At 37.3% G+C, this 72089-nt stretch overlaps 1 protein-coding gene across 1 annotated transcript; it reads left to right on the plus strand.

The window, feature by feature from the left end:
- The first annotated feature begins 16108 nt into the window (after positions 1 to 16108).
- Positions 16109 to 34794, plus strand: ANXA1 (annexin A1). Its single transcript, XM_060102315.1, has 13 exons — positions 16109 to 16217; positions 22633 to 22709; positions 22804 to 22912; positions 23428 to 23522; positions 24593 to 24706; positions 25363 to 25453; positions 27277 to 27356; positions 27548 to 27604; positions 29170 to 29263; positions 30354 to 30449; positions 31581 to 31639; positions 33286 to 33408; positions 34434 to 34794. Exons 2-13 carry the CDS (start codon positions 22644 to 22646, stop codon positions 34488 to 34490), a joined length of 1041 nt encoding a protein of 346 aa, XP_059958298.1. The 5' UTR covers positions 16109 to 16217; positions 22633 to 22643; the 3' UTR covers positions 34491 to 34794.
- Positions 34795 to 72089: the final 37295 nt, after the last annotated feature.

Below are 72089 nucleotides of genomic sequence, written 5' to 3' on the forward strand. Positions count from 1 at the left end.
CTCTGAATATTCATATTTTCCCTTCATTTTTGTTGTTTTTCAGGTTGCTTGTCTTTTTTCCTCAACAAATTATAAGAGCTCCTGGTATAATATAGATATCAGTCTTTTGTTAATACATGAAAACAAAATTTGAACTTTTAGTGAGAACCTACTGATTTTGTTTATATTTTTCCACATGTGCATTTTTATGTGTGTGTATTAAAAATCTCTCTCTGTTAATCATATTAGACTTCCATGCATAGATAACAGTTTGCCAACCCAAAGATTATGTATGTTATTTATATATTTACTTCCATTTAAATCTTAGACCCCTCTGGACATTATTTTTTAATATGGTGTGAAATGGGGATCCAGTTTTTCTAATTGTTTCCATTTGAAGAATTGTTTTAAATTACTTGTTTAATCTATTGAGTTCAAATAGAAGTTGAAAATAACATCATTACTAAATTTAAGGATGTGACTCTATTGTTATATAGTCAATTGAGCTTTTTTTAATTAATAGAATTAAGTTTTTAGTGCAATTTAAGGTTTACTGGAAAATTGAGCAGAAAGTATAGAGTTCCCATAAAATCCCTCTTCCCCTGGCCTCAGTTTCCTCTATTATTAATATCTTGCATTGGTGTGGTACATTTATTATAACTGGTGAACCACTATTGATACATTATTATTAACTAATGCCAGAGTTTACATTAGGGCTCACTCTTCATGCCTGTACAGTTCTATGGATTTTGCCAAAGGCAAAATACCTTGTATATAACATTATGATAGTACAGAAAAATTTCCCTGCCCTAAAAATCCCCTACACTCCACCTACTCATTCTCTTACCCTTCCCCCAAACTCCTGGCAACCACTGATGTTTTTGCACCCTCCAGAGTTTGCCTTTACAGAATGTCATATAGTTGAAATCATATGGTGTACTGCCTTATTTAATTTAGCAATACACATTTTAGATTCCTCCATGTCATTTCCTGGTTTGAGAACACATTTCTTTTTATTGTTGAGTAAAATTCTATTGTATGGTTGTATAATGGTCAGTTTATCCATTCAGCTCTTAAAGGATATCTTGGTTGCTATCAATTTTTGGCAATTATGAATAAAGCTGCTACAGTCATTTGTGTGCATATTTTTGTGGTAAAATAATTTTCCCAACTCAGAGTAAGTATCTAGGAGTGTGATCACTGAATTCTATTCTAAGACTATGTTTAATTTTGTAAGAAACTGTCAGGCTATCTCCCAAAGGGCAGTGTCATTTTGTATTACTACCAGCAGTGAGTAAGTGTTCCTGCCAACTGGATTTTTTTTTTTTTTTTTTTTTTTTTTGCGGTACGCGGGCCTCTCACTGTTGTGGCCTCTCCCGTTGCGGAGCACAGGCTCCGGACGCGCAGGCTCAGCGGCCATGGCTCACGGACCCAGCCGCTCCGCAGCATGTGGGATCCTCCCGGACTGGGGCACTAACCCGTGTCCCCTGCATCGGCAGGCGGACTCTCAACCACTGCACCACCAGGGAAGCCCCCAACTGGATTTTTAAATAAATCTCTATTACTCAAACTAATATCGTCATGCAATGAGTTTATATATTTTTTCTTTTCCATCAGAAAGATTTGCTGCAAGTGTTGACACATTGACACATTGGGTTGACACATTGAATAAAAGAAAAATCATTATGATAGCACAAATTACTAAAGGTTATAGGAGAATTTGTGTACAAAATGTTTTGTAATTAAGCTGGCATTAGAAAACCCGAAATTTCACAACTTTGGATTTAAATAGCTCTTTTGCTCTCCTTGAACCTAGAAGGCAGACTTTGACCTCTTGACCTTAACACACATCTTAATTTTAATCCCTCCAGATTTCTTGAAAAGTTATTGGGGTAAAATTAGTTACAATAGCCAATGTGACCTTCTTATTCTCTTTTGTTAGGCTAATACTGAGAGGAATGGGGATACCATATTCAAGGATAAAAAAGACTTGTGAAACATTAAGTTACTAATCCTAGCATGATCCTGCTGGTAGAAGTGTAAGAATTGACCCACCAAATTTTTCACTCATTTTCCTAAGTCACACAATAATAGATACTAAGCCACCATTGAATTTGAGTTTCTGTTTTATCTACGATTTCTCACCGACAAAAGAAAATGTAGAGAGGCAGAGATATAAGATCTTAGTACAAGTATGTTAACTCTTTTTGTTTGGTAGCTATTGGAATTACAACATGAGGATAGGAGAAATATAATATTTCTTTAAGTTATAAATTAGATTAACTTTTACCTCAAAATTTACACCCTGAGACTAGCAGTAAATTTAACATCAGTGCACATTTAGCACTTTCTCTCTTATCCTTGGGTCACACCAGAATGCAAGGTTTTGGGAAATCTAGTGAAATGAGAATGGGCACCACATTGTTCTTGATTCCAATGATCTCAATTGCTGATGACCAGGTCAATAGTGGGGACCTGCAGTAAGGCCACGAGACCGTGGCAATTGGTGCTGACTTCTTTCATGTCCTATGCAGTCAGCCCCTGAAAGTCATGCCCTTCAGTGACCACGCTAACATGGAGGCATCTGAGCAGATTCAAGCACAGTATATGACCTAGAAGACCCAAAGCTCTTGTCTTCCTCCCAGGACTGAGAATTGCAACCACCTCTTTAGGTCAGAGCAATTACTTTGTGCATGTGGTGGTGGTGGTAGTGTGTGTGTGTGTGTGTATAAGTAAATTTATTTCAATTTAAAATATTTTTTAAAAAACTAAAACAGATAAGCTTTGCCTGTTTGTGAACATTGTGTAAAGAACTTGAATATATAAATAATTCCTACAAATCAGTGAGAAATAGGCAGATGACCCATTAGAAAAATGGACCAAAAACTTGAACTGGAGTCTAAGAAACAACATATCCAATGTTCAACATATATGTTACAGGGTGTTCAACCTCATTAGTCACTGAAGAAAGGCAAATTAAAACTCCAAGGTAATACCACTCATAACACCAGAATTGTTACAATGAAAAAAACAATAGCAAATATTGACAAGGATAAGGAAAGACTGGATTTTTCATTTACTGCTATTTGGGAGTGTAACTTCCACAGCTTTGGAGAACTGTGTGGCAGTATTGACTAAAGTAGAATGTATGCAAACCCCATAACCTGGTAAAAATACCAGAAGATATGTATAAGAATGTTTGTAGTAGCACAGTTTGTAGTAGCCAGAAATTAGAAACATTCCAATATTTGACTAGAGAAAAATGGATAAATAAATTGTGATATATTTTTACAAAGGAATACCACACAGCAAGGAGAATAGTGAAAAAACAATAATACATAAAATAATAATGTACACAATAATATTGATGAATCTCATAAATATAAGTTTGACTAAAAAAGTCAGACGCAATGTCGGATTCCATTATCACATACAATTTTGAAAATTTTAAACATGGAAAGTTACAGAGAAGACTATAAAAACACCTTTGTATCTAACACTTGAGTTCAACAAATGTTACTTTCTTCAGAATGCTTTTTTAAAAAGAAATAAAAAGATATAAGTATGGTGAAAAATGCATACCCTATGTCACTTATGTTTCTTTCTCCTCAGGGTTAACCTTTATCTGGATTAGTGAGTATCCTTCTCAATCATGCTGTTATAATTTTATTTCATATGTAAACATTTCTAAAACATATACTTTCGATGTTTAAAATTTTTTCTTAAGTGATATCATACTTATCCTTTGTCACTGCTCTTTTTGGACAACATTAGGTTTTTAGGATGTATTCATGTCTTCATGTCTCTCTCTCTCTCTCTCTCTCTCTCTCTCTCTCTCTCTCTCTATATATATATATATATATATATATATATATATATATAAAATTCATTCATATTATATCTCTTTCATATCCATTTCTCGATTATGGATAATTGAGTTTTCAATTTTTTGATAATACAAGCAATACTTTGATTTTCATATGTATAAATGACTCATGATATAATTGCATTCTCTACATTATATAATTAGGTACACACAATATTTGCTTCCTTGCTTGGGTATATTCACTTTAGTAGTCACCTTCAGTCTTTGTGAGACTTTAAATACAACATTCAGTTGGAATACATTTATATCTTTACACCATTCACTCTACACACATGCACATACGTAACACTCTAAACCAAGGTTTCACAAAATAATACTTACCTTATAATATGTGAAACATGCTGATAGTTTCCTCGTTGTTCATTTCATTCTATTCTACTCCTTTCTATTTTATTTATTTATTTATTTATTTACAGTTGGTCAGTACATAGTAAATAGACTTCCTAATTCACTAATGATTTTGATTTAACAGTTGAAACATATTGCTCCAGATGTGTCTGGACCTTCAAAAAAAACCGAAAAAAAATTGTTTTACTTTGGCCTGACCCTTACGAGAAACTAAGGGAATTATTTTCCTTTGAAAGTCCATGGGGAGGAGGAACCAAGGTGGCAGAGTAGAAGGACGTGCTCTCACTCCCTCTTGCGAGAACACCATAATCACAACTAACTTCTGGACAATCACTGACAGACAGACACTGGAACTCACCAAAAAAGATACCCCACAACCACAGACAAAGGAGAAGCCACAATGAGATGGTAGGAGGGGCACAATCACAGTAAAATCAAATCCCATAACTGCTGGGTGGGTGACTTACAGAATGGAGAATACTTATACCACAGAACTCCACCCACTGGAGCGAAGGTTCTGAGCCCCACATCAGGTTCCCAACCTGGGGGTCCAGCAATGGGAGGAGGATTTCCTAGAGAATCAGACCTTGAAGCCTAGTGGGAATTGATTGCAGGACTTCAACAGGACTGGGGAAAACAGAGACTCCACTCTTGGAGGGCACACACAAAGTAGTGTGCACATCAGGACCCAGGGGAAGGAGCAGTGACCCCAGGGGAGATTGAACCAGACGTACCTGCTAGTGTTGGAGGCTCTCCTGCAGAGGTGGGGGGTGGCTGTGGCTCACCGTGGGGACAAGGACACTGGCAGCAGAAGTTTTGGGAAGTACTCCTTAGCGTGAGTCCTCCCAGAGTCTGTCATTAGCCCCACCAAAGAGCACAGGTAGGCTCCTATGCTGGGTTGACTCAGGCCAAACAACCAACAAGGAGAAACCCAGCCCCACCCATCAGCAGTCAAGTGGATTAAAGTTTTACTTAGCTCTGCCCACCAGAGAAACAGCTCTAACCACCACCAGTCCCTCCCATCAGGAAATTTACACAAGCCTCTTAGATAGCCTCATCCACCAGAGGGAAGACAGAAGAAAGAAGATCTACAATCCTGCAGCCTGTGGAACAAAAACCACATTCACAGAAAGACAGACATGAAAAGTCAGAAGGCTATGTACCAGATGAAGGAACAAGATAAAACTGTAGAAAAACAACTACATGAAGTGGAGATAGGCAACCTTCCAGAAAAAGAATTCAGAATAATGATAGTGAAGATGATCCAGGACCTTGGAAAAAGAATGGAGGCAAAGATCGAGAAGATGCAAGAAATGTTTAACAAAGACCTGGAAGAATTAAAGAACAAACGGACATGAACAATACAATAACTGAAATGAAAACTACACTAGAAGGAATCAATAGCAGAATAACTGAGGCAGAAGAACGGATAAGTGACCTGGAAGACAGAACAGTGGAATTCACTGCTGCAGAACAGATTAAAGAAAAAAGAATGAAAAGAAATGAAGACAGCCTAAGAGACTTCTGGGGCAACATTAAATGCAACAACATTCGCATTATAGGGGTCCCAGAAGGAGAAGAGAGAGAGAAAGGACCCGAGAAAATATTGGAAGAGATTATAGTCAAAAACTTCCCTAACATGGGAAAGGAAATAGCCACCCAAATACAGGAGTGAAGCGAGTCCCATACAGCATAAACCCAAGGAGTAACACGCCAAGACACATAGTAATCAAATTGGCAAAAATTACAGACGAAAAATTATTAAAGCAGCAAGGGAAAAATGAAAAATAACATACAAGGGAACACTCATAAGGTTAACAGCAGATTTCTCAGCAGAAACTCTACAAGCCAGAAGGGAGTACATGATATACTTAAAGTGATGAAGGGGAAGAACCTACAACCAAGATTACTCTACCCAGCAAGGATCTTGTTCAGATTCCATGGAGAAATCAAAAGCTTTACAGACAAGCAAAAGCTAAGAGAATTCAGCACCACCAAACCAGCTCTACAACAAATGCTAAAGGAACTTCTCTAAGTGGGAAACACAAGATAAGAAAAGGACCTTGGGCTTCCCTGGTGGCGCAGTGGTTGAGAGTCCGCCTGCCGATGCAGGGGACACGGGTTCGTGCCCCGATCCCGGAAGATCCCACATGCCGCGGAGTGGCTGGGCCCGCGAGCCATGGCCGCGGAGCCTGTGTGTCCGGAGCCTGTGCTTCGCAACGGGAGAGGCCACAGCAGTGAGAGGCCCGCGTACAGCAAAAAAAAAAAAAAAAAAAAAAAAAAAGAAAAGGACCTACAAAAACAAACCCCAAACAATTTAAAAAAATGTTCATAGGAACATACATATAAATAATTACCTTAAACGTGAATGGATTAAATGTTCCAACCAAAAGACACAGGCTTGCTGAATGGGTACAAAAACAAAACCCATCTATATGCTGTCTACAAGAGACCCACTTCAGACTTAGGGACACATACAGACTGAAAGTGAGGGGATGGAAAAAGATATACGACACAAATGGAAATCAAAAGAAAGCTGGAGTAGCTATACTCATATCAGATAAAATAGACTTTAAAATAAAGAATGTTACAAGAGACAAGGAAGGACACTTCATAATGATCAAGGGATCAATCCAAGAAGTAGACATAACAATTATAAATATATATGCACCCAACATAGGAGCACCTCAGTACATAAGGCAACTGCTAACAGATGTAAAACAGGAAATCGACAGCAACACAATAATAGTGGGGGACTTCAACACCTCACTTACATCAATGGACAGATCGTCCAAAATGAAAATAAATAAGGAAACAGAAGCTTTAAATGACACAACAGACCAGATAGATTTAATTGATATTTATAGAACATTCCATCCAAAAACAACAGATTACACTTTCTTCCCAAGTGCGCAAGGAACATTCTCCAGGATAGATCACATCCTGGGTCACAAATCAAGCCTCAGTAAATTTAAGAAAATTGAAATAATATCAAGCATCTTTTCTGACCACAACTCTATGAGATTAGAAATGAATTACAGGGAAAAAAACATAAAAAACACACATATGGAGGCTAAACAATACGTTACTAAATAACCAAGAGATCACTGAAGAAATCAAAGAGAAAATAAAAAATACCCAGAGACAAATGACAATGAAAACATGACAATCCATACATATGGGATGCAGCAAAAGCAGGTCTAAGAGGGAAGTTTATAGATATACAAGCCTACCTCAAGAAACAAGAAAAATCTCAAGTAAACAATCTAACCTTACACCTAAAGCAATTAGAGAAAGAAGAACAAACAAAACCCAAAGTTAGCAGAAGGAAAGAAATCATAAAGATCAGAGCAGAAATAAATAAAATAGAAACAAAGAAAACAATAGCAAAGATTAATAAAACTAAAAGCTGGTTTTTTGAGAAGATAAACAAAATGGATAAACCATTAGCCAGACTCATCAAGAAAAAAGGGGAAAGGACTCAAATCAGTAAAATTAGAAATGAAAAAGGAGACGTTACAACAGACATAGCAGAAATACAAAGCATCCTAAGAGACTACTACAAGCAATTCTATGCCAATAAAATGGACCACCTGGAAGAAATGCACAAATTCCTAGAAAGGTATACCCTTCCAAGACTGAACCAGGAAGAAACAAAAATTATGAACAGACCAATCACAAGTAAAGAAATTGAAACTGTGATTAAAAATCTTTCAACAAACAAAAGTCCAGGACCAGATGGCTTCACAGGTGAATTCTATCAAACATTTAAAGAAGCGCTAACACCCATCCTTCTCAAACTCTTCCAAAAAATTGCAGAGGAAGGGACACTCCCAAACTCATTCTATGAGGCCACCATCACCCTGATACCAAAACCAGACAAAGGTACTACAAAAAAAAGAAAATTACAGACCAATATCACTGATGAATATAGTTGCAAAAACCCTCAACAAAATACTAGCAAACAGAATCCAACAACACATTAAAAGGAACATACACCATGATCAAGTGGGATTTATCCCAGGGATGCAAGGATTCTTCAATATACACAAGTCAATCAATGTGATACACCATATTAACAAATTGAAGAATAAAAACCATATGATCATCTTAATAGATGCAGAAAAAGCTTTTGACAAAATTCAACACAGATTTATGATAAAAACTCTCCAGAAAGTGGGCATAGAGGGAACCTACCTCAACATAATAAAGGCCATATAGGACAAACCCACAGCAAACATCATTCTCAATGGTGAAAAACTGAAAGGATTTCCTCTAAGATCAGGAACGAGACAAGGATGTCCACTCTCACCACTGTTATTCAACGTACTTTTGGAAGTCCTAGCCACGGCAGTCAGAGAATAAAAAGAAATAAAAGGAATACAAATTGGAAAAGAAGAAGTAACAATGTCACTGTTTGCAGATGACATGATACTATACATAGAGAATCCTAAAAATCCCACCAGAAAACTACTACAGCTAATCAATGAATTTGGTAAAGAAGCAGGATACAAAATTAATGCACAGAAATCTCTTGCATTCCTATACACTAATGATGAAAAATCTGAAAGAGAAATTATGGAAACACTCCCATTTTCCATTGCAACAAAAAGAATAAAATTCCTAGGAATAAACCTACCTAGGAGACAAAAGACCTGTATGCAGAAAACTATAAGACACTGATGAAAGAAATTAAAGATGATACCAACAGATGGAGAGCTATCCCATGTTCTTGGATTGGAAGAATCAATATTGTGAAAATGACTATACTACCCAAAGCAATCTACAGATTCAATGCAATCCCTATCAAATTACCAATGGCATTTCTTGTTTGTTTGTTTATTTTTTTTGGCTCTGTTGGGTCTTTGGTGCTGTACGCGGGCTTTCTCTAGTTGTGGCGAGCTGGGGCTATTCTTTGTTGTGGTGCGCGGGCTTCTCAGTGTGGTGGCTTCTTTTGTAGAGCACAGGCTCTAAGCGTGCGGGCTTCAGTAGTTGTGGCTCGTGGGTTCAGTAGTTGTGGCTCACGGGCTCTAGAGCACAGGCTCAGTGGTTGTGGCACACAGACTTAGTTGCTCCACGGCATGTGGGATCTTCCTGAGCCAGGGCTTGAACCCATGTTCCCTGTATTGGCAGGCGGATTCTTAACCACTGCGCCACCAGGGAAGCCCTCCAATGGCATTTTTTATGGAACTACAACAAATCATCTTAAAATTTGTATGGAGACACAAAAGACCCCGAATAGCCAAAGCAGTCTTGAGGGAAAAAGACGGAGCTGGAGGAATCAGACTCCCTGACTTCAAACTATACTACAGAGGTACAGTAATCAAGACAATATGGTACTGGCACAAAAACAGAAACATAGATCAATGGAACGAGATAGGAAGCCCAGAGATAAACCTACACACCCGTGGTCAACTAATCTATGACAAAGGAGGCAAAGATATACAATGGAGAAAAGATAGTCTCTTCAATAAGTGGTGCTGGGAAAACTGGACAGCTTCATGTAAAAGGATGAAATTAGAACACTTCCTAACACCATACACAAAAATAAACTCAAAATGGATTAGAGACCTAAATGTAAGACAGGACACTATAAAACTCTTAGAGGAAAACATAGGAAGAACACTCCTTGACATAAATCACAGCAAGATCTTTTTTGATCCACCTCCTAAAGTAATGGAAATAAAACCAAAAATAAACAAACGGGACCTAATGAAACTTCAAAGCTTTTGCACAGCAAAGGAAACCATAAATAAGACAAAAAGACAACCCTCAGAATGGAGGGAAATATTTGCAAATGAATCAACAGACAAAGGATTAATCTCCAAAATATATAAACAGCTCATGCAGCTCAATATTAAAAAAAATACAACCCGATTCAAAAATGGGCAGAAAGCCTAAATAGACATTTCTCCAAAGAAGACATACAGATGGCCAAGAAGCACATGAAAAGCTGCTCAACATCACTAATTATTAGAGAAATGCAAATCAAAACTACAATGAGGTATCACCTCACACCAGTTAGAATGGGCTTCATCACAAAATCTACAAACAAGAAATGCTGGAGAGGGTGTGGAGAAAAGGGAACCCTCTTGCACTGTTGGTGGGAATGTAAACTGATACAGCCACTATGGAGAACAATATGGAGGTTTCTTAAAAAACTAAAAATAGAATTACCATATGATCCAGTAATCCTACTACTGGGCATATACCCAGAGAAAACCACAATTCAAAAAGACACATGCACTCCAATGTTCATTGCAGCACTATTTACAATAGCCAGCTCATGGAAGCAACGTAAATGCCCATCAACAGACAAATGGCTAAAGAAGTTGTGGTACGTATATACAATGGAATATTACTCAGCCATAAAAAGGAATGAAATTGAGTCATTTGTTGAGACGTAGATGGATCTAGAGACTGTCATACAGAGTGAAGTAAGTCAGGAAGAGAATAATGCACTCCAATGTTCATTGCAGCACTATTTACAATAGCCAGCTCATGGAAGCAACGTAAATGCCCATCAACAGACAAATGGCTAAAGAAGTTGTGGTACGTATATACAATGGAATATTACTCAGCCATAAAAAGGAATGAAATTGAGTCATTTGTTGAGACGTGGATGGATCTAGAGACTGTCATACAGAGTGAAGTAAGTCAGGAAGAGAATAACAAATATCGTATATTAATGCATGTATATGGAACCTAGAAAAATGGTACAGATTAACTGGTTTGTAGGGCAGAAGTTGAGACACAGATGTAGAGAACAGACGTGTGGACACCAAGGGGGGAAAACCGCAGTGGGGTGGGGATGGTGGTGTGCTGAATTGGGTGATTGGTATGGACATGTATACACTGATGTGTATAAAATTGATGACTGATAAGATCCTGCAGTATAAAAAAACAAACAAAAAAACAACTAATACTAAACTTTCTTTGGGTTATTTATATGGAAATATGTTAATATAAATGTTTCAGACATTACATGAAATTTCTAAAAATTGAATCCATTTAGTTGAGAGAAAAAAATGAAGATAAGGGAAAGAAGGATAGAATACAGGAAGAAAATAATGAGGGAAAATATTTGTAATTTTATTAAAGAGACAAGTAGATATCCACTTACGGGTTTAGCAAAAAGAAATTAAAGTAGATTAATAGAAGCTAAATTTGATAAACAGTGTTTCACTGTTTTACTCTCAGCCCCTGCTTACCAACAGGTTCTCTTCCAAGGGTTTCTTCGTAAGCTATTTGGAACGTGAAAGGCTTTTTCTTATTAAGAGTTGGGGCTGACGGCCAGACCACAAAAGCCCATTTAATCTGTGTGTATCAGAAATACAAGATGATGGGTTGTATAGATGCTAATGAAATATCTAACTGATCCATTTAACACATTTGTGTTAAACACCCACTCTGTGCCTGATTATGGTGATAGGTGCTTTTCTGTGTTTGATGCTTTGAGGGGTCCATCTCTTTCCACTATAGTTAGATGCAGTTAATTAATTACTGCTTTCATTTAATAAATATTTATCGAGCAGCTGCTGTGGGCCGGACACTTCTCTGGCTTGGCTCTGAGGATGCAGACAGAGGGACTCTGCTCCCACTTTTAAGGAGTTGCCTGTCTAGAGGGGGCACAGACAAGTAAACGGAGAGTTTTAAATTGCTTTGGTAAGTGCTCCCACAGGGGTAAGCACCTAGAGAAGGGCGAGCAAGAATAAGGGAGAGGGGGGCTTCCCTGGTGGCGCAGTGGCTGAGAGTCCACCTGCCGATGCAGGGGACACAGGTTCGTGCCCCGGTCAGGGAAGATCCCACATGCACAGAGCAGCTGGGCCCATGAACCACGGCCGCTGAGCCTGCGCGTCCAGAGCCTGTGCTCCGCAACGGGAGAGGCCCCAACAGTGAGAGGCCTGTGTACTGCAAAAAAAATTTTTTTTAATTAAAAAAAATAGAAAAGGGAAAGGAACCCAAGCTCAGGTTTGTGTTTTGGGAGGGGGAGCGGGGTGGGGGAACAGATCCTGAAAAAGTTGAAGATGGAAAAAGGTGAAGAACAAGGTTAAAATTAAGAGTTTGGGATTAACATATACACACTACTATATATAAAATAGATAACCAACAAGGACCTACTGTATAGCACAGGGAACTCTACTCAATATTTTGTAATAACCTATAAGAGAAAAGAATATGAAAAAGATAACTATAATTATAACTATATATATAGTTTTATATATATATATACTGAATCACTTTGCTGTACACCTGAAACTAATACAACATTGTAAATCAACTGTACTTCAATAAAAACGTATGAGAATGGGAGTATGAGAATGGGAGCAGAAGTCATTCTGGGCACAGAGACATGAGGATGGGAATAAAGGAAAAATGTGGCAACACGTAGGAAAAAACAAAAAACAATGTCCTGGGGATAAGGAAGTCCAATCTCTGGGAAGTCTGGTCATGGTTAATTCTTTGGAAGACAGGGTGATAACTTTCATTCTTTCCTGTTAAATCCACATCAAGAAAGCAAGATAATGTATCAAAATAGTATTCCTTCACATTCTCAATTAGTCACCTTCCTACACTGATGTGTTACGAAGATGAAGTTCCTTCCTTTAACTTGTTACACACAGATGATTTTGTCTATTTTCATTTAAGTGAGGTCCAATGAAGATGCACTCCTTTGGCCTTCAGTATCTTCGTTTGACAATTTCATTAACTTGAGGAGGTAAACTTTGAAAAAAAATTATTTCTCTCTTTCATGTGATGTTGGGAATAACTGAGTAATAATCATAATGATAATAATAACAATCAGTAATTTAGTGTACGTGTGTGATAATTATTTGAGTATTTGACATTTCCAGAGATAAAGGGAAAACCATTTAGAACACTGTTTCTCAAAATTCTTTAACCTGTGAACACATTAGAAATACAAACTAAAACAGTATTTTCATTGGCTGTGGATAATGGGTGTGAGAAGCTGTGGGGAAATTTTGGGATTTCAGTGAAATGCTGTTCTTGATGATTCTGGATATACCTCTTTCTCCACATGAAAAGTAATGCTTAGACAGGACCTAACATAAAGGGGTGGAGGAAACCCCTTACTTAAATTAGATGTTTTGCTGGAGTCTTATGCAAATACTTTTGCTCTGTTAAAGTATAACATGTTTGAGGGACTGCATATGTTGTCTCCTTGTTTTATTTCCTTTTCACTATCAGGTCTGTACTACAGGAGTAGAGATAAATATACTGTGAAAATATAAAATATAGTGGCTGCTTTTAACTCTGTTTTTTTTTTTTCTTTTCTTCCTTTACTTTCTGTTCTCTCTCTCTCTCTCTCTCTCTCTCTCTCTCTCTCTCTCTCTGTAAAATAAATGGAGCTCATGAGTCATCTTCTAGAAACAGCAAGAGTGGTGACTCATTTCTCCGGAGTTGTAGTATGTGGCATTTCCATACATGAAGGATTTAACCAGTGATTATCCCTTAGCTGCTAATGGTAGCATACTATATGTTTTCTTTTATTTCCACAAATCCATTTGACATTATTATTGGGTGGGGTGGTTTCCAGTAGGTTATTCACGGCAATATTCCTATATGATTAGAGACTTTCTTTTTATATTGGGGAGTTTCATTGCCTTTAGAGTTATAGCTGGAAGTTAATTTTGGAAAAATGTTTTTCTAACTTTTTGTCCTTAATTCTGCCACAAGTACCACATCTATTGTTGCCATTATAGGTTTGCCAATGCATTACAAGTCCAAATATATAACGCAATTCTTCCAGGTTTATGCTACTGGTAACCACAAAAACAGAACAAAATGAGTCTATATATTTCTTTTAGGTAGTTTTATAAAAGGTACCTGGACTTTTTTCTTCATTTCACAGGATTGTCACTATGCAGAAATGTTCCAACGTTTCCATTATCAAAGTTAGGAATGCAAATACAAACTGAAAACAAATTTTGTGTAATCATCTTTTCCCTTTTCACCTGACAAAATAAATGTGGTATTAGAAAGCTGGTCTACATCTGTCCAAGATCAATTTGCAATAATATCAATCAATTAATTAGTACCTAATTAATTCAATTCATACTTATGGTAGATGATAAAATATAGACCGGCATTTTCTCAGATATTTAGATTAGATGATCAGCCTACTTCAGGATATGTTGACTTCATTAACATTAACATTGAGAATTTAGAATGTGTTATAAAAACTGACAATCTTAAGAAAATCTTTTCACTGATTTTTCCAAACATCACACATATATATATATACTACTTGAGATATCTAGGAGGAAAAGAGGAGAAAGAACAAATCACTAAAATGTAGCATAAACAGAACTATAATGCTATGATAGAGTTCATACTTGTGCATAGTTTAATGGAAACATCATACATAACTTTGTAAGGTTTCATGAAGAATAAAAATGAATCACTCTCGAGGCTACCAGAACAAATTTCCTTTCTTTGTGTAAAGTGGGAAATTTCTTATTATACCTGTTCCATGATAGCTGCTGCTCCACTAATCCTTTCATTTTATAGTTCTGATTTATTGTTCAAATTTTCTAGAATAGGGCTTCCCTGGTGGCGCAGTGGATGAGAGTCCGCCTGCCGATGCAGGGGACACAGGTTCGTGCCCCGGCCCGGGAAGATCCCACATGCCGCAGAGCGGCTAGGCCCGTGAGCCATGGCTGCTGAGCCTGTGCGTCCGGAACCTGTGCTCCACAACGGGAGAGGCCACAACAATGAGAGGCCCGCGTACCACACACACAAAAAAATCTCTAGAATATCAAGGATCTATTTGTATTAAAGTTTATATATAACTTATTCTATAAAAAAATTAATGTGCATAGCCTTCCTCTAATGCCAGTATTTTCTGTGAATGTCATAATGATCATATTTCTAGCGTTAACTTTGTTCGAAATTTTGAGACAACCTCGAGCTTTATTTCTTTTATATTTCTTATTTATATCACCAAGATGTCTGCAAGCACAAAACATCTTTTATTTTGAAGGCAGGAAAAATGCTGGTGAAATAGAAGATTATCCAGTACTGCATAACATTAAAATTTACAAATATATACTATATTTTTAAAAATAAATGTATTTATTTTTTGCCGTGTGGGTCTTCTTTGCTGCATGCAGGCTTTTCTTTAGTTGCGGTGAGCGGGGCTACTCTTTGTTGCGGTGCGCGGGCTTCTCATTATGGTGGCTTCTCTTGTTGCGGAGCACAGGCTCTAGGCCGTGTGGACTTCAGTAGTTGTGGCTCGCGGGCTCTAGAGTGCAGGCTCAGTAGTTGTGGCACAGGAGCTTAGTTGCTCCATGGCATGTGGGATCTTCCCGGACCAGGGCTCGAACCCATGTCCCTGCATTGGCAAGATGATTCTTAACCACTCTACCACTAGGGAAGTCCCTATTATTTCTTAATTTCTTAATTATTATTTTTTATTGTCATAAGAATTCTAGTAAGTAGGCAGCCTAGAAAATATCCCTATTTAACAAAAGTTGAAACAAATTCAGGGAAGTTAAATATGTCCCCAAGATCACATAGTAATTAGTGATGAAGTTGGGACTTAACCAAAGGGGGTTTTATTTTGTTTTAAAGTTTATGATTTTTCATTTCACAATTCATTTGACTAAAAAAGTATGCCAATCATTGGTATCAGGATTGAGGCGGATAGTACTGCATACTTGAAAATCTCTTGCATTCTACTCCCCTGTAAAAAAAACAGTGCAAACTGAAGAGGGAAAAATATCTGTACTTCCGTTTTCTTTCTTTTGTGCTGTCAGCTCTGAGTTGGTTTAGTGAGTAATTTTGCAAGGCTTGCTCCACTTTGTTTTGAGCAAGACTGAACCCAGTATTTCAAACAAAAGGCAGCCCGTTACTAACTTCTGGTTGCTAGGTGTGGCCTCCTTTCAAATTCTATAAAATCAGAAGCCCAAGGTTCCACTTCCAGTGTGAGCTGTTCAGAGAAGAATCTCTCTTTAGGTCTTTGGACGGAGGCAAAAAAAAGGTAAGTCTTGGTTTTACATTTAGGTAGTTTTGGCTGTTTTGAAAACTTTTCCCATTACAGTGTTTAATGTTACTTCTGTGTCATTTATGGCTAGCTGCACTTACACCTTTGATAAATCTTTCTGTAAAATTACACTGGCTATTTATATTTTAGGAATCACAAATTGTAATGTTTTATTTTTACTTAGTTAAGAAATACAATTTTAAAAACAAGGAAACTTTGCTTAATACTGGCTTATTGTACTGTTGGTGAGTTACCAAGGAAAAGAAGGAAAGAATGTGTTTTTTCCTACAAGTTATGAGTCTTCAAGAGCTGTGTATGCTTTACGTGGAAATCATGAAGGATGGTGGTGTCTGTGGGGAGCCAGGCCAGAAGAACGCAGACATAGGTTTCAGGGATCTATCTCAAAACAGCAGAACTTAAATAATTTATTTTTTCTTTTGTAAAATAAAACAAAGCAAAACAAAAAAAAATAGATTCAGACCTCATAGTGGCAGTTATGGCTTTTGTAATTAACATTTTGAAATTAACGTTATGTTCACTCATGCAGTGTAAGTAAATTAGAGGATCCACTTATTAATCATTTTATTTAGAGAGGCTGTGGCCACATTCTTTTTCCTGTAGTCTCTGTGTCATGGACAGGCTTTTCAAGTGCTGATTTGAAAATCTAAGGGGAAAGGAAGTATTTCCTGGGTGGTGTCAGATAAGTTATCTCTTGGGAATGCCTGTACTGGCCCTCTAAAAATATTCCACTTAGTAACATCTTGATTGCTGAATGAGCTAATGGCCATAAAACTCCTTAAGAAAGCAAAAAGCATATCTAAAGTAGAGTTTTTACTGGTGTTGGATATATGTGCAAAAGTGAGAGATTTTGAATCCTAACCATATATTTGGCTGTTGTTTATTACAAATGTTCCTTCAAGAATTTTTTCTTAGCTCATTCCGAATGTTAAGTTAAATGACGTAACATATGATTTTTAGTGCTAGTTAATCAAAAAAGGTGAGCTTTTTCTTGCCTTGTTTGTGTCTAAAATTATGTATGGACCTTGAAAAAGTAATATTCTCCCCTGCTTGCAGGAATGTATTCTGGTAGGCACATTGCAAAACGATTCAAATGTGGTAAAATGCTGGTTTCATAATTTCCAAATGGCCTCTTCTCCAGAAGTTATGTTAACCACCCTGTAGCCCCAGGCTCAGCCACATCTGGCAGATATCTGACATTTGATGGATGTTGACAAAACTGTTAATAATAAATTATTAAGAAACCAGCTAGAGTTTCCTGGTTATTAAATACTTTTTCAGTCAAATGATCTGCAAAGATTGGTTTCTATTGATGTTAGCTTGCTGAGCTGGTTCTTAATCCTCTCTAGACCCATTAATTGATGACATATTTAAAACCATGGACCTATTATTTTCAGTGATAAACCAAAAGCCGTTTTTTCAGTAAATGATTTCCTCTTTCCTTAAAATGGGAGAGATTTTTATCAGAAAGATCAGAACAGATACAATTTATATAATACCTTCATTCATTATGCTAATTTTCTCCACCTCCATCTGCTTGAGGTGAAATTTAAAACTGGCACTTCAGAGCTATAATGAATCTTAGCTACTGTGTATTTCAACACTCTTATTTTTATAAATGGAGACCCTCTCCCCCACTGACGAGAAGTTAAATGTTTTCTTGAGGGCCAACAGCCAGCTAAAGAGAGTCAAAGTAGGGCTCAGAACTCCTCAATTCTTATTTTTACATCCTATAGTTGTGGATAGAAAATATTTGTTAAATTAGTATAGATATATTTCCTGATTAGCATTGATACAATATTTGTTCATTCAATAATGCTTATTAGCATACTAAGTACAAAGCATTCTGCCAGGGATTAGAGGTTCATAATGAATGGTAGTTATCACTGCCCCCATGGAATGCTGCTTTAAATATAGATAAGTAAATAGCAAGTGATAATGCAGAACAATAGGGACAAGTGTAGGAGTAAAGGCAGGATGCTTCTGGAGCACACAGAAGGTCGGTCACTCACCTCAGTGCTGGACCAAGGAAGGCCTCTTGGAGGATGTCATGAGGTGTAGTAGGCTGAGTCCTCACCAAGAAGCATCATTTACACAAAGGGAATTGGACATGGAGGATGAAACAGCATTCCAAGCAAAGGGAACACCTTACTCAAAAGTCTAGAAGCAAAACATTCATGAGACTACCTTTCATAAAGTGGCTCTTCATAAGTCATGCCGTTGTACAGACTAACTAATTGCGTTTTCTCAAACGAGTAGGTGTGGGAAAGACTTGTGAAATATATATTCGAGGGAGAAAACTATGCACAGGCCAAAGCATTGAAAAATAAACTCCCTCGGGCCGGGGTGAAACCTGCCACAGTCTCCATGGGTTAACTGTGAATGAATTTGATTCTTAAGTGTAAGCTATTAAAAATAACATTCATCTTACCATCATCTTTTTGGTCACTAGTTTAAAAGCATATACAATATTTTGGAATCAGAAGGCATGGATTTATGTATGCCTTGATGCTTGCCACTAGTAGCTAGAAAACTGCCAGAAGAAATTACACTTTGTTTACCCAGGTAGAAAATGGGAATAATGATGCTGTCCTCTGCAAGGATCAAATTTCTGCTGCTGTCTTTGCAGAACTCTGATCTTTCTCCCTTGTCTCAGGGAAGACATGATAGACCACAAAACTCAGTTTCCTCTGTCAGAAATTCTGGAAGTAGCCTTTCATGAAGCTGACAGAGATAGAAATTGTGGTTTTTAAAGTTATTAAAAACTGTTCTTCTGTAATAATTTCAAAACTTCAGAAGAGTTGCAAGAATACTGCGCAACATCACCATATACTTATTACCGAGGTTCCCCAAGTGTTAACCTTTCACCACATTTGCTTTATCATTAATTCTTCCCTTTCCCCCTTCCACCCTCTCTATATAGTTATTTTTTTCTGTATCATTTGAAAGAACACTGCAGATATGATGTCCCTATGTCTCTAGATACTTCAACCATAGTGCAGTTTAAAAAAATCAGGAAATTAACTTTCATACAATAAGCCATAGTTTTCTCAAACTGTCCAGTTGGTACAATTGCTGATGCACCATTTCTGGAATACCTTTCTCTTACATTTAGTAAGCATGGCTCCCTCTCTGTCTAGCATCTTTTTATGCATATTTACCTTCTTTAATTTATTGCTGAATGAGAGGAAGAGAGCTCTTTTATGACACATACAAAAAAATGTTCATCCCTAAAAAGTTACACATTTTTTCTTAGATAAATGAGATTGGTAGGCAGTGCATGTTCACAGATGATTAATTAGAAGAACTTTGGAATATTATTAACTTCCATATAGGTCAGCCTATGTATAAATGGTCAATTTCATCTTCAAATTAGATGATGTTAAGGACTGAGATAAACTTGGTTTCAGAGCTCATTGGTAGCCAGATTAAATATATATTGAGCCAAGGAAAATTAATAAAATAAGCTCTTAAGTACCTAGTACATGTTCTAAACATTGCAACTTAAAAGATGGAAAAAATAAAACCTGTTGTGAACTCAGAGGGTTATTAAATTTTTTTTTAACTGTACAATTCTACTTCATAGACTAGATCATTCTGTGAATAGTAAAAATATATGACAAATATTTGTATAGCATGTGGCAATCTATAAAACATGTTTGCATGTTTGTGATTTATTTATAGTTAAGAAATCTTACCTTCAAATTATTGAATGGGTTTAATCAAGTACAAAACGCTGGTTTTCATACAGAGGTTAGGTATTGAACACACAGAATGGTTTAGCAATACAATCTGAGCAAAATATTTTTGCTGTGGTATTTGTAAGGTGTGTTGCAACTATTCAAGGTTCTGTTAAAACATGTAGCTGTGTTTGAGCACTTAACTAGCAGTACATGATCGAAACTATTTCCTTGAGGGTTTGTACATCCTGCCACAATCCTTGTGTCTTTAAGCTTTGCTGACAGCTAGTGGATCTTGTTTGGCTGAATTGAGATTCCTTTTTCCTCTAATTGCTTTCCTGAGTAAGTTCTATTCAGGTTGCTTGACCATATTCCAGATCATACCTTCAGGCCATCCAAATGGCTTCAGACTAAAATCGAGGAACACAGAGGATATGTCACAAAGCTGTCTCCTCTATGGATACTCTTGTGTCAAACAAATTATTCAACCCCTTTGTTTTTGTTATTTTGTATTAAGTAATGAATAGAGCAATATCATTTTCTAGGCTTTCTCAAATTTTTTTTTGAAGAAACTCATGCATTCTGTAAGCATTTTAAGTGAAAAAATTGTGAAGTAAAGTTTCCATAAAATTTATTTTGAAGTTGTGAGGCTCATTTTTTAAATTACCTTTGACAAGATCCTTAATCTCTTCTTTGATTTCTTTTGAAGTTTTTCTTTTCTAATTGAAAAGAGTGGAAATATTGGAACACATATTTCTATAATTGAGGGAAAAGTACTTTGCTAAGTGACCAATCATATCACGTTTCGAGGATTCTACTTCATAAAGGACATGGATGAGATGATAAAAATGGACGTTTTAAATACCTGAAACCTTGCCAGAAGTTGCAAGAAGTTTTGGATATGCCAATTAAGCAAAAGAAAAACGACACTCCATGTGCCAACAGCAACTGCACCAGATTATAGTGTAATAGGAACTAAAACCTTGTGCGAAATTGTACACCATGACTTTATCTCAGGAAATAACTTTAAATTTATCAGTTGCTTGTGGGGAAGAGATTCAGTGAGTGCACAATATATTGGTTCTTCTCACAGATGACACAACAGTAATTTGAACAATCCCCATGATAATTAAGTGGAGATAGTTTCTGCTTTGGATATTATTTCTCTCATGTATTTAATCTCATTACTTGCAACTACAGCCATTTTTCAGCAGGTGTGGACTGAAATACTTTGTCTGAACATGCCATTAAGGAATCAGGTTATGGGTTTTACTCCTCATGAGTCATTTAGCTTCATAGCAAGAATTTAAAACTGCTAAGATTATCCTTCCAGCCTCCTTCAGATGTACTCATGATAGCTGTCTCCAGAGAAATAAACAAAAGGGTATGGAGAGATAGATCAGTGTAGACCTGGAGCTTGAGCTCCTAAAAAAAAATCCCTGGACAAAAAGGATCATTGATGGCTCCTTTTGTAGATAACTCAGAGAATGCGTTAATTTTTAACATACTTCAGGTTTTAAAAATATACATGTTTTATTAAATAAAAATATTGCTGAACCACGACAGCAAGTCAGGCAATTTTCTTTAAGATAGAGTTTTCCAAAAGAGGGCATGCATGGTGCAATTTCACTCTAATGAATTCTGTTAGAGCAAGGCACCTGCTATAAAATAATCCTTTTCTGGGTTTTTTATGTTGGGTAAAAAAACACATGTAGGACTAGTGTTTAGACAGCTCAAATAGGAACAAATGTGAATGTAGTGATTACTCCAGGTACTGAAATAATTTTATACCACGGAATGGAAAAGAAAACTGAATTATTTTGGGGAGAAATATCACTTGAATATCTTTCTATAGAGTTTTGAGTCTGAATCCACTCCCGCAGATTAGTCATAGATTATTTTACCTTATAAATGTCAGTATTATGCTCTTTCTCTACCCATTACTTTTGTTCAAGTCCTCATTAGTCCTACATAGATTCTCCCACAACTTACTAAATGGTCTCTAATCTTCCCTCTTGCTCATCTCCTAGCCATTCTCTATGATACAGGGTGACCTTTCTGAAATATAACTTTCTTTTTAAAAAATCCATTGTTTATCCAAACCTTTGGAAATATATTTAAACTTTTAAATTTGGGCTTCTGTTAACATTTCTTGCTCTAGTAAACTTCTTTCAACTTCCCAAATATGACAAGTTTCTCTCTGTTTTGTTCTCTTTAACTTTTCTGCTAATCTCAACTATTCTCAAGAGAGGCTCAGGTCACCAAGAACTTCCTCTAAGAATTGTTCTTAGCTTTTGAATTTTCTTAGGGAGAGCACACACTGGCTTCAAGTTCTTTGAGCCAAGGGATGTTTCAATGTTTTTGCGCCCTCAGTGCTTGGCATACAGTGGGTGGTCTGTAAATTTAGAGCAGTGAAGTGAAACACCAGCTCCTCTCTTCAGCCTATATGCTTACTTATAGAAGTCATCTGATCCCTAAGGTGAAGGCTGAATATGCTGAGAAAGAGCTATGTTTCAGAGGCTATGGGTTTCTGTTCAAGGGTAGTAGACTCTCTTTCAAAAAAACCCAAATCTAGCATTTTATGATGCTCCAAAGAGTAATCCTGGAAAGTAAAGGCAAGGCTGCTCTATGTCTTGTGTATGGAAGGGGGTGGAGTGGTGTGTATATGTGGTGGGTTTGTGGTTTGTAAACGCATTGACCTGTTTTCTTTTCAGATCCTTCAAAAATGACAATGGTAACTGAATTCCTCAAGCAGGCGTGGTTTATTGACAATGAAGAGCAGGAATACATTGTAAGTCAAGTGACAATGAAATAACTTAGTTAAATATTAAAATAGAAACTAATGTAAGTGAATGGACAGTAATTTATTTCTCACTCATCCACAGAAAACTGTGAAAGGATCCAAAGGTGGTTCTGGGTCATCAGTGATCCCCTATCCTAGCTTTGATCCATCCTCAGATGTTGAGGCCTTGCATAAAGCAATCACAGCTAAAGGTAATTCTGTCTCCCCAGAACAGTCCCTCCTAGACATTTCAGAATGGCTACTAAAAAACAGACATGTGCAATTTAAAGAGTCTTTTGTTTTGAAGATAAAAAGATTTCCTTGTCAACGAAGATATATTTCCTTTCTCAGCACTTGGGAAATTTTGGTCAAATCGGTAGAATATCTACTTCTACAACAGATATGCTCACAAAGCTCATTTCTAACAGGCTCAATGCTGAAGTCAACACCTCTGCTCACATTTAGGGTTTGAACTAGGAAACAAACACTGCAACACTGAGGGCCAGGAACAATTTCTTCCTCCTTTCTCATTCAAGTGAATGGAATGTCATCCCAAGTGCTTTCATTTGATATGCAGTATCGCATCCATATCCCAGTCTGGTAAAATTTGTACTTCTTCGTTTTGTTAAGAACTTCCTTTGAAGCATCTTGATAATGAACCATTTTATCTCGGTTACTGATGATGAAGAAAATTGATTTTAGAAGTCTAGGGGCCCTTTATTTCCAGGTGTGGATGAAGCGACCATCATTGAAATTCTAACTAAGAGAAACAATGCCCAGCGTCAGCAGATCAAAGCAGCCTATCTCCAGGAAAAAGGAAAGGTAGGTTGGAGTGGTTAATTGAGATAATTAATTTCAGTCATATTTGTGATTAAGTATAGATTTTGAAGCACAGTTGCCTAGTTCTGTCAGTCTCTAACCACCGTTTTTCCATTACAACTAAGATTACTGTATTTATCCTCTTGGTTGCAATGTAATCAATTTTAGCAAATTTCCTGGTTTTATATATTGTTTTGTCATCTTGATTCTTTGCCCATGTCATGTGGTGTTCTGTATTGGAGACAAGCCTTTAACTTGAACATAACAGACATCAAGATTACTATTGGCAATAAGAAATATGTTCTGATTGAAATGTGTCTTCTGCTAAAACTTAAACTGAACTGTTTAATGTCTGAATGTAAAGTTTATACATATAATTCTATTTTAAAAGTAAGCTTTATATTTTTATACAAAAAATGGCAATTTTTTTAAGGAGTGCAGTTAGAAAACTATTTGATGTCTGACTATAGTGCTTATTTGAACAGTGCAAATCCCAATGGTTGGAAAAGTTATTAATACATTATTTTTATTTTTATTTTTTATTTTTTTGCGGTATGCGGGCCTCTCACTGTTGTGGCCTCTCCCGTTGCGGAGCACAGGCTCCGGACGCGCAGGCTCAGCAGCCATGGCTCACGGGCCCAGCCGCTCCGCGGCATGTGGGATCCTCCCGGACCGGGGCACGAACCCGTGTCCCCTGCATCGGCAGGTGGACTCTCAACCACTGTGCCACCAGGGAAGCCCTAATACATTATTTTTAAAGTATTCTTACTACTGTTTCTGTTAATACACAACCCCTATCTTTTGAGTTTTGTGATTTCTTCCCTGTATAAAGGATTGAGAACCCTGTCCTTTAAAAAATTATCAATGAATTCAGTAAATTTCATTCTAATCACTCTAGATCTAAAAGATTAAGATACTAAATATCAGGTACCCTTTTCTATGTAAAGAGAAGGAGCTCTAAAAAATGGTTGTGTTTAGGACTCAGCAAGACTATCTAAAGATCAGGTAACACCACATTACTGTATCACCCTGCATGTTATTTACTAGAAGGTTATAACATCTCCTTTTTATAGCCCCTGGATGAAGCTCTGAAGAAAGCCCTCAAAGGTAACCTTGAGGAAGTTGCTTTGGCTCTGTTGAAAACTCCAGCCCAGTTTGATGCTGATGAGCTACGTGCTGCCATGAAGGTAAATCATCTAATTTAAGCAAAACTCCTTTCCTCAAGAGAATGTCTAATCCACTTATGCCTCTTACTGTATTCTCAACAACTAGTATAGGACCATCAATCAGTGGTTATAAAATGAATAAGTGAATGAATAAATAAATGTTGGTGTTAACAACTATGTTATTTCCACTATCTTCATGATGTTATTATATATCATAGATCTCTCTTTTTACGTATTTGCCCAAAATATTTGCTTTAAACCCATTTTGTTTTTTGTTTTTTGTTTTTTGTTTTTTTGCGGTACGCGGGCCTCTCACTGTTGTGGCCTCCCCCGCCGCAGGGCACAGGCTCCGGACGCGCAGGCTCAGCGGCCATGGCTCACGGGCCCAGCCGCTCCGCGGCACGCGGGATCCCCCCGGACCGGGGCACGAACCCACGTCCCCTGCATCGGCAGGCGGACTCCCAACCACTGCGCCACCAGGGAAGCCCCCCATTTTGTTTTTAGAGCACTATAATAGATAGACCTTATTGTAATTATTAAATATTGTGGATATTTACTAAATACTGTGAGAAATTTACTAAATGTCAGATTCGAACAAATTTTGGGACACAAAAGCTAGTTGATATTCTTGAATGAAGATTTTTCTACAATTCTTTTATTCTTCTTTTTCAATTCAGGGCCTTGGAACTGATGAAGACACTCTGAATGAAATTTTGGCATCAAGAACTAACAGAGAAATCAGAGAAATTAACAGAGTCTATAAAGAAGGTAAGTTTTAATGTCCAACAACCCAATTGCCTTAGTCGGGAAGGAAATCTGATATACTTCAAAAAAAAATTGAGTGTGGATGTTAATTATGGGGACTTTGGAAACTACATATTAACATATTTCTTCATTGTTTATCACATGTCTACCGCATGCACATACTGTTACCAGACACATTAGAGCTGCTGGGGTGCAGATAAGGGACACAATTGTCTCAGCCCTCATCAAGTTTGCACTTTAATAAAAAATGTTCCTTTGGGACAAATGGCCACATATTATTGCAGTGGAAAACTCAATTCAAAGAACTAAATTTAAAGAATTTCCTAAAAACATTTCTTATCTTTCTGAGGTTTATTTCATAAAAATGTCCCGTTGTCTTCCATTTTGAAAAGATAACAACAACAAAACACCCCAGACATTTGTCCTTGAAAAAGTACAGAGCTTGGTGCTTATAATTCTCTGACGGAAACTAACTTTACCATTATGAGCATAAATGACTCACTCACTTTCAATGTCCAGATAGATCCATGGGGATGAAAGACCAGCAGTGGCTCATGTTATCTATTCAGTGAAACATCTCATTTCAGTGGTATGCGCAACAATATAAAGAGTATCTGCAAGTGGGCCCGGGCAGTGCTGGGTCTTTACTATTTTCCTTTTCTTGTTTCCTAAGTCCCCAGCTTTTTTGTTTTCCCAGCTTAACATGTAGCACCACAGAGGATATTTCCGCTTGATTTTAATACCAAACATAGAGAATACAATAGCCCTTGTGTATTATTTTCACAGCAATCTAATAAAGGAACCAGAATAAGGAAGCTTTTAACTTCATTTTCTGCAATTCATATCTCATTTTCAATATTTATCTTAAATCCCTTTATCAGTGAAAACCATCAAGAGGGGCATTATTATTAGTTGTGGGGGTTTTTTTTGTTTGTTTTGTTTTGTTTTTTGCGGTACGTGGGCCTCTCACTGTTGTGGCCTCTCCCGTTGCGGAGCACAGGCTCCGGACGCGCAGGCTCAGCGGCCATGGCTCACGGGCCTAGTTGCTCCACGGCATGTGGGATCTTCCCAGACCAGGGCACGAACCCGTGTCCCCTGCATTGGCAGGCGGACTCTCAACCACTGCGCCACCAGGGAAGCCCTATTATTAGTTTTTTTCTTTGATAAAACATAGTTTACAAACGTAAATATCCATAAATTATTCCCAACGTATAGTTCAATGACAGCTTATTAAATTGTTCTGTCTTCTAGTGAATTATAAATTCAATTACTTTTTGCTAGTACAGCATTATTTTGCAAGTTAAGCATGGGTGTTTAACAAAGAAAAGTTTTACGTCTATATCTAAGGTAGACGGGTATACATACACACATGCATAACTAAAATATATTACATATAAGATATTTATCATTTTTAAAGTAAATATATACTCTGTGTTCAAGCAAGTTCCTCTGGTTTATTTTTTAAAATAACTGTTCTATTCATCTCATTGCTTAAATTCTGGTATGTTTTATTTCAGAATTGGTTATTTAATAATGTACACCTATGCAATTTATTCTCATTAGCAAAAGCTTTAGGGCTATAGCTTTTCACAGTATTATCTAAATTGTTTTAATTGCCTTATAGGCAATAAATTTGATGATCAGAAATTTTGCTTGATCTGATTCCTCTATTTTTATTAAAAAATGATAATATTTGAAATGTGTCCCATAAGTCATTGAACACTTGGCATTGCAAATTGTGAGCCAATATAGAGATGTCAGGTATTACTATTATCACCATTACTTATCACTAGTTTAATACAAGATATACTTTTCTTATTTCTCAGAACTGAAGAGAGATCTGGCTAAAGACATCACCTCAGACACATCTGGAGATTATCAGAAGGCTTTGCTTTCTCTTGCTAAGGTATAACTCAAATAGTTCAGGAAATGCCTCTTCTTTTATGAAAAGTAAAATCTTAGATTTCGTCTCTCTAGAAATGAGCAATTCATTCCTTTTCCCGCAAAGAATATTACTCATCTGATTTTAAGGGAATTAAGTAAATCATGTGATTACATGCTAGAAAACCACTTACAAAAGAATGGGATATTTTTCAGGGTGACCGATGTGAGGATGTTGCCGTAAAGGACGACTTGGCTGATACGGATGCCAGGGTAAGCAAGTACTCACAAATACTCCTAGAATCCACTTTCCTACTTCAAATAGGTCCTACCTGAGGTGAGGTACCACTTGAGGGCCTCCACATGAAAGCAAATCTGAGATCCTCCAAAAGGACCATAGTACCTAGTGTCCATTCCCTGAATGATGCCTACCTTTCTGCATTCAAGCCGTCAAAGAGAGGAAATGTGGTCTTTATGTTTTCAGTATATTGCACTATTCATGAAGCTGGAGAGGAATGAGAGAGAACAATGAGAATTTGATTTGTTATTCCCAAGAATTGTTTTGTTGAGAAAACAGAATTTTTATTTTACCAGGTATAAGAAATAAAGTGGAAAGAATAAGCACATCTAATATTCTTTTAACAGTGAACATTGGTTTAGAGGTGTAAGTTTATATTGTAAAAATACTATTGTAATGACATTAAAATTATAAAAATTAGAACATTTATATACTTTGAAGCATATCGTTATACATAGTTTCAGCGAGGTTGCTTGTTATTTATACATCAATCCATTGGCAACATTAGAAAAACTGTGTCATTTTAGGGCCTGGACTTTTTGTTAAAAAAAAAAAAAAAGACAGCTATTATTTACATATGCCTTCCTCATGGGATAGTATTCTCTACAAATTCATCACAGTGAGTTAGTAAGAATGGAAACTTATTTGATCACCTCCACTCACTGTACCAGTACATTATCCTGCACATAATAAGCATTTATTAACTTTTGTTGAATGAATGCATATATATCAGATGTTTGCTTGGAAAGTCCAGAATAACTTCTTATGCCCATTGGAAATTTGACCATTTTAATAGAAATTGTGCAATCATACCAAAGAACCAAAGTAGCATTTGAATAGTTGCCCATAGTAAGAAATTACTCTTATTTGCTTGTGATATTTCTGAATTTGCTTTCCATTTTAAGGCTATCAGGGCTCTTAGATGTATATTTATGGCAGCTACATGGATTAGTGTGACCTAGGAAGAGGATGGTAATTAACATTTCAAAGTTAATAGAGCATGTTTGTGACAATAAGGCAGGCATTATCTTTTCCATTTGCAAAAGAGGAAAATCTGTAGTTTAATAAGGTCAAACTATTTATCTAAGATTACAGAGCTATTAAGTGGCACAGTCAGAATTTGAATCCAGAAATTCTAACATCAAAATTCAAGATCTAGGTAATGGTTGAATTACTGACTTACCAGTACCATTTGCTGAAAACTACTTTGAACAGTTACAAGTAAAATTAAAAATTAGACAGTCCCTTGGAGTTGCCTTGATACGGAGTGCAATCTTAAAGCAATTTAATTTAACAAACATTTATTCTGCAAACATATATTCAGTCTCTAGGGTTCGCAAGGCACCTTGAGAGATACTATGGAAAATACTTGACAAAATAGGGTTCCCATCTTTAAGGAACTTATAATCTTAGCATTGCCTACTCTGATTGTATTGGACACAGCAGCTGCTGCCTCCAAAATCTTTGAAGAGATCTAACATTCTTGTGCAGATAGCAAGTCAGCAGATAGTCAAGTGTTTATTTTTGTGTTTCTTGACAGGCCTTATATGAAGCAGGAGAAAAAAGAAAAGGGACAGATGTTAATGTGTTCACCACCATTCTTACCACCAGAAGCTCTGCCCATCTTCGCAGAGGTAAGAATAAAACAAATGTTCCCTGGGATTGTTTATAGAAGGTGCAGGGGTTTTTTAGGACAAATAAGAGAAAGGAAAGAGAGAAATCTTAATCATTGTCATTCTGATACCAAATGGATGCAGTGTTCCTGACCCCTTCTTGCTATTTGTGCATTTGTCCAGCTTTGTACCACCACCATTTTATAGTATTTGAAACACATTTTATGACTTTGGCATGTAGAACATTAGTTTGTTATTTTTACTATTTCCTTTCCCTAAAATATTTGGAATAGGTCTGACAACATATACACATGCAACAGAACAAATGAAATTACAATGAAGAAAAACAAAAAAAAACTCATGGCTGGGCCTCCCTGGTGGCGCAAGTGGTTGAGAGTCCGCCTGCCGATGCAGGGGATACGGGTTCGTGCCCCGGTCTGGGAGGATCCCATATGCCGCGGAGCGGCTGGGCCCGTGAGCCATGGCCGCTGAGCCTGCGCGTCCGGAGCCTGTGCTCCGCAACGGGGGAGGCCACAACAGTGAGAGGCCCGCATACCGAAAAAAAAAAAAAAAAAAAAAACTCATGGCTGAGTGAAGAAAAGAGTATCTAGATGCTGCAGAAACAAAACCCAAAAAAAGAGTTCTTGCCCTTGATCACAAGATTTAACTCTTGACTTCTGGAAGTCAAGGCAAAGGGAAGGTCATGATGATTACCTAAAGTTTATTATTTTTATAACAGCACTCCAATTTCTAATGTTAAAATTAAGAGAAATCTACTACACAGATCTTTATATAAGGAAAGATCCATTTGTTATGGCACTTATCTCTGATGTAGTGTTATGGATGTCAATCACATGCCACTTCTAATAAATATCAACGTTTGCAAAAATTTCCCCAAAATATAGAGAAGCACCAAAATAGCCATGTAAGTTACATTCCTCAGAGAAGATGATGTATCCAAAATATGCTCAGTTGAATAATTAGCTTTAAAATGTGTTTTTTGAAGTTCAGTCCTCCTAAGGAATACTTTGACTCAGTTGCCCTGATTTTGCTCAAGTTTGCTAAAGAATAGGATGTTCTGTACATCTCTTAGTTTAAATTTAATATTCAGTGTTTCAGAAGTACTCCAAGTACAGTAAGCATGACATGAACAAAGTTCTGGACCTGGAGTTGAAAGGTGACATCGAGAAATGCCTCACAGTTATTGGTATGTAGTCCTGGAGGGGGAAGAGTTTTCTAACTTGAAATTGCATTGTCAATGCTGTCCCGTAATTTACAAAATAAAATATAACAAAACAAAACAAAAACACAGATGTAATTTATATTTCAAATAGAGGCAACATGTAAGATAATGGCAATAAATATTTAGCTAAAGTTATACAATGGCCTTATTAGTAATAACAGATATTATTTCCTTTTTTAAAAAGATGGGCAGGTGGACAATACTTACTGAGCACCTACTTATACTACCATGCAATACACCAGGCTGGGCATGGCACAAAGGAAAGTCAAAATGGTCATTAAGAGCATAGGATTTGGAATTAAATAAATGCAGATCCACATTCTGGTCTGTCACTTGCTAATTGAGTAATCTTGGGCAAGTCCAAAGGATTTGATTCAGTAGGTCTCTGGTGGCTTCTGAAAAGGTCTTCAGAAGCAAAGGATTTTAAAGGTTTCCCATTTTATTCAGATGACCAGTCAAGGTTTGGAAACCTGCATTTTAAAGCAGTGCTTCTCAAACATTAATGTGCACATGAATCCCTTGGGAATCTTGTTAAAATGCAGATTCTAATTCAGTAGGTCTGGGGTGGGGCCTAGATTCTGCATTTCTAACAAGCTCTTAGTTGATGCCAATTCTTTTGGTCCATAGACCACACTTTGAGTATCAAGGTAGAGAATCATACTAACGGACACATCTGTTAGTATTTTATAATATTTGGCAGCTGCCTTATATTTTAAGACTGTCCTGTTCCACTTAAAATTTTTTTCTTATTACAACATGAAAAACTATTTCTTCCATGCCAGCATGACCTTTAACACCTACTAGCTTCCCTGTTTCTATGAAGAGTATACTCAGGATAGCATGAAATACTGAAGTTGCTATTGGGTAGATTTAAGATAATAGGAAAAGAGTGATGTTGTCAGAGAACAGAATATTCAAAGTCACCATCTAGAAAGTAGCTTCTTATAAGCCAAATATCCCATATTGGTAGGAGGGGTAAGGAACAGGGATGGAGAAGAGAATCTTACTTGTAAAACTCTGTATTCTTGTTTCTGTCACATGCATCTTTCTTTTTTTGGTGGTAAATCTGTCAACTAAGATACACCTCTCTTGCAGTGAAGTGTGCCACAAGCAAATCAATGTTCTTTGCTGAGAAGCTTCATCAGGCCATGAAGGTAACTTTCAACATATGTGATTTGCTTAGGGAAAAAAAATTATGGTGTATGGAAAGAAGAACAGAAAACCTCATATTGTTTGAAAATTACACTTATTTTAATATCTTTCCATTAAAAAGAATTACTTTTCCAACCAATGCAAGAGGTAATATACTTCCTTATTAGAATAAAATTCTCTGTTAGATTTGTTATGTTCTTTTATAGGTAAGATAGTAAGGTGAGCTTGAATGTAATTTGTAGATTATGCATGATTTTAATAAAACTTCAGTCAGCAGAGGAAGGGTGATATACTTCCTTTTTTAATGTATGATTTTAGTAACCTACTTCTGCTAAGGTTGTAAGTTGCACAATCTCCCCCTTTCTAAGCTTCACTTATCTTTTTTATTATTCTGTCTTCCATGCCATTGCTTTATATGTCGTTCTAAGATTTTTAAATTTTGTTCTAAGATCACTGAAGGGGAAGGTGTTATTAAGATGTATTTGAGATACCTTAACCACTTCACTTTAACTTTATCGTTTAGCATGCATCTTATTATATAGGTTGTCACCTCCATGCTTGTATTGTGACGTTATGAAATTGGCTTTTTTTTTTTCCTTTGCCACTTCAAAATAAGGAAGTCTTCAGAGAACGATCTAACTATTCAATTAATAGGAAAGAGTCCCTATGAAGTGATAGGCATTGTGCTACTAGGTATCAATAGTAGGCAGTACAGTCCCTGACCCCATGCCTGCTCTTATCTAGTGAGGTAATTAGATGGGTAACAATGAAAACCTAGTATTGTAAAAGAGCAGAAGAGGGGCCTGTGCCCCAGGCTTTGGAAATCAATGTAGCCTTGCTCTCAGCTAAACTAAGACCTGATATTTGAAAAGGAATTAGCCAGAGGAGAGCAGAAGTGGACGAGATGAAGGGATAAAGCAAGACTGGTCCAGGAGGAGGAGATACTATGTCTCTTTCTGGATAGTAAACATAATTAGAGCGATGGTGCATGGTGGAAGAAGTTGTAGAATTAGGCAGGGCATTGTAAGCCCAGATAAAATTATTGGTTTTCATCCTAAAAGCAGCAGAAGGCCATTGAAGGTTTTTTTTTTTGGTGGGGGGTCGGTGGGGTTTGCTGTATGTGGGCCTCTCACTGCTGCGGCCTCTCCCTTTGCGGAGCACAGGCTCCGGATGCGCAGGCCCAGCGGCCACGGCTCATGGGCCCAGCCGCTCCGCGGCACATGGGATCCTCCCGGACTGGGGCACGAACCCACGTCCCCTGCATCGGCAGGCGGACTCCCAGCCACTGCACCACCAGGGAAGCCCCATTGAAGGGTTTTAAATAGATGAATGGAAAGATCAGATTTATAATTTAGGAAGTTTACTTCATTTGTAATTATTGAATAGTTTAGACAGAGGAAAGACTGGGTGGTAGAAGACCAATTAGGAGGTTATGAAAGCTCGTATATATGCTGCTGATATCACAGTTTGGTTTGTGTCATTTTATTACCACTTGTATAAAGTGTGTGTGTGTATTTTAATGTGGTGATAGTTTCTCCATAGAAACTATATAGGTGAGCTTAAGAGCTTCACATTCAAACCCATATCCTGCCTTATTAAGAGTATGCTCTGAACATGAGGGACACTTACCATCATTTGTTTTGGACAGGGTATTGGAACTCGTCATAAGACACTGATCAGGATTATGGTCTCCCGTTCTGAAATCGACATGAATGACATCAAAGCATGCTATCAGAAGTTGTATGGCATCTCTCTCTGCCAAGCCATCCTGGTATGTTGTGATTTTCATAATGCTAACCCCACAAATGACAATACTTTTGCAACTTCTTCAAAGAGAAAGGCTGACTTATTGTATCTGTAAATTTCATATGTAAGATTAATTTGTTATATTAAGATACAGGGACTTCCCTGGAGGTCCAGTGGTTAAGACTCCACACTTCTACTGCAGGGGGTGCAGGTTCAATCCCTGGTCAGGGAACTAAGATCCTGCATGCCATGTGGTACAGCCAAAATATAAAAATTTTTTAAAAAGATACATAATTTAAAGTAAACTGAACTTTCACTGGTAAAATCTACTAGTGAGTTCTATAATGAAAGATTCTGCAATTTTTTCAATAGTCATGGAAACAGTTTCCCATACATACATTTAGCAATCAAAATATTTTAGTAGAGAGATATAATGATTTATATAATGATTTATGATCAATGAATACTGATCAGAGGATTTGAAACTTTTTATTCTAACTTTTTCCTTAATTTTGTCATATGTGAAATATATAAAATACATGTTCAAGTTAAGTAAAAAAAGACAAGTCAAGGGGTTTTGAACTTAATGAAAGATAAGTGACTGTTTAAATTCAATTTGGCATTTATATTGGATAACTAAAATCTACCAAGAAAAAGTGAGAATATCATGGGCTTATAACTTTCACTCTGGTTGAGCAAGTCAGAGGTGATACGAAATTATATTGTGTTATACTTAATTCTGTGTGGTATTTCATTCTTGGAAAACAATGGCTCTAATATATAACATGATCAATTCAGAGAAGTTTGCAATCTGAATTTTGAAAGCTATTGCTTTTCATATAATAATTAAAATATCAGTTATCTGCTATATGAATTATATTATTTAATTAAGTAAGTGATATTATTATCCAAGATTCTAGAAAATAGATGTACTGTGATGTATGTTCTACAACTGTTAAGTCTAATACAGTAATTATTCTCAATTTAAAAATACCTTCTATTGATTATGGTTTCAGGTAGCATTAAGTATACTTTATTTTTTATCAACAGGATGAAACCAAGGGGGATTATGAAAAAATCCTGGTGTCTCTCTGTGCAGGAGACTAAACATTCCTTTGATGATCTCAAGCTTTTTGATCAGAAGACTTATTAACCATATCTTTCCATTCCATATCATAGATTTAAATAGGAAAACTTCTTCAACAGGAATATAGTCTAGTAACTCCTTCCTGAAAAGTATAGCCTATAAATAATTTTTTATTTCAACTCTATATAATAGAGATACATTTTTTAAAAATATATTTACTCCAAACTATAAAACCCCATAAAGAGGTTATTCTAGTAACATTGCTTGAGAAAGATGTTTATGTCACAGAAAATAAAATGATTTTATAGGACAATTGGTACACCATTGGTTCTTCTATTCTGATTTTCTTTTGTGTGTAATGCAGTTGTTTGATTTGATGTCAAGGGTCAGGGGCCTGAATTCTAAATTATAATCCTCTAATGAAATAGATTTTACATATTAAACAAAATAAAATATTCACAGAGTTAGAAAATGAACTTCATACATTTTACCATCTGGGTACAGATTATTGAGAGAGTATCTTAGTATAATAATGGATTTATTGCATCAGTATTGTAACAATTGGATATTCTGCTATATTTCATGAACCAGTATAAAGATGAAATAGCAACAGCAATAAAATTCCTCACTTTTTAAAAAATGGTAGTTGCAGATTTTCTAAGAGACTATCAAACTGCTTTCCAGAGTGGCTGTACCATTTTACTTTCCCATCATAAATGCATGAGTAATCTAGTTTCTCCTCTCCACAACCTCACTAGCATTTGATATTGTCACTATTTTGTATTTTGGCATTGTTTATTTTTTATTGTTGACTTTTTTTTTTTTTTTTTTTTTTTTTTTGCGGTATGCGGGCCTCTCACTGTTGTGGCCTCTCCCGTTGCGGAGCACAGGCTCCAGATGCGCAGGCCCAGCGGCCATGGCTCACGGGCCCAGCCGCTCCGCGGCATATGGGATCCTCCCAGACCGGGGCACGAACCCGTATCCCCTGCATCGGCAGGCGGACTCTCAACCACTGCGCCACCAGGGAGGCCCTATTGTTGACTTTTGAGAATTCCTTATATATTCTACATATTAGTCCTTTGTCAAATATGTGGTTTGCAAATATTTTCTCAGTCTATAGCTTGTATTCTCATCTTCTTAATAGAGAAAGACTTTCTCAGAGGAAACATTTCAAGTTTTAATGAGATTCAATTTTTCAATTTTTCCTTTCATTGATTTTGCTTTTGGTGTCACATCTACACACTCTTTACCTAACCTTTGGTCCTGAAGATTTTCTCCTGTTTTTCCTAAAAGTTTTATAGTTTTCCATTTTACATTTCAGTTTGTGATCCATTTTGAATTAATTTTTGTGTAAAGTGTGAGATCATACCTTGGTCAAAATTCTTTTTTTTTTTTTTTTTTTTTTTTTTGCTTATGACTATCCAGTTGCTCTCATACCATTTGTTGAAAAGGTAGTTCTACTTCCATTGAATTGCTTTTGCACATTCGTAAAAAAAAAAAAAATCAGTTATTTTCCTTTGAGAGTATTCTTACCACATAGGTGGTAATTTAATTTATCCATTCCCAAAAGAACTGAGTTGGGTATTTGAATTTCTGACTATTCTCACCTTCATTCACCTGACTGTAGCTTTATTTTCCTTAATTACTGTCCTTCACTTTCCTCCATGGACACCTGTCCCACGCATCTTACGGAACAACCATGATGACTTGGCCCATAACGTATTAGCCAAACTGAGGCTGGCCAAACTGAGATATGCTGCTTATTACAGCACTGATTTTTTTAGTTCTTTTGTTATTATACATGACACCTTTCTTGTATGCTGGATTGAGAAGGAGAAGTACCTGAGTGGGCAATCAGAGGGAACCTGGGGCTGGTTCATTGAGACAGGATGGATTTATCCAGGTATGTTTGTTATCACTGTTCTAAACAAGGTCAAGGTGGTACAAATATTTCTGCCAGTTAAGATTGCATCCACACTCTTCCTCTTCCAAATTAATTTTAAAGAAACTGCCTAACCTAGTTATTCTTCTTTGCCTATCTTAACCATCCCTGTCCATTATCTGCTCTTTTCTGCTCTCCTCTGGAAGATGACTTCTAAACACTTTACCCTGCAGGCTCTCTTACCTTCTGACTTGTGGCTGAATTCAGCCCTTTGGGGGAGCTGGTAGAAGATGGGAGATCAGGAGGAGATATCCTTCTGCTCTCCCTGATCCTACACAGATTTATTAACGATGTGTTCTTCTATAATTATAACATCTTCTGGTTGGCCAAGCTCTCAACACTTTGCTTTCATGTCACTTGGGTCCTGGAATTCCTGCTGGTGCTGGCCCTTGGGTGCTTCAACATTCCATGTTGGTTCCTTTAACCTGCTCCCACCTCTGTAAATAGTCCCTTATTTAAAACTATCACAAAACTCCCAGCTTGGTGTGCCAGCCATTTCCAGCTAGGACTCTGTATGATGATACTTTCCAAAGGTGCTAGCCTAATTATTTTATCAAAAACTACTTGAGAGGCTCCTGACTAAATTCTAGACTCTAGAATAGGTAAGTGGATACACACTTGAATAGGAGAGTATGTAGTAAGTAGAGATATAAAAAAACATTTTAGAAGATAAAAATATATAGCTCTCTATGATCCATGAAAGAAAAAATTGATTAGACTTCATTAAAATTAAAAACTTCTGCTCTGTAAAAGATACTGTTAAGAAAATGAGAAAACAAGCCACAGACTGGGAGAAAGTCTTTGAAAAACAATATCTGATAAAAGACTGGTATCCAAAACACACAAAAGAACTCTTAAAACTCACATAAGAAAACAGCCTAGTTTCAAAATGAGCAAAAGATCTCGACAGGCACTTCACCAGAGAAGATACACAGATGGTAAATAAGCATATGAAAAGATGCTCAACATCATATGTCATTAGTGAATGGAAAATTAAAATAATGAAATACCACTACACATTTATTTGAATGACCAAAATCCATTCCAAGTGGAGTAACAGAAAAATCTCATTCATTGCTCATAAAAATGCAAAATAGTACAGCCATTTTGGAAGACAGTTTGGCAGTTTCTTACAAGTTAAAGATAGTCTTATACAATTTAGCAATCACACTGCTAGGTATTTACCCAAATGAGTTGAAAAGTTATGTCTGCACAAAAACTTGCACACAAATGCTTATAGCAGCTTTATTCATACTTTCCAAAATTTGGATGCAACTAAGATGTCTTTCAAAAGATTAATGGATAACTAGCATATACACAGTGGAATATTATTCAGCCATAAAAAGAAATGAGCTATCAAGACATGGAGGAAAAGGTATGTATTAATCTTAAACACATATTGCTGAATGAAAGAAGACAATCTGAAAATTGGCTGTATGATTCCAACTATATGATGTTCTAGAAAAGGCAAAACTATGAAGATAGTAAAAAGATGAGTGGTGGTCAAAGGTTAGGGAGAAGGAGGGAGAGATGAATAGGTGAAGCATAGGGCGTTTTCAGGTTAATTAAACTATTGAGTATAGGGGGCTTCCCTGGTGGCGCAGTGGTTGAGAGTCCGCCTGCTGATGCAGGGGACGTGGGTTCATGCCCTGGTCTGGGAAGATCCCACATGCCGCGGAGCGGCTGGGCCCGTGAGCCATGGCCGCTGAGCCTGCGCGTCCGGAGCCTGTGCTCCGCAACAGGAGAGGCCACAACAGTGAGAGTCCTGCGTACCGCAAAAAAAACCAAAAAACAAAAAACTATTGAGTATAACACTGTAATGGTGGACACACGCATTATGCACTTGTCAAACCTATAGAGCTCTATCATACAAAGAGTGAACCCTAAGTATAGATTTTAGATAATAATAAGGTGTCAATATTGGCTCATCAATTTTAACAAATGTACCCACTAATCTGTTAACAACAGGGAAAACTGTGAGATAGGGAGAGAAAGGGTATATGGGAACTCAGCGCAATTTTGCTGTAAACCTAAAACTCTCCTAAAAAATAAAGTCTATTAAAAAAACAGTTCTCAACTTTTTAAAGCTTATAATATATCCAGAAAGAAAGAATCATGCAAAAGATGATAGTATAAAGTAATAATGGTTATATACAGACATATATGAAATACTTAGTAAAATAAGAGAGTAACAAAATCGGGAAAAGCTACAAAATGGAAAATACTTGAAGGATTAGTGGTACTTCATCCTGTTGAATTATTGAATGAATAAATTTATTGAGAATTTCCCATTCTTATGAACTATTCTTAGATGTTTAAGAATTTTTTTTAAATTTAGTCTTCAAACAAGCCTGTGAGGAAAGTGTCATGTGCTTTTTACGTAGGAGTAATCTAAAGTTCCCAAGGTCACATGACTTGCCCAAGGTGAATGAATGAACATAAATTTGAACACAGGTCTTCTGACCTCCAAAGCTACCTATAGGAAGAAAGACCAAGAAAGGAATGAGACTGAATGAGAACCTGCTTCAGACACCAGATCTTTTGACAAAGATGTTATTTTAATTAAGGAGCAAAAACCAAAATGCCCTCTGTTGCAAATAAATAAGTACAGTGATTTTTTGTGTGTGTGATTCTTTTTTTTTTAATGTTTTATTTATATTTTTTCAACTTTATTGGAGTATAATTGCTTCACAATGGTGTATTAGTTTCTGCTTTATAATAAAGAAAATCAGTTATATATATACATCTGTTCCCATATCCCTTCCCTCTTGCGTCTCCCTCCCTCCCACCCTCCCTATCCCACCCCTCCAGTCGGTCACAAAGCACCGAGCTGATCTCCCTGTGCTATGCGGCTACTTCCCACTAGCTATCTATTTTACGTTTGGTAGTGTATATATGTCCATGCCTCTCTCTCGCTTTTTCACAGCTTACCCTTCCCCCTCCCCATATCCTCAAGTCCATTCTCAACTGGGTCTGTGTCTTTATTCAGGTTTTACCCCTAGGTTCTTCATGACATTTTTTTTCTTAAATTCCATATATATGTGTTAGCATACGGTATTTGTCTTTCTCTTTCTGACTTACTTCACTGTATGACAGACTCTAGGTCTATCCACCTCATTACAAATAGTTCATTTTCGTTTCTTTTTATGGCTGGGTAATATTCCATTCTATATATGTGCCACATCTTCTCCATCCATTCATCCAATGACAGACACTTAGGTTGTTTCCATCTCCAGGCTATTGTAAATAGAGCTGCAATGAACATTTTGGTACATGACTCTTTTTGAATTATGGTTTTCTCAGGGTATATGCCCAGTAGTGGGATTGCTGGGTCATATGGTAGTTCTATTTGTAGTTTTTTAAGGAACTTCCATACTGTTCTCCATGGTGGCTGTACCAATTCACATTCCCACCAGCAGTGAAAGAGTGTTCCCTTTTCTCCACACCCTCTCCAGCATTTATTGTTTCTAGATTTTTTGATGATGGCCATTCTGACTGGTGTGAGATGATATCTCATTGTAGTTTTGATTTGCATTTCTCTAATGATTAATGATGTTGAGCATTCTTTCATGTGTTTGTTGGCAGTCTGTATATCTTCTGTGGAGAAATGTCTATTTAGGTCTTCTGCCCATTTTAGGATTGGGTTGTTTGCTTTTTTGTTATTGAGCTGCATGAGCTGCTTGTAAATTTTGGAGATTAATCCTTTGTCAGTTGCTTCATTTGCAAATATTTTCTCCCATTCTGAGGGTTGTCTTTTGGTCTTGTTTATGGTTTCCTTTGCTGTGCAAAAGCTTTGAAGTTTCATTAGGTCCCATTTGTTTATTTTTGTTTTTATTTCCATTTCTCTAGGAGGTGGGTCAAAAAGGATCTTGCTGCGATTTGTGTCATAGAGTGTTCTGCCTATGTTTTCCTCTAAGAGTTTGATAGTGTCTGGCCTTACATTTAGGTCTTTAATCCATTTTGAGCTTATTTTTGTGTATGGTGTTAGGGAAGGATCTAATCTCATACTTTTACATGTCCCTGTCCAGTTTTCCCAGCACCACTTATTGAAGAGGCTGTCCTTTCTCCACCGAACATTCCTGCCTCCTTTATCAAAGATAAGGTGACCATGTGTGCGTGGGTTTATCTCTGGGCTTTTTATCCTGTTCCATTGATCTATCTTTCTGTTTTTGTGCCAGTACCATACTGTCTTGATTACTGTAGCTTTGTACTATAGTCTGAAGTCAGGGAGCCTAATTCCTCCAGATCCGTTTTTCGTTCTCAAGATTGCTTTGGCTATTTGGGGTCTTTTGTGTTTCCATACAAATTGTGAAATGTTTTATTCTACTTCTGTGAAAAATGCCAGTGGTAGTTTGATGGGGATTGCATTGAATCTGTAGATTGCTTTGGGTAGTAGATCATTTTCACAATGTTGATTCTTCCAATCCAAGAACATGGTACATTTCTCCATCTATTTGTATCATCTTTAATTTCTTTCATCAGTGTCTTATAATTTTCTGCATACAGGTCTTTTGTCTCCTTAGGTAGGTTTATTCCTAGATATTTTATTCTTTTTGTTGCAGTGGTAAATGGGAGTGTTTTCTTGATTTCACTTTCAGATTTTTCATCATTAGTGTATAGGAATGCCAGAGATTTCTGTGCATTAAGTTTGTATCCTGCTACTTTACAAAATTCATTGATTAGCTCTAGTAGTTTTCTGGTAGCATCTTTAGGAGTCTCTATGTATAGTATCATGTCATCTGCAAACAGTGACAGCTTTACTTCTTCTTTTCCAATTTGGATTCCTTTTATTTCCTTATCTTCTCTGATTGCTGTGGCTAACACTTCCAAAACTATGTTGAATAAGAGTGGTGAGAGTGGACAACCTTGTCTTGTTCCTGATCTTAGTGGAAATGCTTTCAGTTTTTCACCATTGAAGACGGTGTTGGCTGTGGGTTTGTCATATATGGCCTTTATTATGTTGAGGAAAGTTCCCTCTATGCCTACTTTCTGCAGGGTTTTTTTTATCATAAATGGGTGTTGAATTTTTTCAAAAGCTTTCTCTGCATCTTTTGAGATAATCATACGGTTTTTCTCCTTCAATTTGTTAATATGGTGTATCACGTTGATTGATTTGCGTATATTGAAGAATCCTTGCATTCCTGGAATAAACCCCACTTGATCATGGTGTATGAGCCTTTTAATGTGCTGTTGGATCCTGTTTGCTAGTATTTAGTTGAGGATTTTTGCATCTATGTTCATCAGTGATATTGGCCTGTACTTTTCTTTCTTGGTGACATCCTTGTCTGGTTTTGGTATCAAGGTGATGGTGGCCTCTTAGAATGAGTTTGGGAGTGTTCCTCCCTCTGATATATTTTGGAAGAGTTTGAGAAGGATAGGTGTTAGCTCTTCTCTAAATGTTTGATAGAATTCACCTGAGAAGCCATCTGGTCCTGGGCTTTTGTCTGTTGAAAGGTTTTTAATCACAGTTTCTATTTCAGTGCTTGTGATTGGTCTATTCATATTTTCTATTTCTTCCTGATTCAGTCTTGGCAGGTTGTGCATGTCTAAGAATTTGTCCATTTCTTGCATGTTGTCCATTTTATTGGCATTGAGTTGCTTGTAGTAATCTCTCATGATCTTTTGTGTTTCTACAGTGTCAGTTGTTACTTCTCCTTTTTCATTTCTAATTCTATTGATTTGAGTCTTCTCCCTTTTTTTCTTGATGAGTCTGGCTAATGGTTTATCACTTTTGTTTATCTTCTCAAAGAACCAGCTTTTAGTTTCATTGATCTTTGCTATTGTTTCCTTCGTTTCTGTTTCATTTATTTCTGATCTCATTTTTATGATTTCGTTACCTCTGCTAACTTTGGGGGTTTTTTATTCTTCCTTCTCTAATTGCTTTAGGTGTAGGGTCAGGTTGTTTACTCGAGATGTTTCCTGTTTCTTAAGGTGCGATTGTATTGCTATAAACTTCCCTCTTAGAACGGCTTTTGCTGCATCCCATAGGTTTCGGGTCATCGTGTCTCCATTGTCATTTGTTTCTAGGTATTTTTTGATTTCCTCTTTGATTTCTTCAGTGATCACTTCGTTATTAAGTAGTGTATTGTTTAGCCTCCATGTGTTTGTATTTTTTACAGATCTTTTCCTGTAATTGATATCTGGTCTCATAGCGTTGTGGTCGGAAAAGATACTTGATACAATTTCAATTTTCTTAAATTTACCAAGGCTTGATTTGTGACCCAAGATATGATCTATCCTGGAGAATGTTCCATGAGCACTTGAGAAAAATGTGTATTCTGTTGTTTTTGGATGGAATGTCCTATAAATATTAATTAAGTCTCTCTTGTTTAATGTATCATTTAAAGTTTGTGTTTCCTTATTTATTTTCATTTTGGTTGATCTGTCCATTGGGGAAAGTGGAGTGTTAAAGTCCCCTACTATGAATGTGTTACTGTCAATTTCCCCTTTTATGGCTGTTAGTATTTGCCTTATGTATTGAGGTGCTCCTATGTTGGGTGCATAAGTATTTACAACTGTTATATCTTCTCCTTGGATTGATCCCTTTATCATTATGTAGCGTCCGTCTTTGTCTCTTCTAATACTCTTTATTTTAAAGTCTATTTTCTCTGATATGAGAATTGCTACTCCAGCTTTCTTTTGATTTCCATTTGCATGGAATATCTTTTTCCATCCCCTTACTTTCAGTCTGTATGTGTCTCTAGGTCTGAAGTGGGTCTCTTGTACACAGCATATATATGGGTCTTGTTTTTGTATCCATTCAGCCAATCTGTGTCTTTTGGTGGGAGCATTTAGTCCATTTACATTCAAGGTAATTATCGATATGTATGTTCCTATTCCCATTTTCTTAATTGTTTTGGGTTCGTTATTGTAGGTCTTTTCCTTCTGTTGTGTTTCTTGCCTAGAGAAGTTCCTTTAGCATTTGTTGTAAAGCTGGTTTGGTGGTGCTGAACTCTCTCCCCTTTTGCTTGTCCGTAAAGTTTTTAATTTCTCCATCAAATCTGAATGAGAACCTTGCTGGGTAGAGTAATCTTGGTTGTAGGTTTTTCTCCTTCATCACTTTAAATATGTCCTGCCAGTCCCTTCTGGCTTGCAGAGTTTCTGCTGAAAGATCAGCTGTTAACCTTATGGGGATTCCCTTGTGTGTTATTTGTTGTTTTTCCCTTGCTGCTTTTAATATGATTTTTTTGTGTTTAATTTTTGACAGTTTGATTAATATGTGTCTTGGCGTATTTCTCCTTGGATTTATTCTGTATGGGACTCTCTGTGCCTCCTGGACTTGATTAACTATTTCCTTTCCCATATTAGGGAAGTTTTAAACTATAATCTCTTCAAATATTTTCTCAGTCCCTTTCTTTTTCTCTTCTTCTTCTGGAACCCCTATAATTCGAATGTTGGTGCGTTTCGTGTTGTCCCAGAGGTCTCTGAGACTGTCCTCAGTTCTTTTCATTCTTTTTTCTTTATTCTGCTCTGCAGCAGTTATTTCCACTATTTTATCTTCCACCTCACTTATCCGTTCTTCTGCCTCAGTTATTCTGCTATTGATCCCATCTAGAGTATTTTTCATTTCATTTATTGTGTTGTTCATCGTTGCTTGTTTCATCTTTAGTTCTTCTAGGTCCTTGTTAAATGTTTCTTGTATTTTGTCTATTCTATTTCCAAGATTTCGGATCTTAGAAATAGAATATTGGATCATCTTTACTATCATTATTCTGAATTCTTTTTCAGGTAGACTGCCTATTTCCTCTTCATTTGTTAGGTCTGGTGGGTTTTTATCTTGCTCCTTCACCTGCTGTGTGTTTTTCTGTCTTCTCATTTAGCTTATCTTACTGTGTTTGGGGTCTCCTTTTTGCAGGCTGCAGGTTTGTAGTTCCCGTTGTTTTTGGTGTCTGTCCCCAGTGGCTAAGGTTGGTTCAGTGGGTTGTGTAGGCTTCCTGGTGGAGGGAACTAGTGCCTGTGTTCTGGTGGATGAGGCTGGATCTTGTCTTTCTGGTGGGCAGGTCCACGTCTCGTGGTGTGTTTTGGGGCGTCTGTGGACTTATTATGATTTTAGGCAGCCTCTCTGCTAATGGGTGGGGTTGTGTTCCTATCTTGCTAGTTGTTTGGCATAGGTGTCCAGCACTGTAGCTTGCTGGTCGTTGAGTGAAGCTGGGTGTTGGTGCTGAGATGGAGATCTCTGGGAGATTTTCGCCGTTTGTTATTATGTAGAGCTGGGAGGTCTCTTGTGGACCAGTGTTCTGAAGTTGGCTCTCCCACCTCAGAGGCACAGCACTGACTCCTGGCTGCAGCACCAATAGCCTTTCATCCACACAGCTCAGAATAAAAGGGAGAAAACATAGAAAGAAAGAATTAGAAGAAGAAAGAAAGAAAGAAAGAGAAAGAAAGAAAGAAAGAAAAAAAGATAGAAAGAAGGGAGGGAGGGACAAAGGAGGGAAGGTAGGAAAAAAAGGAAAGAGAGAAGATAAAGTAAAATATAATAAAGTTATTAAAATAAAAAATAATTATTAAGAAAAAAAAAACAGATGGATAGAACCCTGGGACAAATGGTGGAAGCAAAGCTATACAGACAAAATCTCACACAGAAGCATACACATACACACTCACAAAAAGAGGAAAAGGGGAAAAAATCATAAATCTTGCTCTCAAAGTCCACCTCCTCAATTTGGGATGATTCATTGTCTATTCAGGTATTCCACAGATGCAGGGTACATCAGGTTGATTGTGCAGATTTAATCCGCTGCTGCTGAGGCTGCTGGGAGAGATTTCCCTTTCTCTTCTTTATTCTCACGGCTCCCGGTCTCAGCTTTGGATTTGGCCCCGCCTCTGCGTGTAGATCGCAGGAGGACGTCTGTTCTGCGCTCAGACAGGACAGGGTTAAAGGAGCAGCCGCTTGGGGACTCTGGCTCACTCAGGCCGCGGGGAGGGAGGGGTACAGAGTGAGGGGCGGGCCTGCGGCGGCAGAGGCCGACGTGACGTTGCACCAGCCCGAGGCGCGCCGTGCGCTGTCCCGGGGAAGCTGTCCCTGGATCCCAGGATTCCTGCAGTGGCAGGCTGCATAGGCTCCCCGGAAAGGGAGCGTGGACAGTGACCTACGCTCGCACACAGGCCTCTTGGCGGCGGCAGCAGCAGCCCCAGCTTCCCACTCCCGTCTCTGGGGTCCGCGCTTTCAGCCACGTCTCGCGCCCGTCTCTGGAACTCCTTTAAGCAGCGCTCTTAATCCCCTCTCCTCGCGCACCAGGAAACAAAGAGGTAAGAAAAAGTCTCTTGCCTCTTCGGCAGGTCCAGAGTTTTTCCCGGACTCCCTCCCCGCTAGCCGTGATGCACTAAACCCTTCAGGCTGTGTTTACGCCGCCAACCCCAGTCCTCTCCCTGCGCTCCGACTGAAGCCCGAGCCTCAGCTCCCAGCCCCGCCCGCCCTGGCGGCCGAGCAGACAAGCCTCTCGGCCCGGTGAGTGCTGGTCAGCACTGATCATCTGTGCGGGAATCTCTCCGCTTTGCCCTCCGCACCCCTGTTGCTGTGCTCTCCTCCGCTACTCCGAAGCTTTCCCCCTCCGCCGCCCCTTGTCTCCGCCTGCGAAGGGGCTCCTAGTGTGTGGAAACTTTTCCTCCTTCACGGCTCCCTCCCACTGGTGCAGGTCCCGTCCCTATCCTTTTGTCTCTGTTTATGCTTTTTTCTTTTGCCCTACCCAGGTACGTGGGGGAGTTTCTTGCCTTTTGGGAGGTCTGAGGTCTTCTGCCAGTGTTCAGTAGGTGTTCTGTAGGAGTTGTTCCACGTGTAGATGAATTTCTGGTGTATCTGTGGGGAGGAAAGTGATCTCCGCGTCTTACTCTTCCGCCATCTTCCCCTCCCTCCTGTGTGTGATTCTAATGAACAACGCCATGAAAGGTAATTTTATTTTCTTTTTTTGATGGCATATTTCCCTTTAATGGCCAGGTTTAAAGGAAAAATAAGAGAAGTAAATATCATATATTAAAGATAAATGTGTTCATTGTCCAAATCCAGGAGAAAAAGAAGGAAAAAAACTGTCGTCTCAGGTTCCATGACAAGATATTGAAATTAAGCATAATGCTAATAAGAAAGTTCTTCCCTGTAGATAAACAGATAAACTGTGGTGTAAGTTAAACCTCTGACAATATTGTGCTTAAAAGGGTTAAACTCTAGGAAAACTCCCCATTCCCTATATTTACCTTTTTAACATAGTTTCAGCTACATGATAAGACATTAGTTCTGAACAGTCTTCTTTTGACACCTAAAATCTCCCCTGTACTCCCATAATACTGCATTATAATTGCCTGTTCATTTGCCCTTAGTCTTCCCTAGGTTTCAGAAAGGTAGAGACAGTTTTATTCACTTCTGTTTCTCTAATGCCTAACCCAGACCCTATTAGATAATACCTACTTAAATTTGTAAATACAAATAAATGAATAAACACACAAAGAAGGTAGCTAGTATTTTGCATTTGCAGAAAAAACTTTTCAGTCACCCTTCCTTGCTTGGTACATGAGTTTTTGTAAACGTACAGTGATTTTGTTAAAACATACACACACACACAGAATACTTGTAAATTCTGTGTGGAGGAGTAGAAACTACATAGTGTCAATGAAAATTTTCTCAAACAAAATAGTAATAATATTTTCAACAATCTGTATAAATCTAGGAACAGTACAAAAGAGAAAATATTTAACACTGCAAAATTATCCATCTCCCATGTATTAATAATTGGTCTTTCATCCCTTTCTATCTAAGCTCAGCACACATATGCTCTACATACTTCATCTATGGCTAAAATGTCTCATAAGCTTCTTGAGTCTTGCTTCTCTATTAGTTTTATCTATCCTCATTTGTTTGTTTTTCTTCTTATCATTAAATAATAAAGAAAATACCCATCACAGTGGCCCACCTCTGCTCTTTATTTCCTGTATCACACTTCAGTAACACCTGTCACCAGAGTGTTTAGGTTAAGTCCTTGAACTCTTTTTGAGTTTTTTCTTTCTCTCTTCTTTTTGTTCCTATATGCCTCATATGGAATGTACAGGGATAGTTTCTATGTATGTATCAATTAATTTTGTGGTCCTCTGTAATTAACAGAGAAGATGACTAATAATGGCTAAATAAATAGCATTTTTTTCCACAAGAAATCCAGGAGATGACTGCTGCTGGCATTGGGCCAGAGACTGAATGATACCAGGAAATCCTGTGATCATTTGGCATTTTCCTTATGTTGGTTATCTCATGGTCTCAAAATGGGTGCTAGAGATCCAGACATCATGTCTAGGCTCATCATGTTTGGGAACCACGTAGGTTCCCTAAACTAATTCTTTTGCTTAGAAACAAAACTGGATGATTATGTGTATATGTGATAATATAAAGCAATAGGCCTCCAATGAGCTTGAATGATAGGAGTATCAGTTAGGTCTTTGGTTGAAAGCAAGATAAACTAATTGGCTAACTTATGAAAGAGGAATTTATAAAAGGATGAGTGTGTTGGAGTAAGGGACTGAGAATGGTTAGCAGGCTAGGAGTCCAGGTTTAGAAATAGACAAGAAAATTGGGAGCCACGATGGGAAGAAAAGCAGGAGGGAAAATGTACAGCAACCTTCTTAATATTCCCACACCGTAATCAGGAGACCATCACTCTGCTCTCACCAAGACCTCTGCAGGGAATTACCTTCAAACCTCTCTCTTCCTAGCTAGGCAGTTCTAGCTAGAGGAAACTCTTGCAGTTGTAGTCAGCTGGAACTGGAAAACTGAGGGCTAGCCAGGCATCTCTCTCTTTATCTCAGGGCTTCTCCAAGTAGACTAGATTGAGTTTCCTTACAGCATGGTATCCTTAGAAAAGTAAGCCGACTGACACGGCAGCTCAGGGCTCCAACAAAAGTGTTCCAGCTACCAAGGAAGAAACTACAACATCTTCTACAACCTAGCCTCAGAAGTCACACATTACTCCTGCCACATTATTTTGGTTACAAGCAGTCACAAGCCTGCTCAGATTCAAGTGAAGAGTAATTACACTTCACCTCTTAAAAGGGGAAGTGGCAAGGTCCCAGATGATTTTGGGGAAGAATAGAGATATTGTGACAGCCATTTTGGGGAAAGAAAATATGCCACGTGTAGGACAATAGCATGTCATTGCATTCCATGTAACATCATTTGCAAAATTCCTCCACGGAGTGGCTATGCAGATTCACAAGTTGTCATTGCTTTAAAAAAGAAAGTCATGATTCTCCTGTTCTGATTATTTTAATACAAGAAATAGATAACCACTTTGGGAAACATTTTTGTGGGGTGTTTACAAGGCATGTTCAGTTTATTAGCATACTACCTCATAGTTCAAAAGATCATAGTAAATCAGGGTTGAGATTAATAATGATTTTTTTTTCTTTGTGAAAGTCATGGAATAGTACTAGCAAAGAAGAGAGACAAGAAAAGATATTTGTGGATATTTGCTAAGGGTTTATTATAATATGACAGCAGAGTGGTACAGAGGGTAATGACTTTGGAGCCAGAGGTATCCGAATTCTAATCAAATCTCTACCACTTATTAAGTGACCCTAAGGATAGTAATTACTTTTTCTAAGCTATAGTTTTTCATTGGTTAAAAAAAAGTACTGCTACTACTAATACTGCTGCTGCTGCTGCTGCTACTACTACCACCTGCCTCACAGAATTGCTATATGGATTAGACGTAGTGGAGTTAAAGTGACTGACACGTAATAGGTACATAAGAAATTGGAGGGACAGCTACCATTAAACCACTTAAGAGAAAGTGAAAAAAAAAATCAATGCTTTCAAATACTAAGGTAACTGGTAATGATAGGCCAAACAGTCAATATGATTGAATGGTGTTTATTTCTCATCCATTTCTTTTGCTATTGATGATACAGATCTTGTTGTGATTAAAGTAGGATTAAGCTAATTCTTAGCTCCAAACTGAAATGACTTTTAAAAGTTGAATGGCCTGAAAAGATATCCTTGTACTGAGGTTTGTGTACCTGCTTCAGGCTGAGCCAGAAATACACGAAAAGAAATATCTTTTCAGTGTCTGGAAACCTAAAATGCAGTCATGTGGAAATGACCCTTTCTTTAGTTTCAGTGGTAGAAACTTGGGATATTGACTCAATAGCCAAAGTGACCCACCTTCCAGTTCCTTTCTTTAGCTTTGATGTATAAACAATGTATCCTCTTGCAATTATAATCACTGTTTGCTTTTTTGGCTCTGAAGACTGATTCACAGGAGGTCAGTGTCTTCACAATCATAATTCAGAATTAATCAGGCTGCTTGATTCAAATCTAGCCCTACCACTCACTGACTGTGAGGCCTGGCTAAGTTTCCTATCTTCCCTGTGTCTCAGTTTGCTCATCTGTAAAATGAGAATATTGATGGTTGTGATAAAAACTAAACGAGATAATCAGCATCGCGCCCACATAAAGAACCCAATAAATATTAATACACAGTAGCTGCTGCTACTATGAGGGGCTTACCATGCATTTCTGCCATAGAAAGCTTCCTTTAATATGAGAATGCATTATAAAATGCTCTATCCTATCAGAAATATCAGATCATTTCTAGCTAGCTATTGCAAAGAGAAATGAAATGAGATTTCTTGCATGTATGGATTATATTCTTTATATTTTCGTCTCACTGTAGATTATTAAGTTCAATAGTGTCAGCCTTTCAAGCAATGGAAAGCTTATTTATTGCCTCTCTTTTTCTGTGAATATGGAACTACAAATGGGTCCAAGGTAAAAGGAAGAAAAATACCTGTGAAGAAGGAGCAGGAGTAGAAGGCAAAGACTTAGTATGAGAGAAAGGAAAGAAAAAGAAAGGAAAACAGCTTGAACATATCTGTACATCAAGAATTTCACTGTGGGGCTTCCCTGGTGGCACAGTGGTTGAGAGTCCACCTGCCGATGCAGGGGATGGGGGTTCGTGCCCCGGTCTGGGAAGATCCCACGTGCCGCGGAGCGGCTGGACCCGTGAACCATGGCCGCTGAGCCTGGACGTCCGGAGCCTGTGCTCCGCAACGGGAGAGGCCACAACAGTGAGAGGCCCGCGTACTGCAAAAAAAAAAAAAAAAAAAAAAAAGAATTTCACTGTGTGGGTGGAGTTTTTCTTTTCTTCTTTTTTTTGGGCCCACCACAGGAGTCCATAGAAATTCAGCCTTAGTCCCAAGCTGAGTCATCTACCAAACAACCCATCTGGAAAGAAGTCTGTTTCGTTTTGGCTAATCTAACGGAAATAAACTTCGAGTCTCTTGCTTCTGACTGGAAGCAATTATTGCTGTTCCATTTTCATGAAGATCGTGACCACTGGAAATTTTGTGTTGTCAGCATGCAAACCAACTATTAATTTCAAATGTCTCAACTTTTATACTTTAAATGTGCTTATCCTGGTGTATCTAGCATGTATACCTTTTCTTTTAAATTCTCCATATTCAGATCTCTACTTTAGTCTTTCTAAATGTATTACCATAGAAGAAAAACATCAGAAAAGCACACGTAAGACTTCTCTATATAGTCCTAGAAAAACCAAGTTTTCTATTAATTTTCAAATGAAAAGAAAGAAAAAATCCTTATTGGTTTGTCTCTAGTGGGATAAAAAAAATTAAAGTTGCATCATAATATGAAGGAGCAGAGAAAATATAACCAAGCATGGCTACATGGCAAAATGAAAATGTAAGAGTCCTTGTCAAAAATTATTAAGAATTTCAAGACAGTGAGAACAGACTGTTGAACCAAATGTAGGGTCTTCTGAGCAGGGCCCTATGTGACTGCACAGGTTGTGTATCCGTGAAGCCAACCCTGAATGTAACTCCTTTATGTTGTCTAAAAATAATCTATTCTTCTTCAAAAACCTTCATACTCAGTTTAAGGAAGAAAAAAATGAACTTTTAGTGCCATCTGGTGTGAATTTTGTTCTGATTTAATAATCTATTTTTAGATCTTCCTCTGTCTAGAAAAAAGAACAGTTTCTTAGTTTCTCCTCCACTTCTTCTTCCCTTGGCTACTCTCTAAGAACTTTTGGAGTGTACCGTGGGGAAGGGTGTCATTGTTGAGGGAAGGATTGAGGTCTCTGGCTCAGTATCTCCTGGCTCTTCTGTTTGCTGGTTCATATCTCTTGCCTACCTGGGGGGAACTTGACATTGGAGGTTAACTTAAGATGTGACCTACTAGCCATATGTTCCTAGAGGCACTGTCATTATTGGATTTTAAACATGATAGGGCTCAAAATTTATTTTTTCTTCCACTGTTTGGGAGCATGGGAGAAAGACTCGATTAACCAAAGACAAAATAAGAGGTTTGTACGTTTGCTCTACATGTAAGCTAGGTCACATGAAATTTATGACCTAGTCATGTATGATAGTTTTTCTAAGATATTCTTTTAAAATGTACAAGTAAATATTAATTTATGTTTGGAGTGAGTTTTGTATCTTTTTCTAAAAAAATAAAAAAATCAAACCAAAAAACCCCCACTTCTATATAAAATCACAAATTCGACTTCCTGTTTAAAAGTACCCTGCAGTAAAATCAGTAAAGTTTTTTTTTGTTTTTTTTTAAATGGATACAGTTAACCCATTGTTTCTTCTTGCTTCTCTGTGTTTGGATGGATTGCATAGAAAACATATAAATGTATCCAATGGGTAAGCATTTATACTTCATGAGGCTGATTTTTGTTTATTTGTATTTTAAATCTTTCCCTTTATTGATTCTTTCCTATCTTCACTTAAAAGAGTCAAGACTCTTTTATCTTAAAACAAAATAAAAACAAAAATAGTATCTGGTCCAGTATATGTCCCGGGCACCTGGTGCCACCATAAGCATAAGCTACCCACTCTAATTAAGTCATAGGTGACTCATTGCAGGGACTGTTTAATGAAAAATGACATGAAAACAGAGCTGAGAGGAGAACTTTCTGATCCACTGGGCAATTCACTAAACCATCCTACTTGTGTGATCTTTCTTGGAGGTGAATCTGTCCATGTAGTTGTCAAGGCTCCCTTGATCTCTGATCAAAGGACAAAAATGGTGCTGTTTCGAGTGCAAAGTCTATATAACTGAAATGTTTTTATCATAACTCTTCACATTAAGCAAAGAAGCAAAATGATAATTATGCTTAAAGATAGCAACAAATACTATACCTTATTTATTTATTTATTTTTGTGGCCACGCCACGCGACGTGCAGGATCTTGTTTCCCCCACCAGGAATTGAACCCGTGCTCCCTGCAGTGGAAGCAAGGAGTCTTAAGCACTGGACCACCAGGGAAGTCCCTATACCTTTTCTAAAATAAAACGCTGGCACAAAAACTAGGAACTGTGAAATTATTTTAAATTTTTTTCAAAAGTGCCATTAAATATAGTGAGAATTATTATGCTTCATCCTAATATTATTTTATATTTTGTGTATTTTCCAATTTTTCCTGAAAAATGAAGAAAATACTGGAATGAAGAATGCTAAAATACTAAATGAAGAAATTGCTCATTGGGGAATGCATGTTTTCTGACAGAAGGCACAGAATTGTTTAATATTTTAGACATGATTCTCATATAATGTAAAAAACTTGTAAGCTTGTCTCTGGGGAGTTGTAGAAGACGTAGTTGTCATACAAACAGGCATGTCATTACTAGGTTCTGTTTTTTAATCATTTGGCTTCAATATTTCTATTGTTTTCCCCAAGATAACCCTCTTTTTAAGCACAAAGAGTATGTCAGCATACTTTTTCAGATATGTATTAGCTGCTGTATTTGGCAATATAACTTTTAAATTGATTTCAAATGTGCAAATTCATAATTTATTTCAAAATTATTACTCTTGGAAGTTTTCTGCCCCGGTTTCATTCAACTTTTGATCTTTTCTGCCATCTAGTGATCAACTTTATAAACTTCCTTCCAATTGTATATACAAAGAGCTGTTAAAAAAAAAGTAAAAGAACTAGAAAGCATGTTCTATTTCTTCACAGGATTTATAGTCTAGCCCAGGAGACATAAGCTGCAGGCATGGAAAATATGGAAAATCACTTTTCAAAGAATATAAAAGAATTATCAACAGTGGGAAAAAGCTATATGTGTACTAGGGAAGCAGTAGTGATTTTATATATTACGTTTGATATTTTTATTTGAAGTGAAGTGTTAGAAAGCTAACTTATCCATTTTCTCTAAGTCAGTTGTACATGGCACTTGATTAATGGAGTGGAAATTTTTAGAAATCACATAAATCCTTCTTGTCCAGACTACATAGAAGAGTTCACCTCGGCGGCTGGTACTGCTGCTTCCTGCTCATTTATTCTTCAGTACTCTGCTGAAATGACCCTGGCCCATCCATCAGCAGTGACTTTGTCAATAAATACAATAACCTTTTTTTTTTTTTTTTTTTTTTTTTACGGTACGCGGGCCTCTCACTATTGTGGCCTCTCCCGCTGCGGAGCACAGGCTCTGGACACGCAGGCTCAGCGGCCATGGCTCACGGGCCCAGCCGCTCCGCGGCATGTGGGATCTTCCTGAACCAGGGCACGAACCCGTGTCCCCTGCACCGGCAGGCGGACTCTTAACCACTGCGCCACCAGGGAAGCCCTCTGCCTACTCTTTAAATGCTATTGGTTGTCCTAGTCCCTTGGGCCACTATAACAAAACACCATAGACTAGGAGGGTTATATACACAACAGTAATTTATCTTTCACAGTTCTGGAAGTGGGAAGTCTAGATTTAGTGTCTGGTGAGAACCTTCTTAGTTCATATAAGATCCTCTTTTTTGCTGTAACCTCACATGGCAGAAGGCACAAAGGGTCTCTCTGGGGCCTCTTTTATAAGAACACTAAATCACATTCATGAAGGCTCTGCCCTTACAACCTAAGCACATCCCAAAGGCCCCACCTCTTAATATCATCACCGTGGGGATTACATTTCGACGTAGGAATTTGGCGGGGGGAGGGGGACACAAACATTCAGTCTGCAGCGTTGGTATTACCCAAGGTGGTATACTTGGCTCACTAATGGTCACATGATGTCATCCACATGTATGTTTTTATCCTTCACCCGTATTTTGATGAACTTTAAATCTAACGTGTTAGGGATTGATTCTCCAGAGCTCTAGTCTTGCGCATTTAGTGACCTGTTGAACACTTGGATGTTCCCTGGGGAACTAAAGCTCCACACTTTCAACCTGAAAGTGAATTTTAGTCCTGATAAAGAAGTGATGAATGGGTCTGCAAGAGAAGGGATAAGGTACAGCGACCTTTTGCCAGAATAATCAGTGCTGGTAACAAATAGAAACATAGTGGGCTTCCCTGGTGGAGCAGTGGTTGAGAGTCCCCTTGCCGATGCAGGGGACGCGGGTTCGTGCCCCGGTCTGGGAGGATCCCACATGCCGCGGAGCGGCTGGGCCCGTGAGCCATGGCCGCTGAGCCTGCGCGTCCGGAGCCTGTGCTCCGCAACGGGAGAGGCCACAACAGTGAGAGGCCCGCGTACTGCAAAAAAAAAAAAAAAAAAAAAAAGAATGAATAACTCCATTTAGAATTTAGTAATCTGAAAACAGAAGGCTGGCAGAAAGCATTCCTGTTCCTTGGATAAATGATCTTGTTTTTAAATACTCTTTGCTTCTTGTCCTCGATGCTGTGCCAATGGACTCTTGGATTTACTGTAGATTGCCTAAAGTCAGGGCACACTCTAAAGGAAGATTTTCAGATGTTTAAGACCATTAGCATCAAACGGAGGGTATGTACCTGACACAATGAGAAGTAATGAAAAGAGAGTACTGAAAATAGAAATGTGAGGGAGAAAAAAAAGCACCCATTGATAGCATATGAAATCAGATAATCATTCAATTACTTCTTTCCAGGGATCTTTAAAATCTATTCTCAAAGACTGAGTAAATTATTTTCCTTACACTGCGAACATTTTATTCTTTCTCAACTGTGCAGAGGGAAAAAAAAAAAAGAAAAATATTTTGGCTTTCTTTTGTCCATTCTTGAGAAAAAAAAATTGCAAAAATTGCAAAACATGGGAAATAATCATTGTACGTACTTACGTATTTTTTAACTTATACAAATAAATATTCACATGTTATTAAATCAAGAAAATGATATATCACCTTATATGGTATCTTCTCTCATCTCATATTCTTAACATATAAAATTTTGTTTGCTTTTATTTGAAACGATGGCATTTGAGTCAAGTCTTTTCTCCTAATTTGTTCTTCTATTGTTTGAGAATGCACCACTTTCTATGGGTAAACCCATTTGAATATTTATATTTTAATATGTTTTAACTCAGTAATTTGTATTACAAACCTATACATCTATTTCTTAATTTATAAACTTGAGAAAATATCTGTTAACATCTCTCCTGCGAAACATGAAGATATCTTTCTTACTCCATCTCCCCAGCCCCACCTACTCCTACAAATGCTTGTCAATTACATATACTATTATTGTGAGTTTTTCTAATGATTGCATTGGCACATTTAAATGTTGGATAAATTTTGGAATGTTTTTGGCTCCAGATAAAAGAAAGCCTGATGAATTATTGCTTAAACAATTAAGAATTTATTTTCTGCTCATAACAAAAAGCCTAGAGGTATACGGTCCCAGGGTTGGCCAAGAGGATAACTGGCAACAACTCTGCAATCTCTTGGCCTTCTCCCCTATGGTTGACATTCTCACTCATTTGCACCCAAGAGGGAGCTAGTGAAGGGTGTATCCACAAGATTACCTTCTCCTTTTGTGCCATTGTTTGGGGGTTTATAGCATGACCATACAGAGGCTCAGCCATTCTATACTCAGCCTTTTACTAATCCCTCTGACAACTTCTGCACCCCTACATTCCCCACTTTTGATAACGTTGAGCTTGGCCACTTTGGGATTCATTAGAAAGAAATTGTTCCTATCTTTTTTCAGGCTTCCCCTGCACATGTTTTGAGTCATTTTCTCTATTCTAATATATCCATCAATAGGATTTTACCAGTTTTCTATATTACAGAAATGGCACATTTATGTGGCTGGTTGATGACATCTTTTCTTTCTTTTACCACTGTGATTTATTCTTCTTGTGTATATTTACTATTATTTCAGGGAGATCATAAGAAGGAAGGAAGGAAAAATACTGCCCTCATTTCAGTTTTTTAAACTAAGTCTGTAAGCATCATTTTAAAGTGTCTCCTCTAACTTAAACATAACATACGGATACTTTATTTTTCACCTTGTGAATTATTAAATGTTGAATGGCAGGGACATATTACTTTATTTCATCATACTGCATGATTAATTCACAATGTTCTATGGAAATCATGAATTCTAAGCTTGACACTTATGAAGATTTTATGTGCCAGGAACTGTGTTAATATTATTTTTCTAGACACTAAATTTCTAAATTGCTTTATTTTGAAAAATGTCAGACTTATAGAAAAGTTGTAAGGATAGTACAAATAATTTTCATATACACTTTACTGAGACCCCACAGTTGTAACATTTTACCTCATTTCTGTCCTCTCTCTCTCTTTGCGCACACACACACACACACACACACACACACACACACACACTTCTGATTCATTTGAAAGCAACTTTTAGGCTCTACCACTAAATATCTCAGCGTGTTTCCTGAAAACAAGAATGTTTTCTCACAAAACCGTAAGTATCAAAATCAGGAAATTAACATTATTCAATATTCCTATCTAATCTTCAGACCTATTTTATATTTTGCAATTGTCCCACTAATGTCTTTTATAGCCATCCTCCCCCCAACACCCAATATCTGGTCCAAGGTGCAATCCAGAATCACACGTTGTGTTTAGTTGTCCTGCCTCTTTAGTTTTCTTTGCTCTGGAAGAGTTCCTCAGTTTATCTTTGACAATCATAACCTTGATTTCTTATAATCTATTAATATTATAATTTATTTTGATGTACATATTGTCTGACGTTGGACCATGGGAGCGTCTTCAGTCTGGACTCTGTCATTCTGACATGTCCTCATCATTATCTGAGAACTTCCATATTTTCTGGTTAAAAAATATGCTCTAGGCTCATCTTGCACTTCCCTAAATGAGCTCTGGAATCACTTGTTTCTCCATTTCTCATTTCTTTTTAAGGAGAATGATTTTAGGAACCAAGATCTGGTCACTAGATGTGCATAGCTACTGGAGTGTGATTGTTTTTATGGCTGCTCAGCACATAGAACTAGAAAATAGACATGTGTACACGCCCATGTATTTGTATTTATTTTCATAACTGTCTCTGATCTCTGTGTATTCTGACATTACAGACTCAGGAAAGGATTATCCTCAATTTTACACAAATCAGTTGGCATTCTGACTTGAAAGATCTGACTGTTGTGCATTGGGTTACCCTACTCAGTCCTTCTAGAGAGATCAAATTCCTGTGGCACACGAAAAAAGGGGGAACTTGAGTACAAAGACCAGGATTTGAAACGTGCCCACACAAGTGCTGCCACCTGGTGGAGCCCTGCTGCAAGCTCAGTGGCCGTCTTCACCGTCTTGGTTCTCTGAGGACTATCTATACCTAAGTAAGTGAATTTGTTACTAAAAGCTGTGTAACTTGATAGGAGTTGGAAGATTAATTAAAAGCAATCCTGAGATTGCAAAAGTAAATAACACTAATATAATCAAGAACATTTGTAAAAGACAGCCTTAAAGTATTGACTTTATATTACAAGAGCTTTTTAATTGAGGTTGCAATAACTTACAGAATGGGAAAATCTTAACATTCTTCTTTAGTATTTATGCCTCCAAGAAAATAATGTAATTTACTTGCTTATATGTTTATAATATACACTAATTCACTGGAGTGTAAATACTATGAAATTAATAAAAGATAGTTTTATGGGGAGATGAGAAATTTGTTAGATAACTTACTTATTAGACCAAATACAAGGATCCATGTGACATTAATTCAACTTGTTATTTCATTACACTTTGTAACCGTCTCCCTTCCAAAGTCTTGTAAAAAATCATGAAAGAGATTATTGACAACTTTGTACACCTGGATATTGAGAGTCGTTTCTGGAGGCCAAACTTTCCCTGAAGTAAATGGAATTATTTTTCCCTTGCAAAGACTACAGGAAGGGGTCCAATTTGGCTTAGTGGACATCTATTCTTCTTAAGAAAAATTTTATATTCTAGGTAAAGGTAAAATACAAATTACTTTCTGAGGCAAATGTGCCTCTTTCCTCCTCTGACAATGAAGATAATATGATTGTTAAGCTCACTTTCACCACTAGATGGAGATATTGTCATCTATAGGAGAGAGTAATGTCTGCGTTACACATTTTCCTGCCCTCAGAATCAGAGAAATTATACATATCCTCTGTGACCCACAGCATGCATTTTCCATCACCCACCCTCCTCCCCCAAAACACACATACACACAATAGTAAGCTAGTATTGAAAGGCACAGAACAAAACTAAAAGAAAACACACCATCTCATGAGTTGTTAATGGATTGGCCACAATGCAGCTACAAAATAAACTCAGAGAGAAATATCCAGCAATGAGCCTGACATTGTAATTACAGGAGTGGAGTGCAGGTTTCTCTTGAAGCATCAATGCATTTTACATGGGTAGGATGTAGCTGTAATCCGATCAGCTGCAACTGCCGCAGTAACAGAAGGACCCTAAAAATAGAACCTCTATGGTAATCTGTCTGGATTACTAAATTCAGTGACAGCTTGGCAACAAATCAGGGAAATGTTTGCGGAAAAGGATTTAAATATATCATGAAGTTTTATCTGCATTATGAAGAAATCCACAAGGCCCCCAGTTCAGAGCTATTGCTTCAGGGGCTGCTTCCAAACAACCGAGCTCATTTTGTCAAAACATCACCTTTCTGTCCTGCCTTTTGCAATTTAATGATGTTAAATCCATTAATGAAGGCAAAAAAAAAAAAAAAAAAAAAGAGAGAAGCTTTCAAAAGGGGCCGATCTACACCACTTTCTTTTCACACCACTTAAATTCTACACCATGAAGTCTTTATAGGTATAACTTTTCGTTCTTAATGGTGGCAGAGGAGTTAATCAGGAGACAATGTGGATTCTTGTGAAAACATCTTTTGAAATAAAGGTAAGGTTTTTTTGGTTTTTTTGAAACTATATAAAGATATGTGTAACTATTTATAGCTATATAAATAGAAAGGAGTTAAATATGTTAGCTGTGTGCTGTTACTGGCTGAGGAGAAAGATGCTTTTGCTGACCATGAACTCACATCCAGAATCTAGAATAAAGCAAAGACAAGTCCTCTGGGGTACCTATTTCTCAGCATTCAGGATTAATTGTTTTGTGGGCTCTTATTACAGTTTTCCTCCACGTCAGGAAATTGCAGCCGGCCTTTGCTTCTCAGCCCCTATTCCTTTTCAGGTCCAGAAAATCTCCCCAAGGTTTCCTTTGCTCGGGCCTCTGGGATTTAGAATGTTTTTATTTTCTTTCCATGGTTGGGTCTAATAACTCTCTTCCCACCTTTTCAGAATCCTCTCCTCTCTCCCAAGACGCTGCAGCTACCCTACCCCCTCATTCTGGTCACTCCCCTAACAATCCTCTAGTCTTCTCTTTTAATTCTTCCACTGAAAAGCTATTAAAGGAATCAGCGAGTGACTAAATAACAAATAGAGGAAAATTTCAGTGAGTGCAAGCAAGATTTCTCTTCTAAATCCTCTATCTGCCCCTGAGATTATTGTATTCAAATTCTATAACCCTTAAAAATCTTAATCTCTCTTTCATTTGCTATACTATTTCCTAAACCATCCAGATGACATATGCCAATGTTAGTTTCATGTAGATTATATCCTTCAGAAATTTATATAATACAGGGAACTCTGGACACTGACTCAAACCAACATTCTTTTTATTTTTTAATATGTATACTTATTTTGAAGTCTTAATTTTGTTTTGTTTTGTTTTGAAGGGGAGAAGTGAATTCTTTAAAAAATTAATAGTCAAGTATCCTGTGATTATCATTATTTTTGCCTCAGCCAGCTCACCAGATTTCAGAATCTTATCACTATTGGAAGTTTTAATACCAGTCAATAAAAGTAGATTCATCATCAATATGAAATTATACAAGTGTGAAATAGGACAATGGAAGACTGTCAAGTGGGACAAATTATAATCAATATGTAGCAAAATTTTTTAAACTCTATGATTTTTAATGCATAAACAAGGTATTTATAGCTTTGATGTCAGTATAAGTAATAGAATTAAAGAAAACTAGAAATTCTGTGGACAGTAACAGCAAAGCATTTGAGCAATGTCTGTTTTTGTTGTAAATAATAACTTTATCTGTATGGCTACTATGTCTTTACTTATCTCTAAATGTATACAATGCAACTGCCCTATTACACAAACCACCTTGATTGAGAAATAACCGGTTTAATAATAATCCTAGAAATTCCCTATGTTGCAACTGCATCCCTTCCATGTCAAAGAAATAATTATTCTGACTTTTATAGTAGATCATTTCTTTGTTTTTCTCTATGATTTTATTATGCATATAAATAATAATATTTTGTTTTGCCTGTTATTGTGCCCTTTTTGAATGGAGTAATACTATATATATCATTTTGTCTCTTCATTTATCTAATATTATTCATAATGTGACATATAGCTATAGCTCTTTAATTTTTATTGCAGTAGACTATTACCTTATAGTTTACTCACACATTATATTTTGATGAACATTTGGGTCATTTCCACACTTTTGTTATTATGCACTGTTGCACTGTGTTCCCATAAGTTTATAAAAACCTGTTAAGAGACATTTAGAAATTGAAAAACTGAAATAAATGGAAGAATACATCATGTTCATGATTGGAAGACATATTTTAAAGATGTCAATTCTCCCAGATCGATGTATAAATTTAGTGCAATCTCAGAAGAACTACTCATTCTTCCCCTGACTTTCCTAAACACTGCTGCCAAATTAACCTGCCTAAAATATATTTCTCTTGTCATTCCCTGCTTAAAACCTACATTAAAACCTGCAGTGATTCCCTACTCTCTAGAGCTGTGCTGTTTAACACTGACACCACTAGCCTCATGTGGCCACTTAAATTTAAATTTTAATTAATTAAAATTAAATAAAAGATTCCATTTCTCAGTTACACTAACCACATTTCAAGTGCTCCATAGCCACATACTCTTACAACATCAGACAGCACCAATATAAAGCATGTCTCTCATCACAGAAAGTTCTATTGTATACCACTGTTCTAGAACATAATATCATTTTCAGCATGACAATCAAGAAGTCCACAATCTAGAATCCAATGCTTCAGTCCAATCTATTTACTCAACATCCTCCTGAAAGAGTGTGATCATTACTACCTACACCTACTTTTACCTCACTCCTTGCATGCATGTCTTTCCTTTTTCACTTTGAAATTCAATTGGCCCGCTCTTATTTTAATTCCTTATAGCCTTTCTTGACTTGTCTCTTATGAATGCTAAACTTCCTTTTTAAACAATAATGATAATTATCTTCAGCACATTTTTTGGTAACTATATCTTATGCATACTGCTATGCATTCTTATCATCTCTTTTAGTATATTTAGTATATAATAGAGTCTAATGTAAGTTTCTTTCTTTTTTTTTTTTTTTCCGGTACGCGGGCCTCTCACTGCTGTGGCCTCTCCCGTTGCGGAGCACAGGCTCTGGACACACAGGCTCCGGACGCACAGGCTCAGCGGCCATGGCTCACGGGCCCAGCCGCTGCACGGCATGTGGGATCTTCCCGGACCGGGGCACGAACCCGCGTCCCCTGCATCGGCAGGCGGACTCTCAACCACTGCGCCACCAGGGAAGCCCTGTAAGTTTCTTGATGGAAGGACTATAATTGTCATTTCTATCATTCTCTCTATGTTACCCAGTGCTGGGCATTGCCCACGGATGATAACCAGTTCTAGTAGATGACAACATTATTACTCCTTAAACAATATTATTTATCCACTGCTGACTTCCCTTCCAATGAAAACATATCTCTCAACAGTAATAAAGCTCTATTTCTTCCCTGCTACCAGCCTCCTCATTCCTGTGTAATCTTGACATGTAGGCAAGGTGGCTCCTCTCACTATCAAGTCTCTTGGAAGACCTTTGCCAAACACATCCCCAACAACTCAAAAGGTACACCTCCATCTCCCCCACGGTAAATTCCTGTATTGCACCCCTGGTCATGACAGCACTGGTGGTCGAAACTGTCCACTGACTGTGTCATGCCTAATTACTCATGTATTGTCTCTAGACTTGAATAATGTACATTATTAATGAGTTAGTATGCCTTTCATATCAAATTTCCCAAGTTAAATTTATATCTGTTGTTGGCCACATGTCATAGGTTGATACATGCCATATGTGATATTTTCAGAAATTAGATGTTGGTTTTTGTTAGGTGTTGGTTTTAAAAGAATTGGTAGACTTACTCCACTTCTCTACAATTGAAGTCCCCATGTCCCCAGCAATTTTATCAGAGTTGACATTAATGAAGCCTGACTCTCCTTTACCATCCTAACAGAGAAACCAAGGACTAACTACTCTGAAAGGCTCAAGATGTACTCTCTTCAGACTCTCTCCATTTTAGTAAAAGACCCATCATGTTGGGCAGCTGATTATTGAAATGTGGTTTGTGCCAGGATACTTAACTCTTGATGATTCTGTGACATTGATGAGGAAAAAAAGGAAACATGAGCTGCTATTGTCTCTGTCAGCTATTGTTCTATCTCTGCACCAAAGAAACATGCACTCCACTAAGTTCTCTTAGAGATACAATCAAGATAGCTAATTCTAGTTGAAGCCCGGTTTCCAAATATTTATGAGATGAGCAAATCATTTCACCTCTTGCATCTTTGATGTTGGCTTGGAGCCTGCATACGATCCTCTGAAATTCCAATTAAAACAGTAAAAGGAGCAGTGGAGGAAATTTAAGTGTTTTCTAATGACAAAAATAATTCACGTGTTTTCCTAATTGATAACTGATGAATAGAGATTGGCTGAAACTAAAATAAAGAACTATATATTTTTGTATGATTTTAAAAATTATCTTTTTTATAGAATTGGTGGTAAGTTATCCTGAATCAGTCCAGTAACAGTGTTTGCTATCCTTGTCTGTCAAGGAAAAGTCTTCCTTACACACCTAAAATGTATTGTTTTCTTTGACTAGGCACTGTTATCTCTCACATTTAAAAAATTACATTACTCTTGAACACAAATGTCCGGAAAAGAGCAGACATCAGACCCGTATTTCTTGGCATTTGCCTGCTGTCTGGTCTCCTAGTTTGATTAGTAGAATCGTGTTTTTAAAGATGCTGTCTTAATTGTCTTCTCATTTCTACTTTACCTTGAATTGATTCATCAGCATTTGACCATAACTATCAATTGCAACAGTTTTTTGTTTTTTTTTTTTTTGGTTTGGTCTTTGATATCATGATTTTTACATCTTAAAAATGTATTTTAAATTATTATTCCCTGGGAGACAAAAAGACTATTTTTGTTATTTATCTTTGTTTTGTTTCCAGAGGGGCCATTTATTTGTGATCAGTATGTTAGGTTTTTTTTTTCTAGATGTTCTACTTTTCACCCTTTATGGTATTCTTTTTTTTTTTTTTTTTTTGCGGTATGCGGGCCTCTCACTGTTGTGGCCTCCCCCGTTGCGGAGCACAGGCTCCGGACGCGCAGGCTCCGGACGCGCAGGCTCAGCGGCCATGGCTCACGGGCCCAGCCGCTCCGCGGCATATGGGATCCTCCCAGACCGGGGCACGAACCCGCATCCCCTGCATCGGCAGGCGGACTCTCAACCACTTGCGCCACCAGGGAGGCCCTATGGTATTCTTATAGGCCCTAGATAACAAGAGCAAAATAAGCATGAGGTTTTTATTTCTTCTGTGCTAAATATCAACAAAGGATGGGTATATGTATATATCTGTGTATGGAGAATTGTCAGTGCTCCTTTTCTTCGTCCAATATAAGTAAAATGGGTATAATATCAAGATTGTAGATGTATAGTGTTTATTGAAATGAAACATTTGTATTAGGCTTGCTATGTAAATGTCTAACAACACTTGGACTATTAGTTCTCTAGTTATAAGAGCCTATGGCTTGATTTTATCATGTAAACTAGCTTGTTAGGGTTGCCTTTAATTGGTTTATGTAAATTGTACTTCAGAATATTCCCTTAAAACAATCGATACACTACAAATTGTGACTTATTCTTATTTACATTCTTATTTAGTAAAGTAGTTTCTCTAATGACTGCTTCTAGGCAACATTTTATTAGCCTAGTGTGAGGTACTGAACATACTCAGGAGGGAAAAAGATAGCATTGATTTCAACATAGTCATTAATTCAGGACGTTCCCTTTTAGTTAATTCAAAATAAGGGGGGTTTGCTAAACCTATTATTTATTCTCCCTGCTTCAATGAACCCATTTAAAATCCCCCAAATTATACAAACACATAAAACCCAAAACCTCTTTCGTTTTAGAAGTACTACCAGAAGATACTACAAAATGTAAGATGTGTAGTGTTTCTGAGTTTGGGATATTGATTCTAACAAAGAGGTGAAAGGGACAGTTAATTTACTACTATTTTCTAAAAGGTCAATACAAATAATTAAGAAAAAAATTAAAATGTATTTTTCTAAAATGATTCCTGTCCTTGGCAATGATGCATAGTTATTGAATATAATGTAATACAAATTTCATCTCCACTTGTTATTCGTGGTATTTAACCAGTGACAACCTTTGAAAATTGTCAGGGATGTAGGTACTATAGGGGTTTAAAATGTTCTTGCCTCTGTGTGTGTGTGTTGTGTATGTGTCTGTGTGAAAGCATTCATGGGTGTAGATAACTCAATTTTCTTGCTGTCTGAAGCTGAAGGAGATGGGAGGGCAATGAAAACCTTCCTGTTTACCTTGTCCCTTGTTTAGACAGGGCAGCCATAGCAACATGGCAACCATAACCATATAAACACAGTATCTCTTTATCAATGATTCATTCGAGAAACCTCTGAGTTGAGTTTCAAGTCTCCCTTCCTTCAATGCTTAATTCCAGGGCATAAATTGCAGGCTGTATCAGACCAACAGAGTATTAAATTGTTCAAGGGAAGTATGGCCTTCCTTTCAAGCCCTCATTGTGGCAGCCTCTTTGCTCTCTTTTACCAACTCCTGATATTCGATGGCTTCAAATTGTGATCACTAGTTGAGATCATGGTCACTATATAACTTGCCTTATGATATTGTATGTAATAGTATATTTATTTTCCTTCTACTCCCCTAACAAGACCTATCTAGACCTTTGGTGAAAATATAGCTAAATTGAGAATAACTCCTAATTATTTTAAAGTCATTTTATTTTATCTTTGTTGTTGATGGGGAGCAAGGAATTAAGAATTCATTATATCCTTCAATATATATCTTTATGTCTAACTAGCTAGCTAGCTGTTTAACTTAATTCCATATGAGGAATCATGGGTAATCTGGCAAAGGACTGCTCAACTTAATGTATATGGACCTAGGTAGCACTTTACTGATCTCTGATCACTGAAGAGGACTTTCCCAAGGGACCTTTATTATTAATGAGTGGAGATAATTTGGGAAAGGGGGAAGATTTCCACGTGATTTTTTCATGACTCAATCTCCTTTACTAATAAGCATGATGCTATTATCCCACCATGAGTGATTTATAAGCTGTTTCTTTAGCAGTGGTGATGGATTGGTGTTAATTCTTTCATGATTTCTTTTCCATATGTCTGCCCAAAGTGAGATTTATAATCTTGGTCTCACAATGCATTATTCTAAACAAATAGACCAAACAGACCCTACATTGACTGCAGAAACAAAAAAGGGGGATTTTCCTAACATGTGACTTATGACCTATACCCATTGCTTTTGCTCTTTTCTGACAATGCTGTATGAAGAGATAAAGAAGAAGACAACAACAGGTAAAAAAAAGAAAATTATGGGGACATGAAGGATGTCTATTCAAGTATTCAGGAACTATTTATGAAGGGTTTTCAAGCATTTACTTAATAGTAGTAGTCATCAGTTCATAAGTTTTTCTTCTCTGGAGACTATAAACTTTTGAAGGCAGGAATTGTATGTCCTATTTATATTTATTTATATTGGTATTTCCAGCACTGAGCACAGTATACAAAACATGGGTGCTTGATGTATTTCAGTTGAGTGAATATTAGTATGATTAGGCATTGTGAGAATATAATGATTAACTGTGCCTGTCATATACATAACACTTCAGGTTAGCATCTGTGATAAAAAGCAAAGGAAAGAAGTGAACTTTATAAGGAAAGAATTGTTAGCACATGGTGTAAGGCTGATGAGTCATTAATTCACGTTAGTTTGATTTCCTCCAGGAAAAGACCCCGAGAAAGGGTTTGAGTATAGAAGGGTATTGATTAGGAGGTGATTCCAGGAAACACTAGAAAAACAGAAAGGAAGGCAGCCATTAAAAGGGTACATTATCATGCAAACTCCCACTGTAGGTAACTGAAACTTAATGCCATAAGGGAATTCAGGGAGACAGACTAGAACAAACACCTCAGGGTTAGGCCCCTTCATAGCTAAGGGAACTGGAGTATTTATACACCAACTCTTAACCACTGGGTGGTTGGGAATGCCCTTGTGGGGCGTTGATTCCCTGGGACTTCTCATTTGCCATCACAGGTAAGAAACACGGGCTCCAAAGCCAGAGATTATTCTTAGTTGAAGGAATGCAAGAGTTGGAATTTGCAAATATGGTTAGCATGCAGTGTCCAACAGAAAGCAGATTCCATTATAAGTATTAGGTAAGAGATAAATAAAAATATTATTTTTATTTAAATTTATGTGTATTTTTTAATGATCACTACATTGTTAGAACCATAAATACTTTTTCAATTGCTTGGAGCTAACTACTTAATACACGGAACTGTGTAGTATTAATTCTGGTCTCGGTGCCAAAGAAGTATTAGGAGACATTAACAGTGTCATGAACCAAGAAAGTTTGAGAACCACTAATCTACCTCTTCTTTTAATATTTGTGTGTGACCTGATGAGAGCAGTTTTTCCATGGGTAACATCTATGGGCTGTATGAGTCTATTAGAACAGACCTACCTTTTCAGACTAAAGTTATTTGGAATTTCAGAAGCAGGACACATCTCACATGACTATCCACACACTGCATTTCTGTATAAATGGCAAACATATCAAATGTTGATGTGTTCTGTGTCTCTGGTAAAAGAATACAATTTTTATGGAATATGTGGCCAATATTTTCCTTATGTTATCTTTGGACCTTGAAACGCCCAGGCCCCTTGACTTCAGAAGAGATTCTCAATCCTTTCTTGGCCTCTTTGCTCAGATTTAATAAGAAACTAGCTCTGGCTTGCAATCTTGCTGGGTTTGTCTTTTAAATGGCTTATAAAGAAATATCTATATACTTATATATGTAATATATCTGTCATGACAAATGTAATATATCTGTCATGACAAGTGACCTATAGGTCACTGTGATATGTGTTTTTAGTCCCATTCATTGCTCCAGTCTATATTTCCAACTGTATCTCTCTATTTGTCACATTTAAAATTTTTTACAATTTATAATTGTAAGTCATTAAAATAACTTCTGGAATAGGCAAGAAATATATAAAAAAGCACAGAGATGAATTATAACTAATGGAATAAAAATGAAGACATGACAAACTGATAAAATAATATCATAATCATAATCATAGGCATAACATGCCTATTGAATACTTATCACACACAGACCCTAGTGGTCTATACATATGTGTCGACCTTATCCTAACAACACCCTGACATGTGTGTTCTATATTATTATCCCATTTGGGGGTTATATCTATCCTGAAGCAAATGCTGCTGGTGCCCTGTTATATTCCTCAGGGCCCTACCATGTAATGCATAGAGTTCTGACTTCTACATGCCACACTCTGCTTGTCTTTGCCCAGCAGCTTTTTTGATAGTTGGAGCCATGTCTGCCCTCTTGCAAAGCAAAAGGAGAATTAACACAACCTATGACTGCCCTCCTTCACTAATATTTTCTGGGATAATGTTCCAAACCAACTATTTGTGCTCGATCCTTATTTCAAGGTTCTGGAGGAACCCAAACTGAGACATATATCTATACATTCACTTGTACATCCATGCAAACATAATTATAAAACTGCCTTCAATTGGGGAACTAGATAAGATGTATATTTCTGGGACTGAGAAAGGAGTGTCTCAGCCTTGCATGGAATTCTTCAGAAGGAGGATACAGAGAGCAGAATGAACTTTATCTTCAGGAAGGGCACTAGCAATATAGACTCAAATTAGGACAAATAGCCAAATCCATTTTAGTCCTAAGTAGAGAAAACGGAGGAAGAAAGAAGTGACAACATCTCATGAATTCATGGCTGTACCGTACTGCAGTCACACAGCACAGACAGAGGAATAATAAAAGTAATCAGCTGCTTACTGACGGGGTTTTTTCCTATCAGTTGGCAAAAGGATGTGGCGAGACAATTAGTAAATTATCTAAGTCCAGTGTGCTGAGATCTGAGATGCTGGCAACTAAGTTATTGTGAGAGAATGGGTGGCAGGGGCTAGATTGGGTCGTCTATTCACATATACGTAAAACACACCCACGCTCCAACTGATCCATATTGAGAGGTGAGACGTTGTACTGGTCTAGAGAAAGTGGTAAGAGGATTGCCCTGTGCTTGATATCACTACAACATTTTTTTATTGATGTGATGTCTCTCAGGTTCTGGCATTTTAAGAATTGCGATTGACAGCAAACTTGAATGAGAATGAGGTAGCCCTCAGATCCCCAACATATTCTGCTTTGTTTAACCTTATAAGATGCTTAATTTGGGGGTCATTTCACAATTTGCTCTGAAGTTTCCTTTTCCTTTCTGATTAGATTTCTATTTTATTGTAATTTAGGATATTATTTTATGGTGGTGGTGTGTGTGTGTGTGTATTTTAAAGTAAGGTACTGATATTATTCAATCTATGATTGCTTGAAACTAGGTATGATTTCATCTGGCAGCCTGTTCAGAAGTGAATGGAAGCTGCGTGCTTCTCCACCAGAGCCATTACAGCACACGCTGTGAGTGTGAATGTTCATTAGCATATTATGGATCTATAATTTCTGCTTAAAAAAAAAAAACCTATGGAAAGACATTACCCAGCATGATAAGAGCTCTGTTTTAAACTTCAACATCTTCTCCACTTTCCTACTTTTTAGTCTACCTTCTCCATATCTCTGAATATTTGTTTTTAACTAAATAGAAAGATTGTATAGTTGAAGATCTCTGACAGTGGGTCATTTGTACAGAGCTGGTTCACTGTCAGAGGCAAAATGGGTTAGGTGAAGCTGAGGCAGATTACCTAACAGCTCATTAAATGGCTAAAAAAATGCATGTTGTGGAAAAGTGCAGCTCTTGAAATATGAAGTGACCTCTCACGTTTGCTGTGTGACTTTGAGATACTCAATTAGCCTCTCGGAGCTTTGTCTTACTGCCTGTCAATAGGATCGGTAAGGTCTGTGTTGCAGAGTGGCTGTGAACAGAAAAGAAGATTATGTATGGCAAGGAGCTTTAAAAGAGTTCAGAGGTGTACAAATAAAAGTTATTACTATCATTACTTGTTCAGCAGGCGGCAAATTGTTTTAATGTGTATTGTTGAATTTGGCTTTCAGAAATGTCCTGTGGAACAGAAAGAGATACCCTCTATTGCACAGATGTGAATACTGAGACTCTGTGAAATCAGCAAGCACCAGACATGCTCAATTTTACAACTTAAGAAACCGAACAGGAATGGTTGGCTGCTGAATTTGGGATTCAAATTTAAATTCTCATTTAAAGGTAATTATTTATATATGATAAATAACTACCCACAGGTATGTACACACACACACACATACACAGAGTAGGAGAGATTTCTATAATGGCTTTCATTTGGGGTGCCACTGTGTCCTTTAAGATCAGATTTCATTTCACACTCAGACCCACCCGAGTCCCTTGAGTTACACTGTGTGCAATGTTTACTAGACATCTCTGCTCCAGTTTCTAGCTTCTTCTGAATGCCAGTTCTCTATGTCTGGTGGTAGCTCCAGGTGTGTAGTGGAGTATTCTGGTTATTCACAGGTAATGACAAAATATTTGTTCAACAGATATTTTAAAATTGGATATTAACCAGTCTGATTTTTCAGTGTTTCTCAGGCATTTTCACTACCTCAGGTTTCAGCTTTTTACCTTATTCTTGTTCCTCTCTTTCCGCTAAACCCTTTACTTGATTTTGTGCTTGCCCCGTCCCTAAATTAATGCTCCTCTCCTATCCTGAGCATACTATGAGTCTCTTTTGTTTTTTCCTCACCCCAGCCCCCCAGACCTCACCTTTGCCCCCAGTAGCTTGTTAAGATGAGCTCAGACTAGAGCATAGGCTCCACATGGGGAGGGAGAGTGTCTGTCATTTCACCCCTGAATCTTCAATGTCTGAAGAGGATAGTTGGGGGGTGAGTGGCTGACATGGAGGAGATAAATAATAGGTATATATGTATATATCAAATGAATACATCAAGATATTCCCTAATTCTAATACCAACGAGAAAAACAATATCTATTGTACATATATTTTTCTCACCCCACAACATATTTAAAGTGAATTTAGAAAAATGATAATAGATACTTAAGCAGAGAGTAATGTTTTACCCAAACCATGTTTTAAATGTGTTATATACTTCTTGACATTTACATGACTTCCCTTAAACAGAGCATTCAGTACAGATTCACTGATCAATGTTTTCTGCGGTTTGTTTCATTTTTTTCTTTGCCCTGGAGATTGCTATTGTGCTGGATGTAGGCATATTCTGGAAACTTCATTTAAAAATGAATAAATGTGTTTAATTGGAAAATAAGAACTGTTATGTTTTCACAGGCACTGGGCAGATACTTCCTTGCTAACCCTTATCCCCAGATCCTTTTTCTTTAATGTCACTCTCTGTAGAATTGCTTGATCAACCAAAGCGTGTCTCCTGATGAAAACAGACTGTTCCTCAAACAACAAATTAAGGACTTTCAGTCCTGGAGGTAAAACACTGTGAGTTCATCATGCAGTGCTGTAAAATAACTGTGTTATGTGCCTGGCAACTCTGTCACACAATCAACAGGAAGCCTGAAATGCTGAGATGGGCTGATTTGCACATTTTCATGAGGTACTTGCAAATGCAATCAAAATAAGCCAATAGGATTTAAGACTTCTTGCTATGACTCAGCCTCTTAAACTTTGTTAAAAAAATCTCTTAACCATTTATTTCATACTGAATGAATAGGTTGCATTTTTAAAAGCCATTTCAAATTCCAAGTTCTGTTTGGAAGTACCAGTGTACTTTAATAAGAATGAGTTCTGAAAGGGCCGAGTGGTGCAGCGCAGGGAACAGAGGAACTGCAGTCTTTAATCTCTATGATGTCCTTTCTCTTTCTCAGTCTTTTTCTTTGTCATTTTTCCCCACCCTTCTGTCTTCTGCCTTTTCTCTCCTTTATTGTCTTTTAGTCTCCAGTTCAAACTTTGTTCATGGTGAATAAATGCTTATGGAAAAAATTTAAAGTAGGATAAGTACTGATTTCCTGGTAAATCATTTTTATTTCTTCAACAAATACTTTGTTCAGCACCAGTTGTGTGCTAAGCA

This window comes from Mesoplodon densirostris, chromosome 6, assembly GCF_025265405.1.
Source record: "Mesoplodon densirostris isolate mMesDen1 chromosome 6, mMesDen1 primary haplotype, whole genome shotgun sequence".
Classification (NCBI taxonomy): domain Eukaryota; kingdom Metazoa; phylum Chordata; class Mammalia; order Artiodactyla; family Ziphiidae; genus Mesoplodon; species Mesoplodon densirostris.

Coding starts and splice junctions, on each gene's coding strand:
- ANXA1 (XM_060102315.1), top strand. CDS start 22,644: ATGACAATGGTAACTGAATTCCTCAAGCAGGCGTGGTTTATTGACAAT. Junction 23,523..24,592: donor ATCTCCAGGAAAAAGGAAAG/GTAGGTTGGAGT, acceptor TCCTTTTTATAG/CCCCTGGATGAAGCTCTGAA. Junction 29,264..30,353: donor CTCTGCCCATCTTCGCAGAG/GTAAGAATAAAA, acceptor TTTAATATTCAG/TGTTTCAGAAGTACTCCAAG.